This window comes from Mus caroli, unplaced genomic scaffold (assembly GCF_978045245.1).
Source record: "Mus caroli unplaced genomic scaffold, Mus_caroli_1 scaffold_3, whole genome shotgun sequence".
NCBI lineage: Eukaryota > Metazoa > Chordata > Mammalia > Rodentia > Muridae > Mus > Mus caroli.
Genome location: NW_028227258.1, coordinates 113308707 through 113380795, shown reverse-complemented (window position 1 = coordinate 113380795; position 72089 = coordinate 113308707). Strand labels below are relative to the sequence as shown.

General features: G+C 37.0%; 1 non-coding gene across 1 annotated transcript; it reads left to right on the top strand.

Annotated features, from left to right (window-relative positions):
• Positions 1-44079: 44079 nt before the first annotated feature.
• On the top strand, positions 44080-44243 carry LOC115030696 (U1 spliceosomal RNA). Its single transcript, XR_003836297.2, has one exon. It is a non-coding gene; the product is annotated as a U1 spliceosomal RNA (small nuclear RNA).
• The last annotated feature ends 27846 nt before the right edge of the window (positions 44244-72089 follow it).

The following is a 72089-nucleotide window of genomic DNA, read 5'->3' as shown; positions in this document are numbered from 1 at the left end:
TATGTTGAGGAGCCACAGTGTATGCAAGTAACTACTGACTTACTACCGAAACTTAATAAAGTTTGCTCTGTCCTCTGGCTCTACATGTTGAGCTGGTGAAACAAGGTAGCAATATAATATTCCATAAAATGAAAGAATATGTAAATTTTCATTTCTAATACATTTGTAATGAGTTTATATAATTACAGTGAACTGAAGAGGCACACAATAATTCTACACCGTTTCTTGTACGGATAATAGACTATTTGGACCAGCAAGTTGCCTCAGCCAGGAAATGAACTTTCTGTGTGATAACATTAGCTCCATTCCTAGACATCACATGGTGGGAACAAAGAACCAATTTCTGTGACTTGTTGTCTGGCTTCCACGCATGCATCACTCATCCTTGTGTAAATAAATATAACTTTAAAATGCACCTAAAATACAAAGTAGAGAGTGATAGAAGAAAACAGCTGACTTTAGCTTCTGATCTTGAGATAAGCTAGGCTGACTCCATGACAGGCTTCAAATAGGCAGTTTAGGAGACTAGGCCTTAATCTCTGTTTCTAAGAACTTGTCAAGTTCAACCAAGAAAAAAACCCTAGAAACTGCCCTGCCATCAGAAGCTGCCATGCCACCTGGACTGAGGCAAGGGCAATGGGTCAGCAATGGTTTTCAGACTTCCTCAGGAACAGTTTCCAGACTTCCCAGCAACAGTTTTCAGTCTCCATACACCAACAATGGTTCTGGAATGTCCCTAAAGATGGGGCCAACAGGTTAAGACAGAGGTCACCTACAATCTCCCAAGATATATGTGCACAAAAATCATACATTATATGCTATAAAAACACATTGTAAATAACCAGTAAATAAATAATAAACAATAAAAATGATGTAATACTCATGTGCCATCCCTGTCTCAGTGGGCAGTGCCCCTTCTTTATTCTCTTCCTTTATTTTTCTCTCCTTCCTTCATAGTTATGAATATTTAGCAAATTATCTCCTTCCCTGGCTTATTGTCATTCCTCTTGTCTAGAGCAGAAGCGCCCTAATGAAAAGGCCTCAGCTGTTTACTTGCCTAACACAGAGTTAATAAATATTTTTGAATTAAACCTTTGCCAGTTTCTTGAGAATTCTTGTCTCCCACATTAATGCATCTAATCATTTATGATCGTGTCTCATTCTCTGGCAAATTTCAAAAGCAGATTGCCTGTATAATGCATTGAGCCCAGTGAAAAATGCAATTGTTCAAGAATGATTAAGAACTCCAAGACACTAGAGCTTTAAACTGAACTCGGGTGCTTCTGTGTTCACATAAGTATGAAGGAAAAGCCTGTTTAAAACCTGACATGTTGAGAATCTTATATAAATGTAAATGCAACAAAAACCTACTTCTATGTTTATAATTCACTATTATTTATTGATAGCTAACAATAAAAGGCATGGAACTGAGACACTCCTTTGTAAATTGTATTGCATGTTTCAATATTTAACATTATAATTATGTTATTTCCCTTTTCTTCCTACCATAATTTTTAATTGTTATTACATGCCATATGTATTCTAAATACAACATAACAGTCTATATAATGTTATTGTATGTGTGTTTTTAGGGCTGGCCATTTGGTATTGGAGAAACAATTGGTAGGTTCTTCCCAGGAGAAACCTAATTCTCTCACTCTCAGAATTCCTTAATTACCCATAGTTCTCTTTTAACTTGAGTACAGAAATTCAAATAGTGGAAAAGACTGTGATTATAGGGAAGCCAAGACAGAGAGCAGTGTTGGCAGTTAAAGCACCCTGTAGAGAAATTTTAATTCAGTACCATCTACATAATCTTAATTTACATTAAGTGTGTGCCCCAATCCAGGAAGAGTTATTCCCAAAGAAACCAATTCATCTTTCAATTCCCCACTCTAGACAGAGAATCTTATCTGAAAAACAGTGCTTTAAATAATCTCAGTATTAGATTTAAAAAATTAGATTATAGCCAGCAGACCCTCAACACAGAGAAAAGAGGAACCACTCTCCTTACCATTTAAAAAGTAGCTAAATGTTCATCTAAGACTCATCACATTTACAATAAGAGAAAGTTGAATTTCTACTGATTGTGTGAGAGTGTGTATGTTTTCTGTGGCTGTGTGTTTCTGTGTGAATTTGTGCCTGTGTGTGCATGTTTTCATGGAGGTCAAAGGATAATATCAGGTATATTCCTCTATAACTGTCCATTTAAGTTTTAGAGTCAGGGTTTCTACTGAACCTGTAGCTCACAAGAGTAACCATATCCTGTCTCCAAGACAAAACAAGAAGAAAGGGAGCTGGAGAGATGGTTCAGAAGTTAAATGCACTAGCTGCTCTTGCAGAGGTCCTGAATTCAATTCCCATCAACCCCATGGTGGTTGCTACTCATCTATGATGGTATCTGGTGCCCTCTTCTGGCCTTCAGACATACATGCAGGCAGAGCACTGTATACATAATAAATAAATCTTAAAACAAAACAAACAAAAAATGGTTTGTGAATGACCATGTTTATTTCAGTGTAATTGCTTCCTGAAATATAATCATGATACTTATTGTTGATTTGATCTAGTCTTCTTTTGATCCATTTGCTATGAATATAACACAAGCAACACTATGTCAATTATTGGATAGTTTCTAGTGATTTATTTTATAATCTTTTCTTGGATGAATAGCAGTCGTGAACAGTCAGTGGTCCTTGGTGACAGCACATGCTGGCAAGGATATGGAGAAAGAGCAACAGGCCTCCATTGTTGGTGGAAGTTCAAACTGGTACAACCACTCTGGAAATCAACCTGGAGGTTCCTCAGAAAATTGGAAATAGCTATAACTGAAGACCCAGCTATAACACTCTTGGGAATATACCCAAAAGATGCCCCATCATGCAACAGGGGCTCTTGTTCCATGATGTTTATAGAGGCCTTATTTGTGATAGTCAGAAACTGGAAACAACCCAGATGCCCCTCAACCAAAGAATGGATACAGAAAACGTGGTTCACTTACACAATGGAATACTGTTTAGCTCTTCAGAAGAAGGACTTCCTGAGTTTTGCAGGCAAATGGGTGGAACTACAAAATTTCATCTTGAGTGTGGAAACTCAGACCCAAAAGGACAGGCATGCTATGTACTCATTAGTATGTAAATGTTAACCCCCAAAAGTACAGAATACCAAGTTACATTCCACAGAACTCAAGAAGGTTAACATGCTGAAGGTCTCAAGTGAGGATGCCTAAATACAACTTTGGAGGGAGAAGGAAGCAGTCATGAGGGGCAGAGGGAGGTAGTGATCTGGATGGTAGATGGAACAAGGAAACGAAATGGGAAACATAATCAGGTATTGGGGACAGGACTGAAGCCAGCAGAGAGAATGGAAACAGGCAACGTTGGAGGTAGGATGTAGGGGGACCCTCTAGAATGTACCAGAGACCTGGGAGGTGAGAGACTCTCAGGACTTAAAGAGAGGGACCTTAAATGAAATGACCTAGAGTGGGGAGATGGTAGAGTTCACCTCCATTAGAAAGACAGAGCACCAAGTAGAGGGATGGGATTGCCATCCCATAGTCAAAAACTCTGACCTAGAATTGTTCCTGTCTAAAAGAACTGTAGGGACCAAACTGGAGAAGAGCCTGAAGAAAAAGAGGTCCAATGACAAGCCCAAATGGGAATCTACCTCAAGACAAAGCTGACACTACTATTGATGCTATGGTGTGCTTACAGATAGGAGCTTAGCATGGCTGCCCTTTGAGAGGCCCAACAAGCAGGTGAAAACGTCAGATGCTGCGGATATTTACGCCCAATCAATGAACAGAAGCCAGGACCCCTGTAATTGAATTAGCAAAAAGCTAGAAGAAGCTGAGGAGGAGAATGACCCTAAAGGAAGACGAACAATGTCAACTAACCTGGATACCCCAAACCTCTCAGACACTGAGCCACCAACCAAGTTGCATACACCAGCTAATATGAGACCCCAACACATATACAGCAGAGGACTGCCTGGTCTGGCCTCAGTGAGAGAAGATGTACCTAACACTTAAGATGCTTGAAACCCCAGGGACTGGGAAGGTCTGGTAGGGTTCACAAACTATTTATCTTAGAAAAATATAGTATTTTGGCATGTAAAAGGTACTTTTCTAAAAGTGGTGGTGATCATTAACATAAGTACAGATGAGTCAAAACCTTCAGACCCACAAACCTGTTAGCATACAGCAAAAATACATCTAATTCAACCAACAATTAACAACAGGTAAATCTTACTTAAAGATTGGAATCATGTTGTCATTTTTATTGGATATTTTCTTTATTTACATTTCAAATGTTATCCCCTTTCTGGGCTTCCTCCCAGCTCCCCCACCCCAAACCTACTATCTCATTCCCCACTCCCATGGCTTCTATAAGGGTCTTCCCACACCCACTCCCACATTCTCACCCTGACATTCCCTTACACTGGGGCAATCGAGCCTCACAGGACCAAGGGCCTCTCCTGCCATTGATGATCGACTAGGCAATCCTCTGCTACACCTGTGGCAGTAGCAATGGGTCCTTCCATGTGTACTTTTTGGTTGGTGGTTTAGTCCCTGGGAGCTCTGGGGGTTCTGGTTGGTTGATACTGTTTTTCTTCTTAAGAGGCTGCAAACCCCTTCAGCTCTTTCAGTCCTTTCTCTAACTGATCCATTGGGGGTCCCATACTCAGTCCAATGGTTGGCTGCAAGCATCTGCCTCAGAATTTCTCAGGTTCTGGCAGAGCCTCTCAGGAGACACCTATATGACGCTTCTGTCAGCAAACATTTGTTAGCATCCACAATAGTGTCTGGGTTTGGTAACTGTATATGGGATGGATCCCCAGGTGGGCAGTCTCTGAATGTTCTTTCCTTCAGTCTCTGCTCTACACTTTGTCTCCTTATTTGCTCCAAAGAGTGTTTTGTTGTCCCTCCATCTTAGCCCTTCTGAGTGGTATGAGGTAGATTATCAGGGTTATTTTTATTTGCATTTCCCTGATGATCAAGTATGTTGGACATTCCTTTAGGTGCTTCTCAGCCACTCAGTATTCCTCAGTTGAGAATTCTATGTTTAGCTCTGTACCCCATTTTTAATAAGGTTATTTGGTTCTCAGAGTCTAATGTCTTAGGTTCTTTGTATATATTGGATATCAGCACTCTATTGGTTGATCATGGGAAAGAAAAGTCAATTCTGTGACTTGGATGTAATTCTTTCACATTACCACTTGATTTAATAATTGAAAATAAAAGTCTACAAAGAGACCTGGGTTAAAGGAAATGTAGTAGTTTGTCTCGCAAGAGAAATTGTGGTTAGTTTCTCTTCTGTCTCATATGAACTAGCAATAGTTTCTTTGGAAACAATTTTTTTTCCTTTTAGTTTAGCTAAGAATATTTTTGAAGTGAGGTATTAAATCTACAGTCCTCTCACAATGAGGACCAGAGCTACTCACATTGTAAAAAGGATAACTTAGTTTGTACTATCCTTTAGGTTCAACATGGGCACTATGGCATATGCAAACTCTCTTTCACACACACACACACACATACACACACTCACACACACAACATGAGAGATAAAAAATAGAAGTGACATTACACTAAATCTGTCCTAAAGTCATAAACATAGGGAAAATACCATACATGATATGGAGTTCAGTAATGCCATTTTCTATGCAGCATTTTGTACAGTTTAAAACATCTAATTTTTTTTGAAATGATATTGGAAACTTAATTCTTGGTCATTTTTCTTGTGTGTGTGTGTGTGTGCATGTGCGTGTGTATGCACTTGTGTGTGCATGCATGTGTGGGTATAAGTGTGTGAGTATAAAAGTGTGAGTGAGTGTATGTGCATTTGGTATACATATATGTGTTTTCTTTGTTGTGAGTTCAGATATTCATGTGTATATGAGTGTTTATGGTAGCTAGAGGCCAGATTAGAACCTCAAGAGGTACACCTTGATTTTTCAAATTCCTCTCACCCGAGTACCTGAAGACTTTCACTAGGCAGGTTGCTGAGCAAGTTCAAGGACCCTTTTTGTTTCGTTGCCATATATTTTCTGGGTTGTAGAAAGTCTACTTTGGTCCATAATTTTGCATAGCAAATGCACCCCCAAATTTAATGCTTCCCAAGGCATCAGGATTTGATCTCACAAATGTCAGGCGTCCATTCAGAACCTGTTGCAACACAACCAGTTTTATTGTACAATAGAAGTATCAAGAAATAGTTGCATCACTACATTTATGTCTATTATAATGTATACTGCTTACTATATACATTAAGGGAAAAATATGAGAGAGGTAATAAAAACCTGAGCATGGAAGTACAAGATATGTTTGATTTTTTTTACTTACACTTTCAAAACAAACTTGTAAGTTACCCCTGTTGATAAAATATTTTAATCTCTAAAATTATCCATATTTAAAAATGAAAATTCAAGTCAATGATTAATTCAACTAATTATTTATTATTAAATAATTAAGTATTCACTATTCATGAATAACAATTATTTGTTATGTAATAAGTTTATCATCATAAATACAAATTATAATGAATAATAAGATATTTAATTACATGATTATTAATGTAACCAAGTGATTTAATTAGTAAATCAATTTAAATTCCTGATTATTAATTATATGTTTTTAAAATTAGGTTAAATTTAGAGACTATCAGTTTACAGACATATAAGTTTAGGGAGAAAGTTCATAGAGAACTCATTATAAATGGATAGTGTTGAACACATGGGTTGAAAGAGACAAAATTTTGAATAAGCACATTTTACAATCATGCATCATAATTCTATTTTTCATCACTATAGTTGCATATGTATTATCCAGATTTATAATCTGAAGACTAGACATGACCTCTTTGCCTAAGTTCTCTGACTCTTCTCCACATCTCTTCGCATATTGCTACAAATTAGGATAACGTTACAATAGCCACTCAGGTAGAATTAATATGGAAGTGAAAACTAAACAATATTTCTTACATTTTTGGGTGAATCAAAACTCCAACATTATCATTAAATAAAAATTATTTCCATTTCTTGTTTCTGTTCCATGTTTTCATGAATTTTCCTCTAAAATTCAGGTATCAGTAAAAATAAATTCTCAAATTTTACAAAGCAAAATGGATCACCCATTCTTATCTCTTTGTATAAAGTTCAAGTCCAAGGGGATCAAGAGCCTCCACATAAAATCAGAGACACTAAAACTTATAGAGGAGAGAGTGGGAAGAGCCTCGAACATATGGGCACAGGGGAAAAATTTCTGAACAGAAAATCAATTCAATGTACTGTAAGATCAAGAATTGACAAATGAGACCTCATAAAATTGCAAAGCTTCTGTAAAGCAAAGGACACAGTCAATAAGACAAACAGTCAACAAACAGAATGGGAAAAGATCTTTACCAATCCTAAATTTGATAGAGGGCTAATATCAATTATATACAAAGAACTCAAGAAGTTGGACCTCATTGTTCTCTTACTCCTGTTTCTCTCCCTAGCCTCTTGCCCCATTCCCTTCCCCCTCTCTCCACGTAGTCATGGTCAGCTTCCTCTTCTCTATTATCCCCTTTTTTCTGCCATTCTCTCTGCCTCTTCTACTCTCTTAACTCCCCTCCCCATGCCCTAAATAGTATTCTATACTCTAAAAAAAACTGGACTCCAGAAGACCAAATAACCCTATTAAAAATGATGTACAGAGCTAAACAAAGAATTCTCAACTGAGGAATACCGAATGGCTGAGAAGCACCTAAAAAAATGTTCATTATCCTTAGTCATCAGGGAAATGCAAATCAAAACAACCCTGAGATTCCACATCATACCAGTCAGAATGACTAAAATAAAAACTGAGGTGACAACCGTTTCTGGTGAGGATGTGAAGAAAGAGGAACACTCCTTCATTGCTGGTGGGATTGCAAGCTGGTACAACCACTCTGGAAAACAGTTTGGTGGTTCCTCAGAAAATTAGATATAGTACTATCAGAGGATTGAGCAATACAACTCCTGGGCATATATCCAGAAAATTCTCCAACTTGTAGTAAGGACACATACTCCACTATGTTCATAGCAGCCTTATTTATACTAAGCAAGAAGCTGGAAAGAACCCAGATGTCCCTCAACAGAGGAATGGATACAGAAAAAATGTGGTACATTTACACAATAGTGTACTACACAGCTATTAAAAATGGATTTATAAGATTCTTAGGCAAATGGAGGGATCTGGAGGATATCATCCTGAGTGAAGTAACCCAATCACAAAATAACACACATGATATGCACTCACTAAGAAGTGGATATTAGCCCAGAAGCTCAGAAAACCTAAGATAAAATTTGCAAAACATATGAAACTCAAAAAGAAGGAAGACCAAAGTGTGAATACCTTGAACCTTCTTAGAAGGGGGAACACAATGCCCGTGGAAGGAGTTACAGAGACAAAGTTCAGAGCAGATACTGAAGGAATGAACATCCAGAGACTTCCCAAACTGAGGATCCATCCCATAAACAACCACCAAACTGAGACACTATTGCAGATGCCAACAAGAGCCTGCTGACAGTAGATTGATATAGCTGTCTCCTGAAAGGCTCTGTCAGTGCCTGACTCATACAGAAGTGGCTGATCACAGCCATCCATTAGATGGAGCACAGGGTCCCCAATGAAGGAACTTGAAAAAGTACCTAAGGAGCTGAAGGGGTTTGTAGCCCCTTAGGAGGAACAACAATATAAACTATTCAGTAACCCCAGAGCTCCCTGGGACTAAACCACCAGCCAAAAAATACATGGTGGGCCTCATGCCTTTAGCTGCATATGTAGCAGAGGATGGCCTAGTTGGTCATCAATGGCAGGAGAGTCCTTCAGTCCTGTGAAGGTTTTATGACCCAGTTTAGGGAAATGCCAGGGCCAGGAAGCAGGAGGGGGTGGGTTGGTGAGTACAGGGAGGGTGTAGCGGTGAGGGGATAATGGATTTTCAGAGGGGAAATCAGGAAAGAGGATAACATTTGAAATGTAAATAAAGAAAATATATAATTAAAAAGCAGAAGTAGTTCTAAAAACTGGATCATGCTGATACAATTGTCTATTAATTATTACTTATCCAATTTCCATTAAAATGTTGCTCTGCTGCACTGGAATTCAAATTCTCTCAACTACAATCAGTTTTCATGTTATTGTCAAAGTAAATACTGTAATTATAACATACATGTATGTATGTGAGAGTGTGTACTTTGGATATTCATGTGTGTACTGTGAATATTCATGTGTGTATGTGTGTGTGTTCATGTGTTTGCAATGTATCCTTCTATATCTTTATAACAACATATTGGTATATCTTCATTCAGCAGATTCTCTTTATTTCAGTTTGGATGACTACAATTACTGAGTACATTGAGGGTTTTTTTATTAGATATTTTCTTTATTTACATTTCCAATGTTATCCACTTTCCTAGTTTCCCCTCCAAAAATCTCCTGTTTTCTCCCCCGCCCCCAATCCATCCACTCATGCTTCCTGGTCTAGACATTACCTTATATTGGGTTATAGAACCTTCACAGGACCAAATGCCTCTCCTATCATTCATAACCTACTAGGCCATCCTCAACTACATATGCAGCTAGACCCATGAGTCTCTCTCTCTCTCTCTCTCTCTCTCTCTCTCTCTCTCTCTCTCTCTCTCTCTCTCTCTCTCTGTGTGTGTGTGTGTGTGTGTATGTGTGTGTGTGTGTGTGTGTGTGTGTGTGTGTGTTTGGTGGTTTAGTTCCAGGTAGCTCTGGAGTTACTGTTTAGATCTTATTGTTGTTCCTCCTATGGGGGCAGCAAACCCCTTCCACTCCTTGGGTCCTTTCTCTACTTCCTTCACTGGGGACCCTGTGCTCCATCTAATGGATGACTGTGAGCAACCACTTCTGTATTAGTCAGGCACTGGCAGAGCCTCTCAGGAGACAGCTATACCAATCTCCTGTCAGCAAGCTCTTGTTGGCATCTGCAATAGTGTCTGGGTTTGGTGGTTGTTTATGGAATGCATTCGCAGTTGGGGCAGTCTCTGCTCTGAGCTTTGTCTCTGTAACTCCTTCCATGGTGTTTTGTTCCCCCTTCTAAGAAGGTTCGAAGTATCCACACTTTGGTCTTCCTTCTTCTTGAGTTTCACATGTTTTACAAATTGTGTCTTGGGTATTCTGAGCTACTGGGCTAATATCTACTTATCAGTGAGTGCAAATCATATGTGTTCTTTTGTGATTGTGTTACCTCACTCAGAATGGTATCCTCCAGATCCATCCATTTGCCTAAGAATTTCATGATTTCATTATTTTTAATAGCTGAGTAGTACTCCATGGTGTAAATGTACCACATTTTTCTGTACCCATTCCTCTGTTGAGGGACATATGGGTTCTTTGCAGCTTCTTGCTAGCATAAATAAAGCTGCTTTGAACATAGTGGAGCATGTGTCCTTATTACAAGTTGGAGTATTTTCTGGATATATGCCCAGGAGTGGTATTGTGGGATCTTCCGGTAGAACTATTTCCAATTTTCTGAGGACCCACCAAACTGTTTTCCAGAGTGGCTGTACCAGTTTGCAATCCCACAGCAATGGAGAAGTCTTCCTCTTTCTCCACCTCCTTGCCAGCATCATTTGAGTTTTTATTTGAGCTATTCTGACTGGTGTTAGTTGGAATCTCAGGGTTGTTTTGATTTGCATTTCCCTAATGATTAAGGTTTTTGAACAATTTTTTTAGGTGCTACTCAGTCATTATCTATTCTTCAGTTGAGAATTCTTTGTTTAGCTTTGTACCCTGCATTTTAATAGGGTTATTTGGTTGTCTGGAGTCCAACTTCTTGATATATATATATACATATATATATATATATATAAACATTGATATACATTGATGTATATTGATGTATATTGATAGATATTGATAGATATATTGATATATAGTGATATATTGATATATTGATAGATATATTGATATATAGTGATATATTTTGGATATTAGTCCCCTATCCAATTTAGGATTGGTAAAGTTCTTTTCCCAATCTGTTGGTTACCTCTTTGTCTTATTAACTGGGTCCTTTGCCTTACAAAAGCTTTGCAATTTTATGAGGTTCCATTTGTTGATTCTTTATCGTAGATCACAAGCCATTGGTGTTCTGTTTAGGAATTTTCCACTGTGCCCATATCTTTGAGGCTCTTCCCCACTTTCTCCTCTATAAGTTTCAGTGTCCCTGATTTTATGTGGATGTCCTTGATCCACTTGGAGTTGAGCTTTGTATGAGGAGATAACAGTGGATCAATTCACATTCTTCTACATGCTAACCTCCATTTGAACCAGCACCATTTGTTGAAAAGCTGTCTTTTATTTTCCCTGGATGGTTTTAGCTCCTTTGTCAAAGATCACCTGACCATAGGTGTGTGGGTTCATTGCTGGGGCTTTGATTCTATTCCATTGATCTACCTGTCATTATTACCTGTTAATATTTTAAATAATTCTTAAAAGTCAATTTATTCAATCCAGTTTGAAAAAGGTAATATTTTGAAAATAAAATTCATTTTTGTTATTATGACAATATAGATTTTTTGAGTATAAGGAAGTTCAAATTACCTTACCAGTACCATGCAGTTTTTATCACAATTGCTCTGTAGAACAGCTTGAGGTCAGGGATGGTCATTCCACCAGAGGTTCTTTTATTGTTGAGAATAGTTTTTGTTATTCCAGAAGAATTTGCAAATTGCCCTTTCTATCTCTGTGAAGAATTGAATTGGAAATTTGATGGTGATTGCATTGAATCAGTAGATCACTTTTGCCAAGATAGCCATTTTTACTATATTAATTCTGCCAATCCATGAAAATCAGAAATCTTTCTATCTTCTGAGACCTTTTTCGATTTCTACATTGAGTTTTTAAGGTGTTGAGATTAATGTATTTGAAAATCATACACTTGCAAAATGGAGAACAATAAATATTGAGCACATTTGCTTGAAATTAATTGTTTATAATTTATTTATTCTTTATTTTTAGAGCATGTCCTGATAATAATATGAGAGATTATTACCACACAGGTTTGTACAAAGATGAATATTATCCCGACATCATAACAAGAATTGATGTGCATAGTGAGGTCTTATATGATTTGTCTATACTAACTAGACCATAGATGGTTGTATGTATCATTTGTGTGCTAATATCTAAAGGGGATCTTGTTTGCAGGCTAATTTTCTTAGAAGACGCTGAAATGGAAAGTGTGTGTGTGTGTGTGTGTGTGTGCTTGCAATGGAAATGTGTGTACATGTATGTGCATACATGTGTGTGTGTCTGTGTGTGTAGAATATGTAATATCTACTATTTGATTTTGTTGCAAGATATTTAAGACTTTTTTACAGAAATAATTTTTTAAAGTCCATTTGTTCAATCCAGTTTGAATAAGGAAATATTTTGAAAATAATATTTATTTTTGTTATTATGAAAATAAAGATTTTTGAGTAATAGGAAGTTCAAATTAGAAGAGCTAGATACAAAGTAGATTGTATCCAAATAATTTCCTCTTTAAAAATTATTATATTAGTAATCTTCAACAAAGGTATTTAATATTAAAAGTTGTTTAAGGCTAATGAGCATCTGAAAAGTTTCTCAGAAAAAAACATGAGTTATTCTAAACTCCGTATGTGTATAAAATCAGTCTTTCATATCAGAATTTTGTTTTGTTCTGGACAGAAGTAGCAAGTACAGATACCATTTGCATATTTTATGTTCTTTTTTTGTTTGTTTGTTTGTTTTTTCACATGTGTTCCTTACCTACATGACATATTCAGATACGGATGATGAATATTCCAGTTTATTATCAAACCCTAATGAGATAACTGCCCATTGGACCCTCACAGCCTGACCAGAAACATAATACATACTGTTCATTGGGTTTAGATAACGTTTCTCTTGCTGATATCTAGGTGGAATGAATGGGTCTAATGTCTTTCAGAAATAATTCCATAAATAAGACATAGTGTTTGAAATTTCACAAGTCTTAAGATGTATTCAAACTAATCTTAAATGCTATGTAGGCCTGAGATATACAAAATCTATATATATTCCTGTGGAGTTAGAAAAAGGCTACTTTAGTCTCTTGCTGTCTTAGGATGGTATACATATATACATACACACACACAGACATACATTTCACCTTGGGTTGAACAAATTAACAAAAGAATTTGGGAATCTACTAAATAACAATGTATACTTTGTTTGTTTGTTTGTTTGTTTGTTTAAATTCTAGGCCTTAGCAGATAGCTTTGGTACTACTATAAGTTGCAAAGTTGGCTACTGAGACATAAATCAAAAGTCTTTTCCAGCTGTGAACCCTTCAATAATGAATTGCATGGCAGAACATGCTCATGATGCATGCTGCCGTGAAACTTAAAAGGGCAAATATTGGATTTTAATTGTGTCAGGGTTCTCAGTTCCCCTTGAGGCAACAGAGCAGAGGAGCATCAGGGGAAGGGAAGACTTTGTCTTATGAGATACTTAGGGTTGTTGTATAATTATAAAAAGTTTAATGACCTAAGTCTAAGTTTCCTTGCTACTGTAGCTGACCTGCCTTCTGTGTTCTTCTTCTTTTTTTATTAATTTTTAATATTTTTATTACATATTTTCCTCAATTACATTTCCAATGCTATCCCAAAAGTCCCCCATAGCGCCCCCCACTTCCCTACCCACCCATTCCCATTCTTTTGACCCTGGCATTCCCCTATATTGGGGCATATAAAGTTTGCAAGTCCAATGGGCCTCTCTTTCCATTGATGGCCGACTAGGTCATCTTTCGATACATATGCAGCTAGAGACAAGAGCTCCGGGGTTCTGGTTAGTACATCATGTTGTTCCAACAATAGGGTTGCAGATCCCTTTAGCTCCTTGGGTACTTTCTCTAGCTTCTCCATTGGTAGCCCTGTGATACATCCAATAGCTGACTGTGAACATCCACTCCTGTGTTTGCGAGGCCCCGGCATCGTCTCACAAGAGACAGCTATCTTTGGGTCCTTTCAGCAAAATCTTGCTAGTGTATGCAATGGTGTCAGCGTTTAGAAGCTGATTATGGGATGGATCCCTGGATACGGCAGTCTCTAAATGGTCCATCCTTTCATCACAGCTCCGAACTTTGTCTCTGTAACTCCTTCCCTGGGTGTTTTGTTCCCAATTCTAAGAAGGTGCACAGTGTCCACACTTTGGTCTTCATTCTTCTTGAGTTTCATGCGTTTAGCAAATTGTATCTTATATCTTGGGTTTCCTAAGTTTTGGGCTAATATCCACTTATCAGTGAATACATATTGTGTGAGTTCTTTTGTGATTGTGTTACTTCACTCAAGATGATGCCCTCCAGGTCCATCCATTTGGCTAGGAATTTCATAAATTCATTCTTTTTAATAGCTGAGTAGTACTCCATTGTGTAAATGTACCATAATTTCTGTATCCATTCCTCTGTTGAGGGACATCTGGGTTCTTTCCAGCTTCTGGCTATTATAAATAGGGCTGCTATGAACATAGTGGAGAAAACCCAAAATGAGGCAACACTGGAGATAGAAACCCTAGGAAAGAAATCTGGAACCATAGATACCAGCATCAGCAACAGAATACAAGAGATGGAAGAGAGAATCTCAGGTGCAGAAGATTCCATAGAGAACATTGGCACAAATATCAAGGAAAATGTAAAATGCAAAAAGATCATAACTCAAAACATCCAAGAAATACAGGACACAATGAGAAGACCAAACCTACGGATAATAGGAGTGGATGAGAATGAAGATTTTCAACTCAAAGGACCAGCAAACATCTTCAACAAAATTATAGAAGAAAACTTCCCAAATCTAAAGAAAGAGATGCCCATGAACATACAAGAAGCCTACAGAACTCCAAATAGACTGGACCAGAAAAGAAATACCTCCCGACACATAATAATCAGAACAACAAATGCTCTAAATAAAGATAGAATACTAAAAGCAGTAAGAGAAAAAGGCCAAGTAACATATAAAGGCAAGCCTATCAGAATTACACCAGATTTTTCACCAGAGACTATGAAAGCCAGAAGATCCTGGACGGATGTTATACAGACACTAAAAGAACACAAATTCCAGCCTAGGCTACTATACCCAGCCAAACTCTCAATTAACATAGATGGAGAAACCAAAGTATTCCACTACAAAACCAAATTCACACATTATCTCTCCACGAATCCAGCCCTTCAAAGGATAATAACAGAAAAAAAACCAATACAAGGACAGGAACCACGCCCTAGAAACAACAAGAAGGTAATCCCTCAACAAACCTAAAAGAAGACAGCCACAAGAACAGAATGCCAACTTTAACAACAAAAATAACAGGAAACAACAATTACTTTTCCTTAATATCTCTTAATATCAATGGACTCGACTCCCCGATAAAAAGACATAGACTAACAAACTGGCTACACAAACAAGACCCAACATTTTGCTGCTTACAGGAAACTCATCTCAGAGAAAAAGATAGACACTACCTCAGAATGAAAGGCTGGAAAACAATTTTCCAAGCAAATGGTATGAAGAAACAAGCTGGAGTAGCCATTCTAATATCTGATAAGATTGACTTCCAACCCAAAGTCATTAAAAAAGACAGGGAGGGACACTTCATACTCATCAAAGGTAAAATCCTCCAAGAGGAACTATCAATCCTGAATATCTATGCTCCAAATACAAAGGCAGCCACATTCATTAAAGAAACTTTAGTAAATCTCAAAGCACACATTGCACATCATACAATAATAGTGGGAGACTTCAACACACCACTTTCACCAATGGACAGATCATGGAAACAGAAACTAAACAGGGACACAGAGAAACTAAGAGAAATTATGAATCAAATGGATCTGGCAGATATCTACAGAACATTCTATCCTAAAACAAAAGGATATACCTTCTTCTCAGCACCTCATGGTACCTTCTCCAAAATTGACCACATAATTGGTCACAAAACAGGCCTCAACAGATACAAAAATATTGAAATTGTCCCATGCATCCTATCAGATCACCATGGACTAAGGCTGATTTTCAATAACAAAATAAATAATAGAAAGCCAACCTTCATGTGGAAACTGAACAACACTCTTCTCAATGATACCTTGGTCAAGGAAGGAATAAAGAAAGAAATTAAGGACTTTTTAGAGTTCAATGAAAATGAAGCCACAACATACACAAACTTATGGGACGCAATGAAAGCATTTCTAAGAGGAAAACTTCTGTGTTCTTCTAAGGCTAGAAGCTGCAGTCTCTGGCATTTAGCATATCATCCTAAAACAGCAAGACTAAGTAAAGTAGCCTTTGTTCTAACTCTACAGGCATTCCACTGCTCTAACTTTTAGCCTGCTTGTCTTGAAGTCACAGGAAGAAAGAGAAACTTTGAAAAGTGAATTTAGCATTTATTTCTACATTGTGAAAAGTTTACTATGAAAGCTCTCTAAGTGAAAGGGGATAGCAAAATAACCAGCAGGATAGGAGTGATAAGAAGAGGAGGATAAGGAGAATAATAATGCTAAGAAAAGTGGGACACAGAGAATGAGTGCATGAGAGAGTGGCTTCTTTTTTCTTAGCACTTATACATCTTTCAGAATACATGAACACATGGTAAAAAGTTCATCACAAGTTTACAAATACATTCAACTCATAAATCAAATAAAATGTTTACAACAGAGAATGTTTACAAATATATCCATTAGGAGTAATTATCTCGCTAAACATTCATCACCTCTCATAGCTCCAGAGGTTCATGAAGAGTTAAAAACCATAACGAAGTTATTAGTGAAGTTTTGTATAGACAATCTCAGTCAATATTTTATTTTCTGTCATAACACCTATAATAAATAGTTCCCTTTTATATGACCTTTAGTTAATGGTTGTAAAACCTTTTGGAATGTGCTCTAAGAAGTAGAAGCAATTAGCTGGGGACACATGGAGATTTGCAGGGATCTCATTGCACTTTTGACTATCAGAAAGAACCTAATAGCAGTCCCACTATAAAAGAACTTAATAAACACTGATATAATTTCGGAAATTCTTATAGAATAATCATTAAAATTTAAGAAGTCGTTTATTTGTCTATATAGCATCATTACAAGACATTACCTATTTATAGTTCTTCAGAGATCTGCCTACAGTTGTGGGCTAATATGTAGTGATTGTTACATATGTAATAATAACAGGAAAACCATATTAGTAGCAGGAATCTTTCCTAAAATTATTTCACCTCGGTCTTGCTATGGGAGCAAATCTGTTGTGGGTTATTTATTAACCTAAAGCAGACTCATCTCAGGAAGATCACATGCTAGCTATCAGCTTGTTCTATGGTATCTCCAGAGATAATTGGATTTAAGTCCTGTTTTATAGGAAAAAAACAAGTGTCTTATACTGCAATCTGGCCAAGAATCTACAACATTGGAGCTCACAAATCACTATAGGTGAAGTCACTACTATTATTTTGATAAGTATATAGTATTAAACTCCCATGGAAATTTACATCTCTATATACATAAAGTTTTTGAAGACTTCTGATAGAAGAGCTAGTTTTCATTAAGAGTGCAGTGCTAATGATTGAAGCTACTCCAGTGGATGACCCTATGCTATTGGTATGTGGGCAATACAAATTGGACTATCTGACTTATTGCTTTTCATAGAGTATTGCTTTTGTTCTTGTCTTTGTTCATTGTTCATTTTTTCCCTTTTGAGATCACTATATAATTACAAAGTGTACCAATTTTTAGCAGCTAGAGTGTTTTGTCATTGTATCCACCTAGTTCAATTTTTGCTACTTGACAGATACTGGTCTAATTCTTTCTGATTGTGAGCATCCAGTTTTCTCATCACTGTTAGTTGAGATACTTTTTCATTTGTCCAGTTTATTTATTTTTTGGCATTTTCGTCCAAAATTTTTAGCAGTGAAACTTATATGTTTGTACTAAAATTTTGTGCCATTGACCTATATATCTATTTTTGTGCTAGGACCATATCATTTTATTATTATCACTCTGTAATATATCTTTTTTGGTTTTTGTTATTTGATTTTTCTGACAGAACTAACTATGTCATGCTACAGACTTTATTTCTCATACATGATTCTAATGTGACATTATACTGTGTATGTTTTGTATTCTTTCCTCATTAGCAATGAATTAACAAGTATTTTTTTAACCCAACTACAGACAGGGTCAGTTACAAGTTTTTTAAAGCCAAACCTGCAAGTAACCTGTTTGTTCATTATAATTATCAACTTGATACAACCTGAGAAGAGTGTCTTGTTGAAAAATTATCCAGATCCTGTTGTCCTATTGGCAACTCTGTAGGAGTTTGTCTTGATTTTCAATTGATATAAAAAGACATGTCCACTGAGAATGGCACCATTTCCTAGGAAGGATATCTCAAAAATATAAACATCCTCTTTTATCCTGGGTCCCTCAGAGACCAGTCTGCACAGGAGAGCATGCGAGCTGCAAAAGCAACATAGCTTCTTAGATAGATTATATTTTCAATTCTACACTTCCTTTTTTTTATAAAGGCAGTTTAGAGATGTAGTAAGGTATGTAGACCAAACTTACAAGATCTGTATTTGGAGGATAAAAAATAAAGCACACAGAAGAGCACAGTAGGTCAGGCCCCCCTGCTGCTCTTTTGGGGCCCTCATGCTATCATCCCTAAGAGTGATGCACCTCAGCTATCAAGTACAAGCTCTATGCACAGCTTTGGGGTCAACAGCACAAGCTAGGACTCTGCACCATATGCTCCTCGCTCACTACATTTTGTTCTCATTTATGCTCTATGCATACAGCAGGATAATGTACAAAAGCTCACACTATGCTGCCAGAATCTGAGTGAATGGCTTGTCTGCGACTTTGTCATGGAAAATTGTGCTTTTCACCAGGTAATATTCTGTTAAGAAATAGCTTAAGGTTGTCTTTTACAGAAAATACAACAACAATAATATCCTTGATGGAGCTTGTTACCTCTCTGTCTTCATTCACTCTGAGCTCAAATAACAAAATGCACTTAAAGCCAGACTTTGTTTTCTGTGCATTTTATTGATATCATACACCCTGATCACATGCATATCAACATGGCCCCAGAGGCAACAAGGCCCTGAGACATCAACATGGCTTCGGGCTGAAACACAGAGCACAGACAATCACATGTGCTTCAGTGGTAGTATGGGCCACATTCATCAACACAGACCTCAGTTACCATAAGACCTTGGACCCATACATGGCAGCATGGTCTTTGTCTTAGAGTTTTACTGCTGTGAACAGATACCACCATCAAGTCAAATCTTATAAGGACAACATTTAATTGTGGCTGGCTTATAGGTTTGAGGTTCAGTCGATTATCATCAAGGTGGGAACATGGCAGTATCCAGGAAGGCATGGTGCAGGGGGAGCTGAGAGTTCTACATCTTCATCTGAAGGTCTCTAGCAGAATACTGACTTCCAGGCAGCTAGGATGAAGGTCTTAAAGTCCATACCCACAGTGACACACCTACTCCTACAAGGTCACATCTACTCAAACAGGACCACACCTTCTAATAGTGCCCCTCTCTGGACTAAGCATATACAAACCATCACAGACCTGGACATCACCATGGCTACAGTTGGCCGTATGACCCACAGAGTTCAATATGGCTTCAGAAACATACAAACATTAAATACTTTTCATTATTAAATTTATTTATTCACTATACATCTCAATAATAGCCTCCTCTCCCCTCTAGGTATTACCCCTCCACTACTACCACACTCTCCTCACTCTATCCTGCCAAACCCTACTACTACCCCTTGCACATCAATTTCTTCAGGGCTAGGCACATCTTCTCCAACACAGGCCAGAGAAGACAGGTCACTTAGGGGAATAGGATCTACAGGCAGACAACAGATTGAAGCATAACCCTAGCTCCTGTGGTTGAGGGCCCACTGTGAAGACCAAGCTGCACATCTGTTACATATGTGGAGAGGGTCCAGCCCATGCTTTCTATTTGGTTGGTGATTAAGTCTTTAGGAGACAACAAAAGTCCAGATTAATTGACTCTGTTGGTCTTCCAGTGTAACCCCTGTCTTCTTGAGTCCTTCAATCCTTCCCCCAACTCTTCTACAAGACTCCCTGAGCTCCATCTAACATTTGGCCTTGAGTTTCTGCATGTCTTTCCATTGTCTGCTGGGTGGAGCAGCTCAGAGACAGTTATGCAAAGCTCTTGTCTGCAAACATAACAGATTGTCATTAATAGTGTCAGGATTTAGTTCTTGCTCCTGGGAGGGTTCTCAACTTGAGGTAGTCATTGGTTGGCCATTCCCTTTGTCTCTGTTCTATATTTGTCCGTACACATTTTATATGAAGGACGCATTTATGAGTTGAAAGTTTTGTGGGTGTGTTGCTGTTCTTATCCCTCCACTGGGAGTCATGCCTGGTTAAAGAAAGTAACCACTTCATGATCCATATCCTCTACTGCTCGCAATCTAAGCTAGAGTCACCCCCCTAGAGCACCTGGGGCCTCCCCCATCCCAGGTCTGTGGCATTCCCTAGAGATTGCCCCCAACCCTAGTTTCCCTACTCCCTGCCATGTTCTCCTTACATCTGATCCCCTTGCTACCCCACTCTGATTCTCTCTCCATCTCCTCTCTCACCCACTTTCTTCCCTCCATCTATCTCCACTAATTATTTTATTTCCCTTTCTGAAAGAAATTCAGTCATCCTCCCTCATGCCTTCTTAGTAATTTGGTTTCTTTATGTCTGTTCATTACAGTGTGGTTATTCTCAACTTTATGGCTAACATCCACTTATAAATGAGTACATACCATGCATGTCCTTTTGGGTCTCGGTTGCCACACTCAAGATGGTATTTTCTATTTCCATTCATTTGCTCACAAAATTCATGGTATCTTTGTTTTCAAAAGCTTATATTGTATAAATGATCCACATTTTCCTTATCCATTCTTCAGTTCAAGTGCACTAGGTTGTTTCAAAGTTGTAGCTATTATGAATAAATCTGCTATGAACATAGTTGAGCAAGGATGATCGCACATCTTTTGGAGCCATGCCCAGGAGTAGTACAACTGGGTCTTGAGGTAGAACTATTCCAATTTTTCTAAGAAACCATCAAATTGATTTCTAGAGTGCTTGTACAAGTTTGTAATCATACCAGTAATGGAGAAGTGTCCCCCTTTCTCCACATCCTCACCAACAGGTACTGTTGCTTTAGGTTTTGATCTTAAACAATTTGGTTGGTGTAAGGTAGATCCTGAGGGTTGTTTTTACTTGTCTTTCTCTAATGACTAAGGATGTTGAACATTTTTTTAAGTACTCCTCTGACAATTGAGATTCCTCTGTTGGAAATTCTCTGTTTAGCTCTGTATCCAATTTTTTAATTAGGTTATTGATTTTGTTAGAGTCTAACTTTTTGAGATCTTTATATATATTTTGGTTATTAACCCTTTGTCTGATGTAGAGTTTGTGAAAGTCATTTCCCAATCCAGAGACTGTCGTTTTCTCCTAATGATGGTGCCCTTTGACTTACAAATGCTTTGTCATTTCATGATGCTCCATTTATTAATTGTTGTCCCCAGTGCTGAGCCATTTGTGTTCTGTTCAGGAAGTTGTGTCCTGTACTGATAATTACAGCATAATTATCTACTTTCTGTTCCATTAGATTTATTGTGTCTGGTTTTACTTTGAGGACTTTGATCTACTGGAGTTAAGTTTTTTGCAGGGTGAGAAATATATAGATCTATTTGCAATCTTTGACATGGAGAAATCCAGTTAGACGAATACTATTGATGGAAAAGGCTCTCATTTTTTTCCATTGTATGGTTTTGGATTCATTGCTAGAAATAAAGTGTTGATAGGTGTGTAAGTTTATTTCTGTGCCTTTGAATCCATTTCATTGATCAATCTATCTATTTCTATACCAACACCATGCACTTTTTACTACTATTGCCCTATAGTATAGCTTGAAATACAGTTGAAGTTCATTCATTGTTCAGAATTGTTTTAGCTATCATGTATTTTAATTGTTTCTTTGTTTTTCCCTATGAAGTTGAGATTTTTTCTTTCAAGATCTGTAAAGTATTGTGTTGAATTTTTTTAATTAGGTATTTTCTTCATTTACATTTCCAGTGCTATCCCAGAAGTCCCTCATACCCCACCCCCACTCCCCTACCCACCCACTCCCACTTCTTGGTCCTGGCGTTCCCCTGTAATGAGGCATATAAAGTTTGCATGACCAATGGGCCTCTCTTTCCAATGATGGCCAACTAGGCCATCTTCTGATACATATGCAGCTAGAGACATGAGCTCCAGGGGGTACTGGTTGGTTCATATCTTTGTTCCACCTATAGGGTTGCAGATCCCTTTAGCTCCTTGGGTACTTTCTCTAGCTCCTCCATTGGGGGCCCTGTGATCCATCCAAGAGCTGACTGTGAGCATCCATTTCTGTGTTTGCTAGGCCCTGGCATAATCTCACAAGAGACAGCTATATCAGGGTCCTTTCAGCAAAATCTTGCTAGTGTATGCAATGGTGTCAGAGTTTGGAGGCTGATTATGGGATGGATCCCTGGTTATGGCAGTCTCTAGATGCTCCATCCTTTCGTCTCAGCTCCAAACTTTGTCTCTGTAACTCCTTCCATGGGTGTTTTGTTCCCAATTATAAGAAGGGGCAAAATTGAATCCATAGATTGATTTAGCTAAGATGGCCACTTTCACTATGTTAATCCTACCAATACATGAGCATAGGAGATCTTTCCAACATCAAATATCTTCCTCAATTTCTTTCTATGGAGATTTAAAGTTCTTATCATATAGGCCTTTCACATTCTTGGATAGAGTTACATCAAAATATTTTTAAGATGCTGAGGGTCCCTGACCCCAGTTGATTCTATTGGTAAATGAAGTTGCTGGTGGCCAATGGCTGGGCAAAGAGACAGCAGTAGGACTTTAGGATTCAGGACAAGCAGATCAGAAGGAGAAAACAGGACTTGTTAAAGGAAGAAGATCCAAGCTTGAGAGCTGCAAAAGAGCACATCAGTCATGTAAGAGGTAGGAAGAGCGACCCTAAGTCCCACCCTGCATTTGGTCTAGAGTAGCAGAGATGAAATGTAGATTTTAGTAAGTAATAGCTTGGCAGTATCAGAGAGGAGGTGTTAGCAATGGGGAAGTTTAGGAGTGGCCAAGCCATTGAGATGATTAAAGCATATTAAATAAACATAGGCTGCATGTGTGTGTCTTTCATTTGGGAATCCTGAATATTGGGGCAGGTATAGAGGAACTAGAACAAATTAATCAACTACTACAACAGGAGTTGTCTCCCGAACTTCTTTCTTAGATTTGATTTGTGAGTTTTTAATTGATTATTTTTACATCGATATTCATGACAGAAATCATACTCAAATGCTTTTTCTTTGTTGAGTCTTTGTGTGGTTTTGTATCAGGATGAATGTGGCTTCGTAGAATGAGTTCAGCATTGATTCTTCTGTTCTTATTTTGTGGAGTAGTTTGAGGAGTACTGGCATAAGCTCTTCTTTCAAAGTCTGGAATAATTCTGTGCTAAAACCATCTGCCTAGGCCTTTTTCTTTTTTAAAGACTTTTAATGACTACTTATATTTCCTTAGGGGTTATAGGTATTTCACCTGATCTTGATTTACTTTGGAAATTGTTATATGTCTAGAAATTATTAATTTCATTTAGATTTTCAATTTTGTGTAGTAAGATCTAATGATTCTTTGAATTCCTCAGTGATACCTTTTAATTTTAGATTTTGTTAATATGGATAGTGTCTCTCTGCCTTTTAGTTTGTTTAGCTAAGTATTTGCCTATCTTGTTGATTTTCTTTTTCTTTTTTCCCCCTTTCCTATTTATTTACACTCCAGATTTTATTCCACTCCCAGTCAACCGCCCAACTCTTCCATATCCCATACCTCCTCCCTGACCCCTGTCTCCACAAGGAAGTCCCCATCCCACCAGATCTCTAAACTCCCTGGGGTATCCAGTCTCTTGAGGGTTAGGTGCATATTTCCTGACTGAACCCAGACCTGGTTGTCCTCTGCTGTATATGTGTTGGGAGCCTCATATTAGCTGGTTTATGCTGCCTGTTTGGTGATCCAGTGTTTGAGAGATCTTGAAGGTCCAGGTTAATTGAGACTGCTGATCCTCCTACAGGCTGCCCTCCCTCTCAGCTTCCTTCAGCTTTTCCCCAATTCAACCACAGGGGTTAGCAACTTCTGTCCATTGATTGGGTACAAATATCTGCATCTGACACTTTCAACTGCTTGTTGGGTCTTTTGGAGGGCAGTCATGATGGGTCCCTTTCTGTGGGCACTTGGGACCTCCCCTTGAGCTGAATCCCACTTTGAACCTGTTGCTGGACCTTCTTTTCATTTTCCATCCCTGCAGTTCTTTCAGACAGAAACAATTATGGGTCAGAATTTTGACTGTGGAAGGGCAACACCATACCTCACTTAATGCCTCTTTCTGCTGGAGGTGAATTCTACAAGTTCTCTCTCTCCACTGTAGGCAATTTCATCTTAGGACCCTCCCTTTGAGTCCTGAGATTCTCTCACCTTCTCAGTCGCTCATATATCAAGGATCCCCTCAATCCCAACCTCCTACCTCCTGAGGTTGACTATTTCCATTCTTTCTGCTGGTCCTCGGGTCTTCAGTCCTTTTTCCCATCCTATACCAGATCATGTTCCCCTCTTTCATCTCGCTGCCCCACCCCATCTACTCTACTTTCCCTCCAAGGTCCCTCCCTCCCCCTTGTGATTACATTATTCTCCCTCCTAAGTAAGACTGAGATGTCCTCTCTTAGGCCCTATAGTTTGCTGATCTTTTTGAGTTCTGGGAAACTTATGTTTTCATTGATTTTTTTTTTTTGTATTCTTCTCTTTGTTTCTAATAGTTTGATTTCAGACCAGAGTTTGATTATTTTCTGCCTTCTATTCCTCTTGCATGTGTTTGCTTTTTGTTTGTTTGTTTGTTTGGTTGGTTGGTTGGTTTTGTTTTCCTAGAACTTTTAGGTGTACTTTTAACTCATTAGTATAAGAATGTTCCAATTTCATTATGAAGACATTTAGTGCTCTTAGCATGGCTTTGATAATTGTCCCATATGTTTGGATTTGTGGTAGTATCATTTTCATTGAATTCTAGAAAGTGTTTAGTTTCTTTCTTTATTTCTTCTCTGACCCAGTGTGAGTAGAGAATTGTTCAGTTTTCTTGAGTACATAGACTCCTTGATGTTTTTGTTGCTGTTGAAGTCCAGCTTTAATCCATGGTAACTTGATATATTGGATGGGGTTATTTCAGTCTTATTGTATCTGTTGAGGCTTATTTTGTGACCAATCATACGATCAATTTTGTAGAAGGTTCTGTGATGTGCTGAGAAGATATATTCTTTTGTGTTTTGGTGAAATGTTCTTTAGATAGCTGTTAGGTCCATTTGAATCATAACCTCTATTAGTTGTAATATTTCTTTGTTTAGCTTCTGTCTCAATGTCCTGTACATTGGTGAGAGTGGGGTGGTAAAGTCTCCCAGTATTAATGTGTGCAGTTCCTTATGTGATTTAAACTTTAGTAATGTTTCTTTTATGAATGTGGTTGTTCTTGTTGCCTTGAGTATAGTTAGCCTCCTTTGATTGGAATTTTCCTACTAGTACCTTTTGTAGGTCTGGGTTAGTGAAACGGTATTATAGAAATTTTCTTTTGTCATGGAGTATCTTGGCTTCTCCATCTATGGTGATTGAAAGTGTTTTGAGGTATTGTAGTCTTGGCTGATATCTCTGGTCTCTTAGTATCTACAAAACATCAGCCTAGGCCATTTTAGCTTTTAGAGTCTCACTTGAGAAATGGAGTATAATTCTTATTGGTCTGCTGTTATATGTTACTTGGCGTTTTTCCCTTGCATCTATTAATAGCCATTCTTTATTCTGTAGATTTTCCTGTTTGGTTATTAGGTGTCAGGAGTATTTTCTTTTATTGTTCAACATGTTTGGTGTTCTATAACTTTTTTGTATATTTATAGGCATCCTGTTATTTAGGTTGGAGAAAATTTCTTTGATGATTTTATTTTGTTGAAGATGATTCTGGGCCTGTGAGCTGGCAATCTTCTCCTTCTCGCATTCTTGTTATTCTTAGGTTTGGTGTTTTCATGTTGTCCCAAATTCTCTGGATGTTTCATATCCTGATTTTTTTTTTAGATTCTGCATGTGCTTTCACTGATGTATTGATTTCTTTTTGCATAGCTTCTATGCCTGAAAGTCTCACCCCCATCTTTGATATTCTGTTGGTGATAATTTGTCTGTAGTTCCGGTTCTCTTTCCTAGATTTTTCCATCTCTAGGATTGCCCCAGTTTGTGTTCTTTGTGTTGCTACTATTTTCCTTTTCCTGTCTCAGAGAGTTTTATTTATAACCTTTACCTATTTGATTGTACTTTCCTGTATTTCTTTAAGGGACTTATTCATTTCCTTATTAAAGGCCTCTATAATCTTATAAGATTGAATTTAAGATTATCTTGTTGTGTTTCTATATCATTAGGATATCAAGGATTTGCTGTAGCTGGGTAGCTGGGCTCAGGTGATACTATAATGCCTTGGTGTTGTTGATTGTGTTTCTGTCCTGTCCATTGGGTGTCTGGTTTTCTCTGGTGTTAGCTGTATCATCATAATGAGAGCAGGACTTCTCTGCAAGATAAATAAAGCCCTGGGCCAGACAATGAAGTTCAGGGTACCCCAGTCTGCTGGCTGTGCCTCTGATGGACCCTAGTGGCAATGAATTTGTGGGACACAGTTCCAAACTGATTAGTCTTCCAGCCCTGCAGGTCTCCACAGAGCAGCAGGAAGGTCTTAGGTTCCAGCAAGGTTCTTCAGAACTGAAAGGTAAGCCCAGAGATAGAGACTGGATGTCAGGAGAGCAAGTGAAACTCACCTCTGCTGGCTGTGTTCTAGATGGACCTGTCTGGAAAGGTCTAAGTGTTAAATTTTACTGGATCATATACCTGGTAGAATTTTGAAATCTTTTAAGAATGAATTATCATTGAAATACTAAGAGAAGTTGGGAGAGAGGGGCAGGTGGAGAAGAGTAAAGACCATATTGGAAGAAGCCTCAAGTTTCCTAAAGTTGAAAGAGTATTTTTAGTATCATTTGAAAACATAGTCTGTAAATAATACATGAAATGGACTCAGCTCTCCATCTTCACTACTAATGGATTTTTAGTCCATATGTAGGATAAGTCAAGAGCAAAGTGAGAGGCATAGGTTAAACAGGTTCAATTGAACTGAAATAGCCAGTGTAATGCTCTCAGCAATTCTTAAGTATAGTTTGTGAGACAAGTCTAGGAAAGGGCATTCTGGAATCACATAGAATAATTTTAATAGTTGTGCTCATGCTCAGTGCATTGAGAAGAATCATTTTGGGCCAAAATTATCATAAAGGAAACAGAGTTGCTAGAAAAGTGGGCAACAATGTTTATTTGCCAATTTCTGGTTTATTTTAAAACTGGTCTTTAAGAACACTGAAGTTTTCAGGTACATGGAAGACTATTGTAATGAATATATTAAACATATAAGGGGCAATTTAACTTATACATTTAGTTATAATATGTACATGTCTTTATCACGTGGAAGTATTAAGCAGAATTATGATCTGTATACGTGGAGGCTGACATTTTAATAGAGAATAATTCAGTTAATAGGGATTGAATTTAAAAAAATTCAAGTGTCAATAAAACAGTTTTGGAGTTATGAAAAGTCCTCAGACACTAACAATAGACAACAGCAACACACACCCACCCACCCACACACACACACACATGCATACACATACACACACACACACACACACACACACACATACACATACACACACACACACACACACACACACACACACACACACACACACACAAACAAAAATCACTAGAGAATTGTTCCTCACCAGCCAATATAAACCTTCTTTTTTCCAAGTAATTTATGGAAGTTCATATGAGTAGGGTAGCAATCTCTGTAATGCAATACAGAAATGAGGAATTAGAATATAAGCCGGGTGTTGGTGGCACACGCCTTTAATCCCAGCTCTTGGGAGGCAGAGGCAGGTGGATTTCTGAGTTCGAGGCCAGCCTGGTCTGCAGAGTGAGTTCCAGGACAGCCAGGGCTACACTGAGAAACCCTGTCTCAAAAACAAAACAAAACAAAACAACAACCCCCCCAAAAAGAAAAACAAACAAAAAATGAATTAGAATATAAAATGTGTCTATTAAATGCCATAAGAAGCCATGAAGGCTCTTCCACATAAGATCAAACACTTTTAAAATACATTATTAGATATATATGTGATTGAAACTTAGTTGTATGATTTGAATCCTTGTTATCTTGGTAGATGACAAACTTGTGTTCTTGTGTCAAAAGGTTGAACACATCTGCTCCTAATACCCAGAAACATGTTTTACCTGGAATTTCCAGTGGTTACAGCTATCAGGTCAAAAGATACTTCCCTATTTGGCAACAGAACCACCAAACACTCTGATAGTCCAGAGAGAAAAGAGAAATGAAAGAGCAAACACTCACCCAACAAAGTCAGCACCTAGACTTATAATCCTTCCAAACCCAGATACCTAGAAGCCAGTGGGCGGGGTTCAATAACATCTAGAGCAATATGTCTGGAGCAAAGCCCCACTCTCCTATAAGAGACATCTGTGAATATTACAGCATAGCAGGATAAGAAGACAAATACATTAAAATAAGCTATATGATGAAAGTTGCTCATAAATAGTAAAAGAATAAATCCCTGAAATAAAACAGAGAAACTCAAACAATTGGCAGAAATGAATAAATCCTTTAAAAATCAATCAATCAATCAATCAATCAATCAATAAATAAATAAATAAGAAAACACTAACAAACAAAACAAAACAAAAAAGCTGAAGGAAATAAATTTGTTCAAGACATGAAAATGAAAATTGAAGAAATAAGTCACAAACTGGGGGCAATTGTTGAAAATGTTATGAATGCAAACAGAAACTATAGAATCAATATTCACAAACAATACAAAAGAAGGAAGAGAGAATCTCAGATTCTGAAGATATGATAGAAACAATGGATATTTCATTCAAATGTTAAATAATAAAAACAAGTCCTCATAGAAAACCTTCAGGAAAACTATGGCACTACACAAAGACCAAACCTACAAATAAGAGGAATAGAGATAGAAGAGTTGCAGCTCACAGGTACAGAAAATACTTTCAACAAAATCATAGAAGAAAATTTTCCTAACCTAACTAAGGAGATGACTATAAAAATCTAAGAAGCATACAGAACACTCAGTATATTCGAGCAGAAAGGAAAGTCCCTTTCCCACATACTACTAATAAAAATATAACATAGAGAAAAGGTAAGAATATTAAAAGATATAAAGGAAAAAGAAAATTTAATATATAAAAGCAGATGTAGAGAATAATATCTGGCTTCTAAATGTCAGAAAGGCTTGAAAAAAATGTGCTCTAGACTATAAAAGAACACAAATGCAGCCCAGAGCTTGATCCTCAGCAAAAATTTTTATTAGCATTAACAGAGAAAAGTACAATGTTTATGATAAAGCAAAATTTAAACAATACTTACCAAGGTAGTTAAATAAACCCATGAACACATATTAAATAAACAGTCTCACACTAGCAAAACTTAAAGAAGGGAAACACACACACACACACATACACACGTTCACACACACATACTGCCACCACAAATGACATCAACAAAATAATTGGAATAAATTAGCAATTATTGGACATTGATATGTCTCAATATCTAAGTACTTAACTCCTTGGTAAAAAGAGGCTCCTCAGCCTTTTGTTTGTCTGTTTGTGTGTGTTGTATTTTATTTTGGTAGGGAGTGTAAAGGCAGAGGCATGTACCAGAGGATGAGATGAGTGAACTGCGGTGCATGGTGTGAAACTGATAAAGAATCGATAAATTTTTTTTTAAATAAACAGATTAATAAAATGAGTGTAAACCCAGGAAGCATTCATCTGTAACATCCAAGAAACATCTCAACATCAAGGACAGAAAAAAGCACAGGGTAATGAATTGAGAATAGATATTCCAAGCAAACACACCTAAGAAACAAGGTGGCATAGGTATATTTTAAGATCTAATAAAATAGACTTCGACATTAATCAAAAGATTTAGGGTAAGACAGTACAATTTTCTTTTTCATCAAAGGAAAAAATTCACCAAGATGGTATTTCAAGCTTGTGTGGTGGGAGATGCCTTTACTCCTAGAACTTGGGAGGTATAGGCAGACAGATTTTCTAATTCCATGCCAGCTGGTCTGAAGAGTGAGTTACAGGATAGTCAGTGCTGCTCAGAAAAAAAAAAAAAAAAGAAAAAAAACTGCCCTAGGAGGGGGCGGGGGGAACATTTCAATTCTTTATATATATCACCCAAATACAAGGAGATCCATGTTGCTAAAAACAAACAAACAAACAAACAACAAACTAAACCAAAACAAAACAATACAATAAAACCTTGGTTTACCTTAAATCATATATTGACCATCACACACTGACAATGGGAGTCTTCAGTACCCATTCTTACTAGTGGACAGGCCATCAAGACAAAAACAAAAACAGAGAAAGGCTGGAGCTTTTTGATATTGGAAATGAAATGAAATGAAATGAAATGAAATGAAATGAAATGAAATGAAATGAAATGAAATGAACAGATATTTTTAGATGATTGTATCCAAACACAAATGACATACCTTCTTCTAATCACCTCATGGAACTTTCTCCAAGATTGATCAAGGGAATTGAGTTAAAGACTAAGACACAAATCTACATACATATGAACACTAGAATTTTATAAAGAAGTAAGAAATACAGACTGAAAAAAGGACAGCTTTTCAAAAATGGCACAGGTCAAACTGGATGTCTACATGTATAGGAATGCAAATAGAGTCATACTTATTTCCCTGCAAAATACTCAAGTCTAAGTGGGTCAAAGACCTCAACACAAAACCCAATACATTGATCCTTACAGCAAAGATGGTGGGTAATAGTCTTGAACTCATTGGCATAGAGTACTTTCTGAACAGAACATTTTAAGCACAAGCACTAAAATAAGCAATTGTAAAAGTGGGAAACTGAAACAGAAATGGATGAGAAATGTTTAATGAAGTGGTCATCATCCTTAGCTCTCAGAGGAATGGAACAAAGAACTTTGAGATTCCATCTTGTGCCTGTCAGAGAGCTTAGGTCAATAACACAAGCGTCAGTTCATTCTGGTGAGGATTTGGAATAAAAGTAATACTTACCTATTGATGGTGAGAGTGCACACTTGTACAGCCACTATGGAAATCAATGAGGCGGTTACTCACAGACTTGGAAATCAATCTACCTCACAATCCACATGCCACTGTTGGAAATAGACAGTCACATGCTTGATCTTACCACAAGCACACTTGCTCAACCAAGAGCATTGCTGCTATATTTATAATAGCCAGACCCTTGGAACAACATAGATGTCCATCAACAGAAAAATGGATGAAAAAATATTCTACATTTACATAATGGAATATTATTCAACTGTTTAAAATATCATGAAAAATTTAAACTTTTATTCTTCTCTCATATATTACATGATGATTATAATTCTCTTCCCTCCACTCCATCCAAGTCCCTTTCTCACCTCCCCATTATCCCAGAACTACTCTTCTTTCTCCATTTCTCTAAATAAAACAAAATAAAATAAAATAAAATAAAATAAATAACTTATCTCTCAGGGATATCCCCTGAACACGACCTATACAATAAGACTGAGCTCAAAGTCTCCTATCAACCCAGTAGAAGGGAAAGGGTCCCAGGAGCAGGCAAACAGTCAAAGGTAATTCCTACTTTCATGGTTTAGAATCCTGCAAGAACACCAAGCTACATAAACATACATGCAGAGGACATAGCTCAGACACATAACATGACTGTTTGTCCTGTCAGTCTCCATGAGCCCATCATTTGGTTCTATAGGCCTTGGGCTCATGGTGCCCATGACCCCTCTGGCTCTTATAATCCCTCCTCCCACTCCTATGCAGGATTTCCTGGCTTTGCCTAGTGTTTCCCTGTGAATTTCTGATCTGCTTACATCAATTTCTGGATGATACTCCTCTGATGTTGATGACAATTAGGCTAGGTCCTGATCTGTGAGCAAATTATCATTGGGAAACATTTCATTACCCCTTACCCCTTTTTAATTTTACTTTTCTTTGCTTTGCCAGTTGTATTTGGTTCTAACCTGGGTTTCTGGGTTGTCCTTCCTCTGGATCCTGGCAATCAAGGCAGAATAAGGAATGAGCTCCCTCTTTTGAGCCTCAAGTTGAGATTCTCATTAGTTGGCTACTCTCATGAGTTCTCTGCCACCATTAATCCAGCACATCTTGAAGCAAGGGCAGATTGTAGGTGGAAAATTTAGCATTTGGGTTGATGTTCTAGTCCCATTGCTTAGAGGTTGCCTGTTTATAGAAGATGGTGAGTCTGGCTACGTATCCCTCATTATTATCAGACTTCATGAAAGTCATTCTCATAGATTCTTGGGAATTTCTACTGCTCTAGTTGTGTACCTTGCCCAATTCCAGTCATCTCTGCCAATATTGTTTGTCTCCATTTCTCCCACCGAGTGTTTGATTTTTCCTATTCTCATCCCTACCTGGAATTACAGCAAGTTTTGAGCTGTCATTTGAGTGCTGGTAATATGATTAAGGGAAATAAACAGTACATTTCCTGAAATACATACAAATTCTAAAATTTTAATCTGATTATCTTTACTTTCTTTAAAAAAACAGTGACCTCATAAATAAATTAGTTACACAATCTTTCAGCATAACTCATTAAAAAATTTATAGAGGCCTCCCCTGCCCAATTTAGTATAATTAATATCCTTATTCTATCTTTCAAAAAGCCAAGTTTAACTTCACATGAATTTATATTTTCAACCATTTCATTTCTTTTTAAGCAGGTATCTTAGTGAAAATTCAGTACCAAGCTTCCTTGCTTTTGAACTTATAAAGATTACAAGAACAGTGGGAGTCCTAGTAGGCAGAAAGAAAGATAGAACAACCTTTTGGATTAAACATGGAATGAGTAGGGGCTAAAACATCTGAGTTGTTTCCAGGTTTTAGGTATTATTCATAAAGCTGCAATGAACATGGTTGAACAAGTGTCCTTGTGGTAGAATGAGGTATCCTTTGGGTATATACCCAACAGCAGTATAGCTGGGTCTTGAGGTGAATAGATTCCTAATTTTCAGAGGAACTGTCAAGTTAACTCCCATTTGCACTCTCAACAGCGATGGACAACTGTTCCCCTTGTTCCATAGCCTCATCAACATGAGCTGCCACTTGTGATTTTGATTTTAGAAATTCTGACAGGTAGAAGATGGAATTTGCAGGCAAGTGGATGGAATTTAAAAATATCTTATCTTAGATAAGATAACCCTGACCCCACAATATAGTAGATAATCACTTATATGTATATATTAGCCATTTAATAAATGATAGTCAACTCAAAATTGGTAAACTCAGAGAGATTAGTATATATGAAGAGACTAGAAGAGACACATGGATCTCCTTGAGAGGAAGAAATGGAACATATTTTATGAGTAGACTGATGGTGGATGGGGAAGGAAATGGAAGAATCAGATGGGAATAAGAAGAGCAGATAAGGATGAAGGAGTCAATGTGGGGAGAGACAGCTGAAAAAGAAGCATTTGAGGAATAATGTGAAAACTTAGCGCAGGAGAAACTCCCTAAAAAATATAAACATAATCCTATTGAGGTATCCTAATAAGGAAGATGAAAAATTCCCAACTCTCATCTCTTGTCATCAAAGGAGTCTTCCAGGACTGGGACTCAGTTTTGCTTAATTAATCTACTGAAGAAGAGAGCCCTACTGAGGTCCCCAAATAACCAATACATAAAATTAAAACGGGCAATTTTTCAAAAGAAAGATAAAACTTGAATCAATATAAATATAAAAAGTAAAAGGTCTACCACTTCCTACACCAAGCTTCCGGGAATACTCCTGAATAGGGACTATAGTACAGGATACCTCTATGAAAAACACAAAGCAAGGCTCCAGTGGATAAATCTTTCTAAATTGTAGGTAGTTGGATATGACAGAATGAAGGCTTTGGCAGCATGAGGACACTCCACTTTGAACAATTTTCTATTAAGCATTAGTCTATATCTGGGAAAGACTGATAAGTAAATGACACCAAATGAAGTTCTTAGAGTATTAATTCATCTTGGAAAAGTAAATGTTAATTCTCTGAGCTAAAAGAGATGGGAGGGGGAGGAGAGAGAGAAAGGGACACACAGAGAGAGAGAAATGAAAACACTTGGATCACGATATCTGCTTAAAGGTTGAGATATCAAATTATATCTTAGAATTCCCATGAGTATTTTTGTAATAATGTTTGCATTAATACATGGCAAACACACAATCCTGAGTAAATATACGTATTTATTTTAAAGAGTAAAACACTTTATTTTATTTTTAACAGTAAATAATTCTATTAGTTGGTATGTCTATAAGTTTTCTACTACTGTGACTTTTAAATATTTTAATTAAGTGAATTTATGAAGGACAATTTAAATTAAAAACCTTGAAATTTAATTTTAAAAGAAATATTTATAGGTTGGACAGTGGTGGCGCATTCCTGTAATCCCAGCACTTGGGAGGCAGAGGCAGGTGGTAGATTTCTGAGTTAGAGGCCAGCCTGGTCTACAGAGTGAATTCCAGGACAGTCAGGACTGCACAGAAAAATCCTGTCTCGAAAAGCCAAAAAGAAAAAAGAAAAAAAAAGAAAATAAATTAATAAATATTTATGTGCATGTGTTTTATATATGTGGCTGAATGCAAACACACATGTATTACAATACCTGTGATACATGAACAGGGGACAGCTTTCAGAATTCAGTTCTCTGTTTCCACCTTGCTTTGAGGTAGAATCCCTTTTGTTCCTGCTGCATCCTTCTGTGTATTCAGGATAGCTGGGGTTTTAGCTTCTGTACAAAATAATCTCTGCCTTTCCCATTGGATAACATCACTAGGATTTCATATATACATCATAGCATATAGCTTTGGAGCAGTTTTTTAAAATTCATTTAATTATTTTTGTCAGCTTTCATTTTTGTTAAAAATAGATCCAGCATCTTTTCCAGTCTACTAGCATATCTCCTGGGTAAGAGATCAATGTGTTGGTCAAGCGCTCCAAAATCTTTTCTACCAATAACTAAACTCAATCTAGTTCTAATGCCTTTCCATCTGGATGAGTCACATTAATGATCGAATAGGAAATTCTTTCTTATCCCACCAATGAAGTGTTACATTACTGAACCATAGTTAAAATTCCCCTCATTCCCTATAAAAAGGCCTGCATGCCTTGGTCTGTCATCTTCACCATTTTTGTAAGTGGCTGACCCTTGCATGCAGGTTTTTTCCTTTTGTAAAATAAAAACACCGTTCTTATTGGGGGTGTGTGTGAGAAATTCTCTCTCTCTCTCTCTCTCTCTCTCTCTCTCTCTCTCTCTCTCTCTCTCTCTCTCTCTCTCTGCATGTCTGTGTTGTAGCTGATTATTCACATGCTCATATGGAGACCACAATTCGACATTAGTTATTTCCTTTTCCTTTATTTATTATTATTATTATTATTATTATTATTATTATTCATTACCCCTTCCCTGTCGACCATCTGGCTGTTCCTCATCTCTTACCTCCATCCTAAGATGATGTCCTCATCCCAACACACCCACCCCACCAGTCCTCCCCACTCCCTGGCTCTCAAGTCTCTCAAGAGTTATGTGCATCTGTACCAGAGACCTGGGAGGTGAGAGATTTCAGGACTCAAAGGGAGGGACCTTAGATAAAATGTCCTACAGTAGGGAGAGAGACCTAGTAGAGTCCACCTCTCCTTCTTTTTAAGTTGCTAGTTTGGTACTTATTCTTGCCTGGTATGAACCTGAACTATCTCCTGACAACTAAAGTTTTCCTTCTCTTCTGGTAACAGAAAGATCTTGAAGCAATGAAAGTCATTAAAGCTTAAGCTACAGAATAATGAAAGAAAATCTATGCAATGACAGAGTAGTTTGAAGCTGAGAATTATAGAAACACTTCTTGGAACACGACTCAATTTCAAAAATATAATGGGCATGTATGTATCCAGATAGAACGTATTAAATAGTACCTCAATAAGAACACAGGGTCATGTATTTGTTATGTAATTTTTTTGTCATGGTCATTAATTTATGACTAATTTATTTTGTTATTAGACTATAAAATATCAGGAACTTATGTATTAACTATGAGTACTAGTATGTCTCACAGTTTATGAAAGAACCTATTTGACTTAAACAAAATCTGGACATCTTAAACATTCCATGTTAGCATTTAATGCTGTACTATACTAGTGGAATCATGTCAGACAACCAACAAGACAATAATGATAAACATAAATTGGTTTTTGTAATTAGATTAATATGCTTCAGAGTGTATTAAGAATTTTGAAGTGAATTCCTGATCTCCCCAATACTTTTAGCATGAAAGTGTGTTGTATTTTGTCAAAGGCTTCTACAGCACCTAAGGAGATGATCATATTGGCTTTTTCAGAGTTTTTTTTTAAATATAGTGGATTACATTGATGGATTTCCATATATATATATATATATATATATATATATATATATATATATATAGCCATCCCTGCATCCCTGGGATGAAGCCTATTTGATCACAGTGAATGATAATTTTGATGTGTTTGAAAGAATTTTATTGAGTATTTTTGCAATCACTCCTCCATTGCTGGTGGGATTGCAAGCTGGTACAACAACTCTGGAAATCAGTCTGGTAGTTCCACAGAAAATTGGAAATAGTTCTACCTGAGGACCCAACTATGCCAGTCCTGGGCATATACCCAAAAGATGCTCCAACATATAACAAGGACACATGCTTTGCTATGTTCATAGCAATCTTATTTATAGTAGCCAGAATCTGAAAACAACCCAGATGCCCTTCAACAGAGAAATGGATACAAAAAATGTGGTACATTTACACAATACGGTAATACTCAGCTGTTAAAAAAAATGACTTCATGAAATTCGCAGGCAAATGGATGAAACTTGAAATTATCATCCTGAGTGAGGTAACCAGTCACAAAAGAACACGCATGTTGTGCAGTCAATGGTTAGGGGATATTAGCTAAAAAGAAGCTCGAAATACCCACAATACAGCTCACAGACTATAGGAAACCCATGAAGAAAGAATATGACACCAAACTGTGGATACTACAGTCCTACTCAGAAGGGGAAAAAATAATCTCAGGAAACAGGAGAGAGGGATCTGAGAGGGAGAAAGGAGGGGGAGGGGAAAGGTGGGGCTGTTCAGATATGGGAGGAGATAGGGGAGAAATACAGAGAGTCAGGATTTGAAAGTAGATGTGTAGCAGTGGAGGAGGGGGGATCTGGAGGTACCCATTAGAAAGTACCAGATGCTGGGGACCCAAGATGTACCCAGGATCCAACAGGAAGGACGTTATCAGAAGAACCCAACAAGAGGTAGATAGAACCTGTAGAGACCATATCCAGTGGATAGGCACAGCCCCAGGTTGAGGGATGGGGCCACCCATTCACTTCAAAATATTAATCCAGAATTCCTCCTTTCCAAAGGAAATGCGGAGACAAAGAGTGGAGCAGAGACTTAAGGAAAGGCCTTTCAGAGACTGTCTCACCTGGGAATCCATTCCATCTGCAGATACCAAACCGACACTATTGCTGAGGTCAAGAGGAGCTGAAGAGGTTTGCAACCCCATAGGAAGAACACCAATATCAACCAAACAGATCCCCCAATGTTCCCAGCTACTAAAACACCAACCAAAGAATACACATGGGGGATCCATGGCTCCAGCTATGCTTGTAGCAAAGGACTGCAAGGGGCATCACTGGGATGGGAGTCCCTTGGCCCTGTGGTGACTTGATGACCCAAGGTAGAGGAATGCTTGGGCACTGAGGCAGGAGTGGGTCGGTGGGTGGGGAAGTGCCCTCATAGAAGCAGGGGGGAGGGGAGAAGTGAAAGGGCATTTGTGGGGGGAGAAACTGGGAGGGGGGATAACATTCTAAATGAAAATAAATAAAATAACCAATAAAAAAGAAAAAAAAAGAATTTTGAAGTGAATGTATTTTAGGTGACTGCCATAGTTTGTATTGCTAATGCTGTTCTGTAACACCAAGACCAAAGCAATTTGGCGAGGAAAGGGACCATTTGACTTATATTTCTATATCACTATTCATCAGCAAGGGAGGTCAGGATAGGAACTTAGGCAGGGTAGGAACCTGGAGGCAGGAGTTGATGTAGAGGCCATGGAGGGGGTTTTGCTTATGGGCTTGGTTTTCATGGTTTTCTTAGCCTGCTTTCTTATAAAACTGAGAATGATCAGCCCTGGATTGACTTCATCCAGAGTGAGTTTGCCCTCACAGGTCAATCACTAAATTAAGAAAATTATCTATAGCTGGATCATAGGGAAGAATTTTCTCAATTGAGGTTCCCACCTTTCAGGTAATTTTAACCTGTGTGTTAATTTTGCCATTAACCTAGCAAGCCCAGTGATCACTGAACCAAGTTCTGTGATGTTTCATTTGAAGCAAAAGCTCAACTACTGTACTTGTTTCTCATCCTTATCCCGAGCTTTTGTCCCCGCCGGCAAGAACACACTCAGGACAACCGGAATCTTCTGCGGCAAAGCTTTATTGCTTACTTCTCAGGAAGATCCCGACCCCAGAAAATGGAGTCCCTTATATAGCACTCAGCCATGACGTTTCAGCACCTGATGTGGCGTGACAGGTCTTGATTCGTTGCTCACCCATCACACCACTATTACACCCTGAGAATGGGCAGTGACTAGGAGTGAGTTCACTCTCGCACTTGCGCACAAGGCTTGTTTACTAGTTTGTCACAGCGGAGGCCAGCACCATCTTATAATGGTGATTGCTCGCAGCACGCGCACGGCTCTCCACAGCGATTGCTCGCTGCACGGCTTTCCACACATCCTGATAATCTTAGTACAAAATGTCTAACAGACAATGAGAAGGAAAACTAAATATGATTGAAGTTCAGGCCAGCAAGGAACCTTATGGGTCATTGTTGCTTTTGAGTAGGTAGCTGTATTGATTACTTATTCATCTCATTGTGTCCATTGGTGTTTGATTGGTTTATAGCTGGTATTTGTCACTTCTAAGATACTGAAATGGCAATTGAGCACACTGTAACCTAAGCTCCTCAGATTTGGGGAAAGGCACACACATCTTATCCAAAAATCATTTCAGTTTGTGGTTTCGGACACAGCCTCAGCAGGGATAAGATGTATGATATTGAATCTTTTAGACTTAAAATACCACAGTGTTCATGTATTTTGTGTGATAAAAGAAACATCCTGAGTGACAGAAAACTGTTTAGTATGAGCTAACTTATATATGACTTCAAAGGTTAAATTTTTTCAGAGGCTTAATATCTTGACATTATTTAGACCTGCCTAAAACCTTAGTCAGATAATAACACATACATAAGTAAAGCACATATAGGAGATGCTAGTCACTCACAACAGTTGTTTTCAGGTCACTTGACCAGTTTGCACTAGGTGCTGTGCTGAGAAGAAAGACATCCCTTTTAACAGTTGGGAAAAAGGAGGATGTCCTCAACCTAGTGTGTAGGTTGCTTATTTCAGTATATGGGTATAAACTGAACATGGGTGGGAGCTACACTTAACCGCCATTTTAGTACTGTTTACCGTGTTAAAATGAAATGATTTTGTCAGAGTTTCACGTTCTTCAAGAACACCAATGGCCCCTTATGGCAAGTGGATGACTTGGTTTCTTTACAGTTGGAAAGGTGTGTTCTTTACCTTCAGAACTGGAACCTCTTCTAGGCGTTTACCTTTCTCTCCAAAGTCCTTTACTCACTAACACTACTCAGAGACTTATGGTCTCAAGTATATGATCCATTATAACACAAAATCAGAAAAAAGTATACCATTTCACAATAACAAAGGGGCAGAGCTGGATCTATACCCATATTGCTAACTGGTCAAATCATATTCCAACCCAGAAACATTCTCACTAATTTTTGGAAGTGACTTCTAAAATCCCAATAAACTGAATATGACATTATGAAATATTTCAATGTCTGGCATATCCTCAAACAGAAATGCATACATTAAATGAAAAGAGTGTCTATGAAATTGCAACTTAATTATTATATATGGATCCTAGAAACAAGCAATGGGAACAAAGAGGTCCTACATAAACTGTAGATTTTTTTTTATTATTCTTTGTGTTCTCACATGTGTTCCTTGAAGTACTAGAGATCATGACGCCAACCACAAACCCCTCTAAAAGGATAGAAATTTATGAGAGATTATTCCAGGGGGCACTATGTGCATGTACAAGCAGTTAGAAAAAGAAGGCACTATCATGGTTGTAGTGATACAGTGAAAACAGAAAAGATATTGGGAGAATTCCACATGAACCGGTTAAAGTATTTTCTTCCCTCATTTGACTCCTTGCTAATGGAAACTGGAAGGAATAACACAGCTGGTCTGAGACTAATAAGATTTTACATAAACCATAGTGAAGGTTTGGGTTACAGCATAAGGCAACTCAACAATGTCTAACAAGGTGTAAAATGAAAACAGAAGACTTTTTACAACACAGTCAAGAAGGAAGAAGATAAATCAGTTATACTTAGAAATTAGATGGAATGACAATCAAATTTCTCTTCTTGGAAAGAAGATTCAAGGCATAGGTACCATAGATAAGTTGCACCATAAACGTAGTAAGAAGACCCTGTATAGTACAGTCATGTAGAGTTTTCTCTTGAGAAGGTTCCAGTGGCTAATAGTTAGAAGTTACAGTTACATTTTCTCCAAGGATGTTCTTTTATTAGCCCACATTCAACAAGAGGCTGTCTGAATGGGAGAGTGGTGTCATAATACCCTTCTTCTTTAAAACTTGAAGGTTTACTAATTTGGACTTGAGGATTCCTTGTTATTCTGATTAAATTAAAAAAAAAGCAAACTCCAAAATATTTAAGACTCAATTCTGAATTAAAAAAATGAATAATCCTGAAAAACAAAAACACCAGAAAAATTATAATATAAAAATAAAATATAAATATAACTGAGGTACTTGAAAGTTTTTTTAAAAATCCAAAACTAATTCATGAACATAAAGTTACAAGTTATTAAAATTGTAAATAATAATAATTTAAAATTTTAATAGAATTTCATAGAGAAGTTAAACATGTATATTCACTAGGAGCATAAAGTCAATTTAAAGGAGGCCTTTCAGTATTTAATTAAAACCTAAAACAAAATGAATACCTAATATTAGGATTTCTAATTTAAGTGATACATCAATATATATTTTAAAATTATATTCAATAACAAAATTTAAAAGGAAACAGAAGCTAAGTTTAATAATAAAGAATACAGAATAGAATACACTTGTTATTGTTACTGTGCTAAAGGAACCATAAGAAACAGATATAAATAAATGTATACCATTAAAATTATTGATAAAAATCAATACATATTATATTGATGTATTTGAATATAATAAAAGATCTATCCTAAGAGTACAAAAGAAAGTGATACAAAGGAGTCTACTTATCACTTATTTACCAGATAATAAAAACTGTTAAATGTTGTACAAAGGCACTAAAGAAACACATTGAGACTTGGAGAAGGTCCTGATAAGAAAAAACTTAGAGAGCTGTAAACCACAATGGTAGAATATGGTTTAGGGTCATCGAACTCAGTTTGAAACCTGAAACTATGGCAATTTGTAAACAATCATTGAAGAGAATGTTTTGTGTTTTTAGGAGTAACCCATTATTTTCTCTTGGGATTTCCCTCTCACTGGTTACTCCGCGTGATGGTTTATATTGACTGCCTACTTGACATCATGTAGAAAAAGATAAACCTCTGCAGATATCTGTGGGAGAAGCTCTAGCTTAGATCAGTTCAGATGGGAAGAACCTTAGCCAACGTTTAGCACTTTAGTAAAGGGCAGCACCATTACAGTGGTTGGGGTCCTGGCTTTATTAAAACTAGAAAACAAGCTGACTACGCTCCTCACACAACATCCTCTCTGCTGTGACGGACACCAGAATGAATCTTCCTACATTAAGTTGTCCTTGCCAGTTATTTTGTGACATCAGTGAAATAAGTTGCCAATAGGGTATCCAAGAGAGTTGTTATACAGCAAGCCTAGCAAACATGCCTTTAGTTTCTCCTGTTTGTCCCCTTTTCCTCTCTCTCTCTCCCATCCTGTCATGCCTCCATGGTATTTTATAAGTCCTTGTTGGCAAGCTGTATGGAACTCTATGACAGATATAGTGTTACATGCACCAACAGTAGATTTCCTATAGTTAAAATGTTTCCTACATTTAGAAGAATATAACAACCTGAAGACAGAAAACATTAATTATACTAAAATGTGTTTTGTTTATATTTACTATGTAAGTCGGTGGTGAAAGATTGCACAGAATGTCCAAAAGCATGACTCTGACCCATACCTCTGGATAAATGAACCATGGGATTTTAAAGTCAAGTATTTATTAAATGTGATATTGTTTCTAGGTTTGCTGACCAGGACAAAGTAAGTCTCACTTGGAAATTTATTTTCTATTCATTTTTTATTCTTAGGATTTATTAGCACAATATTATAAATGTATATTAATTGTTGAGTTATCACAATAGGGAGAAATTCCTACTGTGTAGCAGTAGGAAATTAGTTTAAAGCATTTTAAAAAACAATAAAATTGATATTGGGAAAGAATGAGAAATATTAAAGTATTCCTAATGTTTTTTGAGTGAAGACTATAATTCAGATACTTGAATATGTATCATGTATCTATTTTCCAAAATGAGTTCAGTTGAATGTGTACAAAAGTTATACACACACAAATTTACACATTTAATTTTAATCTTACATATCTTTCTTCTCCTTGAATGGCTTATTGATGTCCTTAAATAAAATGTCTGTGCATTGCCAGCAGAATCAGGTTCCTGATTTTAGAAGGGTTTCTTAGTAAGGGATTAGGTGACTAAACCCAGAAACAAGCACCCCATGCAGTCTTCTTTGCTTCCCTGCAACAACAAACAATGATGATTTTCACTGAGCATTGTTTGTTAAAGCAAGATTATTTGTTGCTTGTTATCCATGAGCGAGCCAATGTGTACTCTAAATCGACCACAGTAAAATTCTCTACACCGATTTCATTAGATTTTATGTGCTTTACAAAAGTTGTCATAGCATTTTAAAAACTAGAATCACATAATAATATGTGCATAAAACAGTCCCAAAAGCGTAGTAAAATATTGGACTGGGACTCTGTTATGCAAAGTTCTGCTTAGATGTGCCATTATCAAATCAATAAAACAGAAACAATACTTAGTCTAGGGCAGGAATATATACAAATAGGTGAATAAAATTTTGTCAACAAATCAACTTTCAGAAAACATTTGGCAACATGATCTGAGACACTGTGCCTAAATGACATTAGCCATGAAGTACATTTTACATCAATAGGCAATGCAAATATATACACACATATATTTGGGAAAACTTTATAAGTCAACATAGGTCACTTGGGTGACTTTACCTAATAGAACTCCTTTGTTTATTAATACCTAGTACTAAAATTTTTTAAAATATATTTATGGGAAAGTATAGAGAATACCAGGTCTGAGAGGGAATGGATACAGTATCTGGAGGCATAGTTACAATGAGAAGGAAGGTTTTAACCTTTGTGAAATCATAGAATCCTTAGGTCTGATTTGATAATTACACTCAGAATTTCTTGCCTCTCTTTTGCCTTACCTCTACTGTATAAATTCAACCTTTTAAATATTTAAATTTCCTATTATAGGTTATTAAGAGAAATTAAGGAAGAGTAGATAAAAAGAAATGTTATTAACTTTACCTAAAATTTAGAGGCATCAAGGGAATGAGATATCAGTGTTAGATACTTACCTGGCAGGGGAGATACCATGATCACGAAGGTGGTTTTCCCAGGGCAAGGCTTATCCATTGCACTCCGGATGTGCTGCCCCCTGTGATTTCCTCAAATGCAGGAAACTCAACTGCATATTTTGTGGTAGTGGGGGACTGCGTTCGCGCTCACCCCTGTGGGGGGAAAAGAGAGAGAGAGAGAGAGAGAGAGAGAGAGAGAGAGAGAGAGAGAGAGATCAGTGTTAGGGTTCAGCCACACACATACAACACATAAACCACACAATGTCATTTAAATTTGACATTTATAGATACCTAGGAACTATGTTGCTTTGCTATCAGGTTCTGAAAATAAAATGAATACAGAGAGAAGGGTAAATGTCATAGTTTCACACTACTTGATGCTGAGAAATGTCTATATACTACATTTTGCTGCAATAATTTTGCTGTCTGGAAGGATAGAAAATTGAATGGCCATAATGTTTGAGGAATATTCTAGTAAAATAAATATTACTTTAGGCACAAATATCTTCAGCAAAGTATGTACGTTCAATAAGAAATCATAGACATAGACTACAATATAAAGAAACAGAAGGACCTAGAGGTAGATCTGTAGTCAAAATTACTAACAGATCTTGTAGGCAACTCAAGTTTTTTTCCCAGTACCCATGTTGAGCAGCCACAGCAACTTGTAACTCCCTTTCTAGGGGATTTGACACCCTTTTCAGGATAGTATAGGCACACATGTATACATAATAAACACATACATAAAAAAAACAAATACATACATACATATATACAGACAGACAGATACATGCATAGATACATTAAAACATGAATAATCAAATAAGTACACAACACACACATATATTTGTGTATATATATATATACACACACACACATATATATATATGTATGTACATTAAAAACACATGTATAAATAAACAGTAAGGATTTTTCCATTTAGCTTGAAAACAGTTGTTATAACATGTAAAATGTTTTTGGGATATGGTTCTGGAGATGCTGTCAGTGTGGTAAAGACGATGTTTGAAAAATAAGCAGCATCACTCTGAGTCCATCTGAAGTAGAGTATCCTAACTGACAAGCCACTCTTCATCCTCCGCTTTCAAACCACATATGCATAAACACCTTCATTTAGTATGGGAAGTGCCCACATTTGCAAATGCTTTTTATTTCAGTGAATTATCCACGAGGCCATCCTATATATCATAGATATCCCATTTTAAAACATTGAACCTAAAATATTCAATAATTTGTTTATTCAGTAATTTGATTGGAGAAATTATTAAGAGTACTGTGAGAAAATAAACATGTTTAAGACACCATTAGTTTAGAAATTAGTATCCCTCATTTTTATAGGATGATTACTATAAAAAGGCACCCTAGGTACAGTTGCTAATTTTCAATACAACCAATTCTATTCCATACCTGCTCATTCTACACCTCCAATTTTCAATTATTACAAATTTACATATACAAAGAAAACCATCACTATTACTCTTCAGTTTTGTTCTATTTCTGTCGATTGGAAATGCATGCACATTTTTAAAACTATTTGCACCATCTTCTTTTTTACATTATTACGGTTTAGGTATTAAGGACTTTGCAAAAAGCCTCATTTGCTGACAGTTTGGTTGTTGATACTATAAACAAGCGATTTGAGACTGAGGATGCTAACATCACCCACTATATAATACATCAATGAACTCATACTAAATGGCCAATTAATGCATGGAGCCTGGGTAAAGAGCATAAGCCACCAGCATGTGTCTATAAAGCAGAAATCTATCTCTAGACTCTGGATATTTGTGGAGGCTACAAGTTGAAGATAACTTCTCTCTTGTGCTTCTACTCTGATATTTCTGACTTGGCTCAGGTCTAAAGGCAATGTAGATAGATGAGCATATTCAAGAACTTCTAGACCATGCTCCTCCCTGAACTAGTTTGCTTCTGGTGTTTTGTCACAATGGAAAAGTGGCTAAAGCAGATAAGGATACATCAAACAGTCTGTGTTGATTCCTTACTTTCTTACACTCACACCGATCCATCTGCCGTATATAACCATTCAGAATATCTTCCATCTAATGTGTATCCATTCTTATCCCATATCTTGAAACTTCAGAGACATGCCAAGAGAGATTAACTTTCTCCTTAGCTTTTAATGATAGGGATATTTTAATTTAGGAGTGAACACAAATTAGTAACCTCATTTTGGTTTTGTATGCTTATTTTACATATGTGAATTTAAGTTGTTATATGGAACTTAAGAATCTTTGATGAAATACCAATACCCATATTTTGTCATTAAAATGAATGATGATTATTATGCATTCATTGTGGCTTTTTATATGATTTGTAGTTTAATTCAATAAAAATTCAATATTTAAATGTACTCTTCTGGGAAACATAATTTTATCTAACTTTACAGTAAAAAAACAAAATGAATGCTGAAGGAAGTCTTCTACCTTTTGAGTTGAGTTAATTTACATTATGTTTTCTAAGATGAGAACCATTTTCATTAAGTGAAACTGATTTTAAAGCATTGCATAATAAAATAAAAATGAAGAACTCTGGGGTAGTATTTGATTTGATAGGTTTATGTCTTGAAACACTCCTTCTATGTTTAACCTTCCTCATGTGTACTATTACAGAACACAGTTCAGTATTTGAGACAAATGTAATTATTTAAATTTTCTGTATATTAAAAGCTTTCACTCCCTCTAAAGATATCGGTGGGATATGAGAAGAAATATAAGGTGATAGCAGAAAAATACCAGGAGACAGAAAAGTGAGCATTGTCTGCTGAAGAGAGAAATATGAAATTCCTTTGGAGATTTGTAGAGCTACTTCAAATAATCTGTATTGATTTCTGATGCAATAAAGCAAGAATTGCATTTTTAATAACATTTGCAAAAGAGAGTTTCATGTACTCATGTTATTTATTTACAATTTATATCTGCACCTACAATGTTTTATAGGTAACAAATATTTTGGTTTTCCAAAAGTGCACATTATTTCTAACGTTTGATGGAAAGATTGTATATAGTTTAGTTGATATATTTTAAATCTTCTATTAATCCACAGCCAGAGATAAGCAATTGTAGTAATATCTTTGTGTGTATTTCAACTCCCTTTGTATTCAGCCTGCCCATGGATGAAATGATGGGGATATGAATCAAGTCAAAACAGAAAGGAGGACTTAATACATTCAGTGAATCGCTGAGAAGAGGAGCAATATATTAAAGAAAATAAAGAAAATGTAAAATATAGCATCTTTTCAGATAAGGATCATTTTAACCCAGACACAAGTATAATCAATAAATAGTGTAGTATAGAGGTTGACTATGGGAACAGGAAATGGAATGATTACATGTACATAATAGAAATTAGAGTCATTGGATTGGTTTGCTTAATTCAGAATAGTTAAGACAGCAGCTAGCTGTCTGTCAAAGAGGGGGGAAACTAGTAATTGACCAATCCAAGAATCTAGATGCCACAACAATCAAAATTTAATACTGAAAGCCAGGATGGTTTCTAGCATCCACTGCTATGGAGTCTACATTGTCACTAGAAGAGAAAGTCACACTGGCTCAGAGACAGGGAGACAAAGTAGTCAGGCCAACCTGTTTCTCAGACCATTTTATATCTGGCCCTCTAGCCCAAAAGTTCTACCCTCTTTAAAAATAGGCCTTCCCTTCTTAATTAATCCCTAGGGATAGTGTATTTCCTTTCTGAGTTTTAATCGTATACAGTTGACTAACAAATCTAATCTTTATACATTGTGTTGGGAGGGTAGGTAGGAAGTCAACTAGGTAGATGGTTCTATCTAGGTAAATGGTTAAGGATAAAATTTATCTCACACAGTAACAGATCTTTGGATATCAACTATATTTGGAGAGACAGGTCTTATTCTGAAGTAAGTAATTCAAAAGTAGATACTTAGGTTAGCTTCTAAATCAATCTCTCATATATGTGAAGACCCACATGGCATATTTTTTTAAATGACTGTACATCTGTTTTTGAGACAGCATCTCTTGCTAAACATCAAGTACACATATTCAACTAAAACAGACTGTCAGTGAACCTCAATGACCTTTGTGGCTTTGCTTTCCTAGCAATGAGGTAACTGGTTCTTTTCAATGTGCCAATCTTTTACCATATTGCTGGAGGTTAGATCTCAGGCATCCATGTTTTATAATCAGAAATTACTCATTGAGACATCAGTTCAGCACCTTGATGGCTTTATAATTGAAAATCTGTGTGAGTTCCTATGTCAACATACCATGAACCCAACAAAGAAATATGACACCAGGAATCATATCCACAATTTCCAGGAGTCCTTAATGTTCAACATGAAGTAGTTCATCTTTCTTTTTCTCCCTCAGAGATATGGAGAATAGAGCGATTTCTATTGTTAACTATGGAATTACCACAATCACACACACTGGCATGGATTAAAGTAACTTTAGGGTAGGGGTGATGGGGAAAGTTGGTACAAGGCGTAAGTACAATGGGAGCCATGACTAACTCACAGAAAAGCTGTAGTGACAGCAGCAGCTGGAACGAAGCATCAATAGTACTACAGGAGATAATTCCAAAACTCCACAGCCTTGCAAATGAACACACATGGCCAAAGTACTTCTCCATCAATAGATCATTACATTTTCTTCTTAACATTGATGCATATTTAGGAAGAAAGAAGAAAGGAAGAATTATATATATTCAAGTAGAATATTAAAAGAAAATATCAGGTAGACTATTAAAAGGTAGTGTGTGGCATATTTGAATTAGAGCAGTCTGATTTACCCGACCGGATGAAGCCCACCCATGCCCGTGGAGAGTTACACTCTGGATTTAATCAGCATATAACCTGAGAAACTCTGTCCATAAACTACCATGGTTCTTGCATGCACATAATGTTCTATCACAGGTACTTGTTTCTCTTTTATTGATCTCATCAACACCATTAAAATATTTCATATTTATTTATGTATGTTTTTGAATGTGGACACATGTGCAGAGGTGCCAACAGAGAATAAAAGAGGGCAATGAATCCCCTGGAGCTGGAGCTCCATGATGTTCTAGACCAGCGGATATTAGTGTTGGGGACTCAACTCCTATCTTCTGAAAGAGCAGTAGATGTTCATAATTGCAGCTCTATCTCTCCAGTCTCTAATACAAACTTTTGATTATGAAATTTTTGAAATGTGAGCTGGTATAGTTTCTGTGTCCGTGATATTTGAGCTAATATTGAAAGAAGATACTGGATATTTAAAAAATTAATCAAGTCCTATAATTATAAAATGACTAAAGAGTGATCAGTTACCAACTGATGCTCTGGACATTGCAGAGCATGTCAGTTGCAAGGGGTTCAGAAAAATATGTGCCTGTGACTCTACCTGGGATGCAAATAATGAGGTTGTTATAAGCAGTCAGAAGCAAAGCTATGAGAAAGCAAAGAAGGGAATGAAAAGTGGAAAGAAAAAAACTACAGTGAAGAGTATTTACTTACTTTTAACATGATTGCAATAAATATACTTCTAATTTCAATATTATCATTTTATGCATTTTCCTCTAAAACTTATTTTACATGTTTATTTGAAAAATATCTATCACAATCACAATAGCTGGGTAAAATCATGCTTTTCTCTTTTTCTGTGAAAATTCATTTGTATGCAGTTATATTGGTTTTCATCTACTGCCTCCTTTAGTATAAAATAGTGACAGATGGGAGCAGTTTCTGCAGCGAACTATGTCTCACAAAGCCTGATATACATACTACTCAGTCCTTTAAAGGAAAATATTGTGAGCCTCTGGGCTGATTTTGTAGGTAATGCCTTTATATTTTTAAGAGTTATGTTCACTTTCTTTCTACATATTTTCAATACATATAGAGGCTTACATAACAGAGAATTTGCTCTCTTGGGTTTGAATTTGAATATAAATATGTTGTCTCTTGGATTCCTGTTTCCACAGCCTATCGACTTGCTCTCACCAATATGGATTCTTGCTCTAGAACTTGTGTACAGAAATAAGCTTTCTTCTGTGAGTTGCTTTTGGTTATATATAGTATTTTACCAAAGTAACAGAATAGACATGAATATAGTTACTTAATATTTCTAGCTCAAATTTCTTGACATTGTAATTCTGGTGTCATATATGTACAGTCATCCAGCCATGTACCAGGTATGGCAATGAACTTTATGCAAAAGTGATACTTTCCATTTCTGGGAAATATTAAGTTATGCATGGAAAGTGTCAGGACTGGTTTCCATCTACTACATTTCATATTGTGACTCCTCAAAGTTATGAATTTAGCCCCAACAGAACCAGAACTGGGATGTTCTTACTCTCACAGTGTGGTGTGAAAAAAAAACTAATGAGATTTACATATATTCATCCCAAACAGGAGGCTCACAACAGACCCAAGTCCTGATACCACCAAAGTTCAAGTTAGTGAACCAATGAGTTTATTATGGTTACTTACAGGAACATTTACAGGGTTACTCATAGGAGCAGAAATGACTCAAAGACATCTGGATCACCAAATCCCACCCCAGTGTGGATGGCAACTATATAATATGGGAACTAGGAGCATACTACAGAGCCTGCAGGCAGCTCAATGTCTTGAAGGGTGTCTTTTCAAAGTGACACAGCTAATCTAAACCTCTCCTAGATAGGTCAGATGGTCTATAGTTCTTCTAGGCAGCTTTTCTGATACCAGAATCTTTTCAGTTCTGTCTGAGAGTTTTCTTTGTAGCTTAACTTGTCTAAGAGTAACCCTCACTATTTATTATTTACTCTGGGAGGGAGTATAGAAACCATAAAAGTTCAGAATGTCAAATGATAGAGTTAAACTAGAACCCCAAAATATCAAGTAACACATAAATCACAAAGTATCTAAAATGTGAGCACATGCCTCAATACAAAATAATATTCAGTTAGAGTCTCTACAGCAGTGGTTCTCAACCTTCCTAACTCTGGAGCCATTAATAAAGTTCCTCATGTTGTGTTGATCACAAACCATACAATTCCTTCATTGCTACTTCACAAGTGTAAATCCTGATAAGCAAGTTATTTGATATGTCGTCCCCAAAGGGGTACCATCCCACAGGTTGAGAACTGCTGCTGTAGAGAAATTCTAAATATAGGAGCCTATATATTTTTCAAAAATTAGATATAATCAATTATTAACATATTAGTATACTAAAAATATTTTCTAAATAAAAATATCAGCAATTTAATTTCTCAATTTAGGAGCTTGAAAATTTAAAGAATACCAAAGAACAAAGAATTTTAAAGATTAAGTCAATTCAATTAAGGAAACTAATAAAGGGAGCAAAGACTGTTGGTTGTAGGCTCAATAAAATTGGCAAGACTTTAGCCAGGTGAACAATCAAAGACACTATACACAAATTACGAATGTCAGAAATGAAAGTGGAGCAGTCACTAGAAAGAAGATAAAAGAGAAATATTATGACCACGTTGTTGGATTAAATAGACAAATTTCATGAAAAACACAGACTCCCAAAATTAATTCAAAGAGGAATAAATAACCTGAATGGGATTCTGAATACAGAAGAAACAGAATCAATATTTAATTACCTTACAGAATAAAATGAAAAAAAAAGGAAGAAAACACTAGGTGCTATGTATTTACTGGAGAGTTTTACTTCATTGAAGTGGAACTGTTAACAGGTCTCATGGTCTGCCGAAGAAAGTAAAATCAGAAGAAGCATTTGTTAAATGATTTACAAGGCCAAAACACACCATCATCAAAACAACACAAACTCATTACAGAAAAGAAATATAGATCAGTATCTCATGAAAATAGAAGAAATTGCTTTTTCAAAAATTAGATATAATCAATTATTAACATAGTAATAGAACCCAACAATTATTAACTGAGGTTTATCCAACTATATGATGGAAGCAAATTTATGACTTATGAGATCCATGCCGAGGAATTCCTGGAACCTCCAGGATCTGAGACAGAAAAAGACGTATTTTCCCTAGAAGGTTTCAAAGGCAGATTCCTTTTGGCATCTTGAACTCAGATCTCAGTTTTCTAGCATTTTCCCCATATTAAACCACGAAGTTAAAGCAGCCATAGGACAACACTATGAACTCTACTAAGAAACTGATATAATCTAACTCTAATTACGTAGTTGACTTCTCCAGAAGATATCTGTAATACTTTGAAGAGTCTTGATGAGTATCCTATCTGTTCTTCAGAGGGACACTTTCCTGGAATATCTGTTAGATGTAGAAGACAAATATGATTGTGGAGCTAAGAGTACATCTTTAGAAGGCAACTCAAACTCTATTCCGTTTTTGCACTCTAGAAAACTATTGGTCTCAGATTTCATTACAATTCTTCACTTTTACATCAATAGGATATGTTTTTATCTTGTGTGTGTTTCTCTCTTTTTTGAAAGCATACATTTTTTCATTAATTAATTTATTCACCCTACAGCCTGATCAAAGCCCCCTTCCTCCATTTCCTACCCTCACAAATTCCCCACCACCACCACCATTATACTCTTCCCTTCTTCTCATGGAAGGGGAATCCCTCTTGTGTACCAACCCACTATAGGGCATCAATATGTGCCATCAATATGTACCAGGACAAAGCTTAGCATCCCCATTGAGGCTTGATCAGGCAGTCCAGCTAGGGGAAGGGGATTCAGTGGCAGACAGCAAAGTCAGAAACAGCTCCCTCTCCAGTTATTAGGAGACTCACAATAAGGCCAAGCTGTACATCTGCTACAAATATGTAGGGCTCAATGCTCAATCTCTGCATGCTCTTCGGTTGTGATTCCTTCTCTGTGAGTCCCCATGGGCCCAGGTCATCATCTGGATAACTTAATTTGAGATCATAGGATGTTCTAAGCCAAAGAAAGTATTAAGATCAATCATAGGGTCTTGAGATGTCTCAAAAAGAGTCAAATTTCTAAATCAGAAGTAAGTAGTTATAAGTGGAGACAGTGGGCAAGAAATACATTTTTAAAAATCACCAACAGGGACGTAGAGGAATGATGAAGTGTAAAGAGTGCAGAAAAGATGAAGGGGGAAAGTTCAGGCACTGTGGGCAGATTATCCCTTGAAGAGATTCTTCTAGCCTTGGGAACTACACTGCTTCTGTGATACATCTTGTTTGTTCCAACTTTCTTTTTCTGTGCTGGCTGGACTCTTCTGAACTAGGCTACAAGAAATAAGAGATTCTTGGAAGTGAACTGTGGAAAATGAAGAAGGCTGAAGCTTGTGTTCTGTATTCACAGACAAAGGCCAGAGTTTGTCAGTCTTCCTGGAGGCTTTCAACTACATCTAGAGACAGCACAGATAAAACTACAGATTTCTGACATTTCTAGATTTGTAAGTTTAATACAACAGTTACCATGTTTCTTTTTTTTCTTCTTTTTTCATTAATTTATTTATTCACTTTATGTCAGGATCATGCCACCCCTCCTCTCCCATTCTCCCCTCTCACAACCACTATTCCATATCTCCTCCATTTCTCCTTTGAGAAGGTAACCACCTGGATACCAAAACACCTTGACACCTTGAGCCACTGCAGGACTAGACACATCCTCCTAACCTGAGGCCAGACAAGGCAGCTCATTAGGGAAAACAGGATCCACATACAGGCAACAATGTCAAGCATAGACCCTGCTCCAATGGTTAGGGGTCCCACATGAATCTCGAGCAGCTGATCTGCTACATACATGAAGGGGAGCCTAAGTCCATACCATATGCCCATATATGCTCTTGGGTTGTTGGTTAGGCTCTGGGAACCCCAAAGAATTCAGATTTCAGAGTGCGTTGGTGTTCTTGTAGAGTCCTTACCCCTCCAAATTACTCAATTCTTGTACCAGCTCTTCCACAAGTTTTCCTGACCTTATAATGTGTGGTTGTGGGTCTCTGGATCACTTTAAATCAGCTGATGGGTGGAGTCTCTCAGACAACAGTCATGCTAGAATCCTATCTATAAGCATAACAGAGAATCATTAATAGTGCCAGGGACTATTTCTTGCTCATGGGATGGCTCTCAATTTGGACCAGTCATTGGTTGACCATTCCCTGCACCTCTGCTCCATGTATGGTCCTGAATTTCCTGTAGGCAGGACACATTTTGGGTTGAGGGTTTTGTGAATGGATTGATGTCTGTATCCTTCAGCTGGGAGTCCTGCCTGGAAAAGGGGGTAGGCATGTCAGGCTCCATATGCACCACTGCTAGGAGTCTCATCTAGAGTCACCCTCATACAATCCTGGAGCCACCCCAATCCCAGGTGCTGGCATGTCCTAGAGATTACCCCACACAGCCCTGCCACCAATTTCCATTCCCATTTGCAGTCATCTCTCACATGCTCTCCCTAAACCTGATACCCCCTTGTTTCCATCCCCATTACCTCTGCCACCAAGTTCCATTCCTCCATTTACCTCCAATGACTATTTTATTTTTCCTTCTGAATGATATTCAAGCTTCCTTCCTTGGACCTTCCTTGTTATTTAGTTTCTATGGGTCTCTTGATTGTAGCGTGTGTATCCTGTGTTTTATGACTAATATCCCCTGACAAGTGAGTACATACAGTGGATATTCTTTTGGATGGTATTTTCGTGTTCCATCCATTTGCCTGCAACTTTCATGATATCCTTGTTTTTAATACCCGAGTAGCATTCCACTGTGTAAATGAACCACATTTTTTTATTCATTCTTCAGTTGAGGAGCATCTGAGTTGTTACTAGATTCTGGCTATTTTGAATAAAGCTTCCACGAACATAGCTGAGCAAGTATCCCTGTGGTTTGATAGAGCATCTTTTGATAGGTCCAGGAGTGGTATAGCTAGGTCTTAACATAGACCTATTCCCAATTTTCTGAGAAACTGGACTCCCACCAGGCATTCCTCTCCTGAGAATTCTGTTTAGCTCTGTACCCCATTTTTAATTGGGTTATTTGATTTGTTGCTGTCTAACTTGTTGAGTTACTTATATATTTTGGATATTATCCCCCACTTCCCCCCATACAAATGTAGGTTTGTGTTCTTTTCCCATTCTGTCAGCTTCCAATTTGTCCTATTGACTGTGTTTACCTCACAGAAGCTTTTTCATTTCTTGAGGACCCATTTATTAATTGTTGATCTTAGTGTCTGAGCTATTGGTGTTCTTTTCTGGAAGTTGACTCCTGTACATATGCATTCTAGGCTCTTCCTTACCTTCCCTCATATTAGATTTAGTATAGTCTTTAGTCCACTTGGAGATTTTTTTGCAGAATTCTTGTCTATGATTCTATTTGCATTGCTGACATCCTGTAGGACTAACACCATTTGTTGAAAATAATTTCTTTTTACTATAGTATGGTTTGGGCTTCTTTGTCAAAAACCAGATGGCCATTGGTGTATGGGTTTGTTTCTGGCCATTTGATGGAATTTCATTGATCAACTTGTGCTGAGATTTTGTCTTTTACTCTCGATATAAAAATAAATTCAGGCACTGAAAACTTGGAGTCTTCATGTAGCCCCTGGGACAATGACCACAAATTAATTCTGATTTGAGAATAAAGATGCAAACAGCTAATTGCTGGGCAGAAGAGACAGAGTTGGGGTTGAGCTTTTATGGATTGGGGAGAGAGAGACTTTGAAAAGGGAGGACAAAAGAGTGGCATGGAAGAAGAAAGAACAGGATGAAGAGGGAGAGCCACATTGGGCTAGGAGCCCTGAAGGTATGGTCCAGAGGACTGCCTGGTTGGAGTTGACAGTATCCCAGATGATACATAGTAGATAGAGAGTGATGGCTTGGGGTTGTCAAAGGGAAGATAGATTTTAATTTCATGGAGGGTAGACAGTTGCCTAGCTATTGTGCTCCCTAAGACATATTTATAAAAAGTCTGTGTGAGTTCTGCCCAGGAACATAAATGGTCTAAGGCAGGTAGAAACCCCATGCCAAGTTTATTTAATATTTTTTTTTTACTACAAACTTGTCTGTCTCTATACTGATACCATGTAGGTTTTATTATTATCACTTTATAGTACAGCTTAAAATCAGGGGTGATGATACCTACAGTATTTTTATTTAACAGGATTATTTTAGCTATTCTGTTATTCTGTTTTTGTTTTATTTTTCCATATGAGGTTGAGAATTATTATTTCATAGTCTGTAAAGAATTGAGTTGGATTTTTGATGGAAATTGCATTGAATGTGTAGATTGCTCTTGGTAAGATGGCCATCTTTACTATGTTAATCCTACCAATACATGAGAATGGGAGATCTTTCCATCCTCAAATAACTTCTTTAATTTCTTTCTTCAAGAACTTGAAGTTGTTATCATACATATTTTTCTCTTGCAAAGACAGCAAGGTAATTTATATTATTTGTGTCTATGATGAAGGGTATTATTTCTCTGATTTCTTTCTCACCGCCATTTACATGTTGTATGCTGAAGGGTTACTCATTCATTTTAATTAAATTTTTATCTATCTGCATTTTTAAAGGTGTTTATCAACTGCAGTAGTTTTCTGGTAGAATTTTTGTGGTCACTTATATATGCTACCATATCACCTCTGGATAGTGATATTTTTATTTCTTTTCCAATTTGTATCCCCTTGATCCCCTTTAGTTGTCTCATTTCTCTATGTTGCACTTCAAGTACTATATTGAAAAGATACACAGGGAGTGGAGAGTCTTCTCTTATCCCTCATTTTAGTGGAATTGCTTTAAGTTTCTATCAATTTAATCAGGATGTTGGCTATTGGCTTGCTGCATATTGCCTTTATTGTGTTTATATATATATGCCATGTATTCCTGATCTCTCCAAGTATTTATACAAAAATGGTATTGGATTTTGTAAAAGTGTTTTTTTAGCATCTAATAAGATGTTCATGATTTTTGTTTGTTCATTTCAGTTTGTTTATATGGTGGATTACATTAATGGATTTTAATATATTGATCTATCACTGAATCTCGGGGATGAAGCTTATTTGATCATAATAGATGATGTTTTTTATGTGTTACTGGATTCATTTTGCAAGTATTTTATTGAGCATTTTTGTATCAATATTCATGAAAGAAATTATTATGAAGTTCTTTTTCTTTGTTGAGCCTCTATGGTGTTTAGGAACCAGGGTGACTGAGTTTGACAGTGTTCCTTCTGTTTCTTTTCTGTAGAATAGTTTGAGAATTATTGTTATAATCTCTTATATGAAAGGTAGAATTCTGCACTAAAACCATCTGGTCTGGGGCTTTTTTTTTTTTTTTTTTTGGAGACATTTAATGACTGCTTCTATTTCTTTGGGGGTTATAGAGCTCTTTACACAGCTTACCTGATCTTGATTTAACTTTGATAACTGGTATCTGTTCAGAAAATCATCCATTCCAATCCATTAAGATTTTCCAACTGTGTGAAGTACAGTCTTTTGAAGTAAGATCTAATGGTTCTTTGAATTTCTTCAGTGTCTGTTGTAATGTCCCTGTTTTCATATCTGATTTTTTTAACCTGGATATTTTCTCTCTGCCTTTTATTTAGTTTGGCTAAGGGTTTGTTTTCTTCCTTGAGTTTCTCAAAGAACCAGCTCTTGGTTTTGTTGATATTTGAATTACTTTTGTTTTATTTTGTTTTGTTTTGGTTTGGTTTCTAATTTACTGATTTTGGCTCTGAGTTTGTTTATTTTTTTCCATTACTCCTCTTGGGTTTATGTGCGGTTTTGTTTCTTTGTTTGTTTGTTTGAGAGTTTTCAGGTGTGTTATTAAGTTGTTAGTGTGTGATGTCTACGATTTCTTTATGAAGGCACTTAATTCTATGAACTTCCCTGTTAGATTTACCTTCATTTTGTCCTATAAGTTTGGGCATGTTGTACCTTTATTTTCAATAAGTTCTAGAAAGATTTTAATTTTTTATTTTATTTCTTCTTGACCCAGTGGTCAATGAGTAGAGAGTTATTCCATTTACATGAGTTTGTAGGCTGCTTTTGCTGTTTCTTTTGTTGTAGAAGTTCAGCTTTAATCCATGGTTGTCTCATAAGATGCAAAGGGGTTATTTAATTATTGTATTTGTAGAAGCTTGCTTTGTGATTGACTCTATGGCTAATTTTGGAGATGATTCTATTGGGTGATGAGAAGAAGGTATGGGTATGTTCTTTTGTGTTTGGTGCAATGATACGTGTGTGTGTGTGTGTTATCTTCATTTGATTCATTACCTCTGTTAGTTTCAATATTTTTTCTGTTTAGTTTCTGTCTCATATATGACCATTATTGAAAATGTTGTGTAGAAGTCTCCCACTATTAATGTCCAGACTTTAGTGTGTGATTTTAACTCCAATTGTGAGGTTTTTTATATTGTTCTTCTCTTCTCTTCTCTTCTCTTCTCTTCTCTTCTCTTCTCTTCTCTTCTCTTCTCTTCTCTTCTCTTCTCTTCTCTTCTCTTCTCTTCTTTTCTTTTCTTTTCTTTTCTTTTCTTTCCAAAGGTGGGTGTTCTTGTCTTTGGGGCACAGATGTTCACAATTGAGATAGATGCCCCCTTAGTGAATTTTTCCTTTAATCAGCATGATATGTCCTTCTCCATCTCTTTTGATTACTTTTGTTTGAAAGTTTATTTTATTAGTTATTAAAATGGCTAGTGTACCTTGTTTTTTAAGGTTCATTTGATTGGAAAACTGTATTCCATTCCTTTACTCTGATGTAATGGGTGTTTCCTGCATATACCAGAATGATGTATCTTGTTCATGTATCCACTCTGTGCTGAGTTGAATCCATTCATGTTGAAAGATATTAATGACCAATGATTGATAATTCATGTTTGATGGTGCCATGCGTGTGTGTGTGTGTGTGTGTGTGTGTGTGTGTGTGTGTGTGGTGTTTTTCTCCTCTTGGTTTTTGCTTGTATGAAATTTTTGTGTGTTTTCCTGAGTGTAGTTTTACTAATTGGGTTAAAGATTTTTTTTCTAGTATCTTTTGTAGGGCTAGATTAGAGGCAAGATATTGTTTAAATTCGGTTTTGTGATGGAATATCTTGGTTTTTTTTCCATCTACTGTGACTGAAAGTTTTGCTGGGTATAGTAGTCTTGACTGGCATATGTGTTCTCTTAGTATCTGCAACACATCTGCCCAGGAAATTCTGGCTTTGAAAATTTCTATTGAGAATTCTAGTATAATTCTGATATGTCTTCCTTTATATATTACTTGGTATTTTCCTCTTGAATCTTTTAAGATTCTTCCTTTGTTCTATACATTTAATGCTTTTATTATATGTGATCATGGAGGATTTTTTTATGGTCCAATCTAGTTGGTGTAATGTAATCTTTTTATACATTCATAGAAATATCTTTTTTTAAATTAAGAAAATTTTCTTCTATGACGTTGTTGACGATTTTTTTTCCTGAGCCTTTGAGCTGAGAATACTCTTCTTCTATTCTGATCATTCTTAGGTTTCATCTTTTCACACCATCCCACATTTTCTTTATGTTTTGTGTCATGATCTTTTCATTTTCTTTGACAGGTGTATTAATATCTTCTATGTATCTTGTATTCCTGGGGTTCTCTCTCCCTTGTGTTCTGTTGCTGATGCTTGCATCTCTAGTTCCTGTTTTCTTACCTAGATTTTCCATCCCCAGGAATGCTTCAGTTTGTGTTTTCTGTATTGCTTATATTTCCATTTTCAGTTCTTGGAAAGTTTTTAATTTTCTTCACCTGTTTGTGTTTTTCCGTATTTCGTTAAAGGATTTTTTTGATTTCTTCTTTTAAAACCTGTATTGCTTTCAAGAGCTGGATTTAAGGATATATTCTTGTGCTTCAGAAGTATTAGGACACCCAAGGCTTTCTGTAGCACGAGAACGAGGCTCTGGTAGTGCCATACTGCCCAGGCTTTTATTTTTATTCTGTCCTTTTGCTGTCCTTTATCCATCTGTTTTATTTTTCCTGGTGTTGGATGGATAATCTTGATGCCAGAAAGACCCCATGGGGCAGCAAGCAGAGCCTTTCAATACATCTTACAGAAGAGGAATCTGCTCATCTCTACTGGTGGTGCCCCTGGTGGACCACCATGCAGATGATTGGTTGGGGATGGATCAAAACTGGACACTCCTGAGTCCCCAAAAGGCTCCTTAGCAAGATGTGAAGACAGAGCCATGGGCCAGACAATGGGAGCCGGTGGACAGAGTGCACCTCACCTCTGTTAGTTGTACCCCAGGAGGACCCAACTGGCAGGGGAATTGCTGAAGGATGTATCTAAGCAGGATCTTCATGAAATCCTCCTCTCGAAAGCAAGGCAAGCCCAGTACCAATGGAAATCACAGAACTGCAGCATGCCACTAACCAATGCTGACTTTGCCCCAGGTGATCCAAACTGCCAAGCAATTGGGGGGTACTGGTACTGGCACTATGTTTATTGTTACTGGGGTCCCCCACAGGCACTCTCTGGAAGAAATAAGCTCTTGGGGATCTGCAAGTCTCCTCGGGATGTCAGGGTGAGCCCTGGACATTCCAAATCGTTTCTTGATGATAGTTTTCTATTCTGTTGGAAACCACCCTCTTGTACTCTTAGAGATCTGGGAGAAAAGATGTGCCTTTTTAATCAATGTTTATCAATGTTACATCCAAATAACTCAATTTCTGTGACCTCACTATATCCTCAAGCACCATATCATGCAATATTTCACAAGATTAGAGCTACTACATGTGACTCTGTGAGGTGACATAAACATTCATGCTTAACAGACTTCCTCACATATCATCTCAAATGAAATTTAGAAAATGGAAAAGTCAGTGACTACTATTTCTTAGTGCAGAGAATAACAGATCTGAGCAGGATTGTTGTAAAAGTTAAAATAAAATATTACTACTGAAAGGAAAAAGGGGAATATATCAATAATATTTGCCATCTACTCAAAACTAGTGAGACTGATTTTACCACATTGAGCTAATTGCCACATTCTGGATTTCAATGAATAAAATTTTAACAAAAGGAGTTTCATGCTAAGAACAGTCTTTTGTCTTTATTGCCTGAGGGAAATGAGCTTTAAAGATGTATTTAGTCATCATTCAAATGGAGTGTTTGAAAAATAGTTTGAACAGATGGTAAAAAGAAAGAAAAATTTCAGAAGTATATAGATCCATTCTCAAATTTTACAGGAGTTCATTGTTTCACATTTATGTGCCCTTACCTAGATACTTAAATATATTTGACAATATATGTTTTCAAAGTAAATGACCATCAATTTAACTTCATAACAATTAATTAATAACAAAGTGGATAGCTACCTTTTAATAAGGAGTAATACAGTGAGATTTTCTTTGAAAGCTTTAGATGGGAGTGGATTGTTATCGTCTCTCCTTTAATCTCTGAATACTTTTTCTTCCATCTGAAATATTGTTCTAGGTCAGAATGAAGAACATATAGCACATATGGATATGAAAACCATCTCTAAAATAGCAAAAAACTCCCAGTATTTATGAGATTTTGGTTTTAGCCCAAATTACTAGCTCATGTAAATGTATATTTATGAGTGTACTGACATGAATACATACACACACACACACACACACACACACACAAAACCATGTATATATACACACACAAATATATGTTAATGTACACACAGATGGTGATGCAGGAATACTGAATGTGGTCAGGTGTTTGCCAGTCTCTTGAGCTACGACTTGCTGCTAACTACTTATATCTCATAGTTTCAATTTATAAAAACTGTAATTCTTGTGGTGTTTCAAATGTTAATGGTTCCCTTATGCCCATATATTTGAATGTTTGGCTCCCAGTTAATGAGCTGTTTAGGAGATGTACTTTTTGTGTATGAGAGGTATGATCTTGGAGGAGGTGTAAACTTGTTGGTGATGTGTTACTTGTAGTGGACTTTGAGATGTTAAAATGCTATGCCAGCTTCTGTCTGCTCCCTTCTTGTTTTCGTACCTGCATCCTGTTGATGTTGTTCTGAGCTACTTCTCCAGCATTATGTCTGTCAGCCTGCTGTCATCCTCCCACCAGGATGACAATGCTTGACAGTAATCGACTAACCCTCTGAAATTACAAGCAAGATCTCAATCAAATGTTTCCTTTAATAAGAGTTGCCTTGGTCATGGTGTTCCTTCACAGCAATAGAACATTGACTAAGACAGTTATATAGGTGCTTTTGTGTCAGTTTTATTCCTATATGGATTTATAAAGACAGCTTTGTCCATTCTATAGAATGTAATTCAAGGTAAATAAAGTTTTGCCAACCACCAAGGTCAGAATATATACATTTGTCAATGATGTGACAGTATCTTTAAGAATTAAATAAACTTAAATAAATCATATATTTAATATTAGGTTATTATAGAAATAATAAGTTTCTATAGTTTTCCATATGTGTGTATGTTGGTGTATTTGCTTATATGAGAGTAGACAACTGAGAAATACAAATGTGTTTGGAACATATCATGGAAAAAATTTCAAATCTTTGTATTTTATGACATTTGTAATACAGCTTTTCAGATTTGTCAAATTATTTAATTAAGAACCTAAAATATCTACATGATCACACAACCACAACACATTATAAATCTTAGAATAACTGGTAAAGGCCCTTGAGGGACTTTTGGTGTCTTGAAACGTAAATATGATCAGCACTGATATTCTCTTAACTGATGCTTTGTTACATGATAAAGAAACCAAGGGATAAAGCACAAGGATTTGTACAAATGCATTTCTTGCAAAGAAACCAACAAAAAGACAGAAGCATTCCCATTCCTCCAGGTCTCAAACTACCCACTTCTTCATTGTTGCCACTTGGCACCTTAATGACATTTAAGTCCTACCAGTTTTCTCTCCTTAAGATCTCCCCCTGCCCCGCCACAATGACATTTTTCTATTTCCCTGGATGTCCCAATGTTTCACATTCAAATCTAACGGCTCAATGCTAACACCCACATCTGAGGGCAAACAAGTGGTATTTGTATTTCTGAGTCTTGGTTATGTCCTGAGTCTTTTTCCTTCAGTTCCATTCATTTACATGAAAATTTTGTATTAATATTTCCCTCTACAGCAGAATAAAATGCAACTGTATTCATATCATTTTCTTTATCTATTCCTAAGTTGAAGGATATCTAGAATGACTTCATCTCTAGCTATGGTAAATAGAATAGCAATAAACACGGATCATCAAGTATCTCTGTATTAGATAAGGAGGGAAACATTTGGATACATGCCCAGAAATGATAACATTGGATCATATAGTAGATATATATCTAGTTTTATGTGGAAGATCTAGATTGTTTTCGATAGTGGATAAGGCAGTTTACCCTCCCAGGGATACAAATTAAAGTTTTCTTAAATCCTAACCAGCAATTTTTGTTCTTATTTTTCTCTTTCTTGATATCAACTACCTGATTGAGAAAAATGAAATCTCAGCATAATTTTAATTTGCGTATCACTGAAACACACAATATTAACATATTGAACATTAAAATCTCTTAGTCATTTGTGCTTCATCACTTGAGAACCCTCTGTAGTTCCAGAGTCTGTTTTCTAATTGAGTGGCTCTTTCCTTTGCCTGGTGGGTTTTATTTTTGTTTTGCTTCATTTGTTCCTTATGTATTCTAGACACTAGTCCTCTAGCTGTCAGAGATTGTCTCCTGATCTCCCGGCTGCCTCTTCACTCACAAAAAAGTAACTGTGAAGTACAGAACGTTTTAAAGTTGACGAGGGCCTGCCCATTAATAATTGGCCTCATTTTCTGTACAACCGGGGTCCTATTCAGAAAGCCCTTGCAGAGCCTCTATCCTGAAGTGCATCGCCTACTCTTTTCTCTAGAGTTTCACAGCTTCAAGTTTCACATTCAAGAAGGTTGTTGATCCATTTTGAATTTATTTTTATGTAAAGTGAGAGAGAAAAATCAAATTCCATTCTGTTATTATTACATTTTTGCAAACTTTTATTTCTTTAATTTGTGTGTATGCCCATGTATGTGTGTTTAAGTGTCTGTGTCTGTGTGTGTTTATGTGTATGTGTGTACCAATGTCACTGAGTGTATGTGGAGGTCAGAGGATCATTTTAATGAGTCAGTTCACTTGAGTTCATGGGATGGAACTAGGATCCTCAGCCTGAGGGGTCAAGTCCCTTGAGCCTCTGAGTCATCTCCTCATTCCACATTCCACTCTTATCATATGAATATCCAAATTTCACAGAAACACTTTTGAAGATGCTATCTTTTCTGCAATATAAATTCTTGGTGTATTTGTCAAAATAAACAGTGGATGTCTAGGACTTATGTCTAGGTTTTTAATTCCATTTCACTGATCAATGTGTCTGTTTTGTGTCAGTGCTATGTTTGTATTACGATGCCTATGCCATGTAAGAGGAATGAGGAAGAGCATATGTACAGCAGCATTTTTATTGCTCACAATTTTGAGGGGCTCTATGGGCTATTTTGTGTTTACATATGAAGATTTAATATTACTCCTGGATATTTATCTTTACACCTTAGTTTTCTTCTAGAACCACATGAATACGACATAATTTTATTTAAGGAATGAAAACGGGAGGGTACAATGGATTATGAGAAAAATATAAGAACTTGGAAAGCAGTGTTTTAATGACTCTCGGGCAAGAACAAGCTCTTTATTGGTTTATGTAGCCCTGCTCTGATTTCTCTCCTCAGAGGGAGAGAAGTTGCTTTTTACAGAAGGTTTATAGACTGGGTGTTTTCAGCCCCACCTGAACAGAGCCTGCTGTTCTCAGCACTGTGGACTTATGATCTTGGGTATTGTAAAATACCATTGTTAAAATACTGATTTCCCAATTGGCCCGAACAAGTGACACCACATAAATATTTTATGTCCTCTGTTGTCTTCTATCATTATTTCCTCCTTGCAAGCAAACACCTGGAGGATAGAGAGCTCACCTTCCCTTGCCAGTCTGTTTACCTTATTTGCCAGAGGAGCTGAAGTGCCTATGTAGCCTGCTTAACTTCAAGAAGACTAAGTTACTACACCTTTTATGAATGTTGGGGAAAAAAATATATATATACTGCTTAAAGAAGCAGTATTCATAATAAACAAAAAGCTATTAATCAAAATCTGATCAGCACCATTCTTTCTCTAAGTTCCAGGAGTGATAATGCACATCTTGAATCTTAGCACTAGGGAGCTGGAGGCAGAAGGATCGCTGTGAGTTCAAGGTCAGCATCTGCTAAATAGTGAGTTGCTAGACAGCCAGAGCATAGTGTGATTATATATATATATATATATATATATATATATATATATATATATATATATATATGAATGACTAGATCATAAGCTATGAAGGAAGTGAGTGGTATGTGGAAGTAGATGGAGAGGATAGTGGGAGGAATAGAAATTATGTAAATAAAATACACATGAATAAAATTCTCAAAACCTACATAACATTTAAAATATTAATATAAGTGAGTATTCAGGCTGATACCAAGAATAAAGCAGAGTAATTCAAATCCTAACAAAGAATGTCCATGAAATTAAATTAGGCATACAAAAGAGAGTCAAATTATGTACTTTTTCCCTTCCATATTCAAAGGCTTAAAGTGAAATTATCTAACACAATGTGTGAATGATTGTAGTCTTTGCCTGCTGAGATATAAACACAGATGATGTTTGACAAAAATAGAGAATCACAAGAAACAAAACGTGGTAATTCCAGGGCACCAAAGAGTACCACAACTGCGTGAGATCACATGAAAGCAACAAAGGTTAGACATAAGTGTAGCCCAGCCAACCTAGTAAGTACAGACTCAAACTCTTTATTTTTCTGTGAGTATCTATACAGCATCAAGAAGAATAGTGACTCTCATGCATGCCTAGATATAGCAGGCAAACTCATAATACACAAACAGCACTAATAACATGCTGAAATATTGTAAGAAATAGCACCATAGTGAGGAGGAATTTATTAATTTACCTATCTGTGTGTGACTTTCAGAACTGTGTTAATTGTTTTAAATTTTTCCTGACAGAGATTGTAGCATGTATAAACATATTAAACACATTCTTTCATTTTGTGTTGTTGTTTTGATTTGTTTTGTTTTCCTGCACTATGCACTTTAGATCTGGCTAGCCTCCATTTTTGGCACATAATTCCCTTTTTTTTTTTTTTCCTTTGAAAACTTTCTGAACATGGAAAGCATGCAGCGCCTGTCTACTCCCTTTCCCCTGTCAGGATTCTATCTACACAGAACACATCCCCCAGTATCATGTCCTTCCCATTCCCTTTTAAGCACTTTCTTTCATTCTTTTTCATACAACTCTGAGTCTGAGGGCTCTAAATCTTGATTTTATATCCTGATAATTTGATGAAAGAAGGCATTAAATGTTCAGGTTTGGAGGCAAGTGCTCTTTTCTGCTGATTCATCTCAATGACCAGAAAAAGAAAAACTCTATTTGATCTAATTGGTGACCAAGACTCATCCTGGAATATAGGCATTTTGTGTTCCAACATGGGGTTAGTAGAAGGTCATAAGGAAAATTTTCACACACATAATCATTCGTTCTTGTGAAAGTTAAACTGTAAGTAAGGTCTTTCTGTGTACATTTTAGACATAATATTGTACATTTAGTTGTTATTACAAAGAGTTCTATATATTTTAAGTGTGGAATAATTCAAATATAAAGTGTGACATAATGATGTTTTGTATTTCTGTTTTACTTCCATGGTTGAAATTTTTCAAATAACTTACATGTGAGTATATGTATTGTTCTCTTTATAAGAAATATCATGTCCAGCTCTCTCTCTCTTTTACATGCACTCATAGATATAAGGTTATAGTAAAAAAATACTAATTGTAATAAGTTAACATGCATCGGAAATATATATCTGCTTTTTCTTAAATATGTATATTACATTCTAAGTTAGTGACACTTATTAATAAAACCTAAAACCTGTAATCCTTTAAAATTTGTCAAAGTGATTTGTCATCATTAAAGTGACAGGATTGGAATGTAGCATCCACACTTTTGTGTGATCTTCCTTCTTAAGTCTGTGAGCTGTATTGTGGGTATTCTGAAGCTTTTGTTGGATAATATCCTTTTATCAGTGAGTACATGCCGTGTATGTTCTTTTGTGACTGGGTTACCTCACTCAAGATGATATTTTCAAGTTCCATCCATTTTCCTGTGAATTTCATGAAGTCTTTGTTTTAATAGCTGAGTAGTATTCCATTATGTAAATGTATCAGGTTTTCTGCATCCATTCCTCTGGTGAGGGACAACTGGGCTGTTTTCAGCATCTGGCTTTATAAATAAGGTGGCTACAAACATGGTGGAGCATGTGTCCTTGTTACGTTAGAACATTTTTTTGGGTATATGCCCAGGAGTTGTGTTGCTGGATTCTCAGATAATACTATTGTGATCCTCACTGTCTTCCACATTGTGTTCCACCAAAAAAAAAAAAAAAAAAAAAAAAAAAAAAAAAAAAAGATTTTTCAAATGCTTTCTTTATGGGACTCAATAAGATGAACATAGCTAAAGTTTCCAATTATGCGGCATTAAAATTTAGATTCTTTAACTGCATATCTTACTTCCTGAAAAAAGAGGAAAGATTCTGTAGCATGAACATTTACTTTACAAATTTTGATTCTAAAGAGTAAGCGTTTATGGTACACAAACAATATTGTTTTAAATGTAAAACTATGAATATATTAATTCATTTACCAAAAGGAAGTTCATGACTCTAAACTGTTTCTGCTTAAACAATTTTTAAATATGTAACATTACTCATTTGTTTATATGAGTGTTTCTATGTTTCTGTGCACTGCATCCATGCAGAGGCCCTCTGAAGCCAAAAGAGGGCAGCAGGTACCCTGAAACTAGAATTGATTTGTTTGTGAGACACCATGTGTACCTATTCCTGTGTGTGAACACATGCATGCTGGCACACACCAACTACAGAGGCTAAAGGTCTGCATTGGGTGTCTTTCACAACCATTTTCCATCTTAGCTGTTGGAAAGAGTTCTCTTATTGCACCTGGAGGTCACAAGGGTACTTTACCTTCAAGTCTCAGGGATCCCCGTGCCTAGTCCTCCCCAGTTTGCAGGTCCTTGTCACCACACCTAGCTGTTTAGGTGGTTACTGGAGATCTGAACTCAGATTCTCATGCCTTTAAGAAACTGCTTAGCTGAATGTTCCAGCTGGCCGGCTCCATATGAATCAGGCTTTAATTAATTTATTAATACTTTACCTTGCCTCAGAATAGTAATTAAGTTACCAGAAAATAAAAGTATAAATAAAACAGATGGTTATTTTGTACCTCTCACAATAGCATGCTGAGAAAACCCAAAAAAGAGTAAGTGTCATAAACTACTTATAGTTGGAGATGGAGAATGTTACTCACTGTTGGTGTTCTCTCCTCACATAGGACTATGTCTGTATGCATGCCCTGTTGCTTCCCAGTTTGAGATTCCAAAGCACACTGCTACATGCTGTATTACAATATTCACATGGAATTTTAAATGCCTGCCTTTGTTAGGAGATTCTAGATTATCAAACTGATAATATACTACGTCGCTACTCTATTTTTACATTTTATTATTATTGCTATAATTATTATTATTATTACTATTATTACTATTCCTACTACTACTACTTGTGGATTTGGCCTAATACTTGTAGTATGTTCATTTTGTCCCCAAAATTGCATAAGAATCTTCACATAAGATGCTGAGGGTCCCTGCCTCCAGTTGGCTTTGATAGGTAAATAAACTTGCCAGTGGACAATGGCTGGGCAGGAAGACAGAGGTGGAACTTTTAGGATTCTCAGGCAATGAAAAAAGGGAGGAGGAAGGAGATCACCACCTTGCTGGAAGAGGAGTATCTGCCACGACTGAGAAGTGCAGGGCAAAGAGAGCCAATATGTAAGTGCTGGGGTTCTTGGCTCAGGAGGGCTGCACATCTGGGTCCAGAGCAGCAAGATGGAAGACAGGTTTTACTAAGTGATGAATTAGGATTATTAGAAAGTATATCAGCCACATGGAGGTTAGGAAGCAGCCCAGTCATTGAGCTGTTTAAGGCATATTAAAATATAAGTCTGTGGTGTGTGTGTGTGTGTGTGTGTGTGTGTGTGTGTATTTGATCTGGGAACCCAGAACATTGGAGCTGGTAGCAAGGAATGTGTGCAGCCAGCTTTAAGTAGAGATTAATTAGCTACAAAAACGACAACAACAACTACTACTACTACTACTACTACCACTACTACTACTACTACTACTACTACTACTACTACTACTACTACTATTGTTATTATTACTGATATCTAGACTACACTTTCCCTTCCTCCCTACCCTGACAGTTCCTCACCTCCTTCCCTTGGCCTACCTCCCAGTCCATTCCTCCTCTATTACTCTTCAGAAAAGGGCAGGTCTCCAGTGGACATCAACCAATCATGATAGACCAAGTTTCAATTAGACTATGCATCACGAATATTGAGGCTGGAATAGTCAACTCAGTAGGGAAAAAAGGATCCCAGTAGCAGTCAAGAGTCCGAGAAAGCTCCTGGTCCCACTGGAGACAAAGCTAAATAACTGTAACATATATGCAGAGGGCCTTGTGCAGTTCTGTGCATGCTCCCTGATTGTTGATTCAGTGTCTCTGAGCCATTATAAGCCCAGGTTAGTTGATTCTGTCTGTTTCCTTATGCTGTACTTAAGCCCATTGGCTCCTATAATCGTTCACCTGTTTGGTTGTATTTTCCTATACTTTTTAAAGGGAGTTATGTGTTTCCTCTTTAAGAGCTTCTCCCTGTTTACCTGTGTTCTTCTGTATTTCTTTAAAGGAGTTATTTATGTCTTTCTTAAAGTCTTCTATAATCATCATGAGATGTGATTTTAGATCAAAATCTTGCTTTTTAGATGTGTTGGAGTATCCAGGGTTTGCTGTGACGGGAGAACTGGTTTCTGATGATGCCAAGTAGCATTGGTTTCTGGTGTTATCTGATGTTGCTGTCTCTAACTGGAGCTTGTCTCTAACTGGAGCTTGTCCCTCCTGTGAGCCTGTGAACTTGGGTATGCCAACACTCCTGTGAGCTAGGATGTGTCAACATCCTCCGGATGGGGTTGGGGTGTGGAGGACTGTGGCATGGGGTCAGCTCCTGCAGATGGAAACCAGAAGGATCATTTCCCTGGCTGGGCTCTTCCTCAGTTTCTTAAGGGATTTATTAATTTCTTCTTTTATGGTCTTCATAAGGTTGAACTTAAAGACACTTTCTTGTCCTTCAGCAATGTTGGAATGCCTTGGGCTTGCTGTATGAAGATGGCTGATCTCTGGTGATGCCATATTGCCCTGGGTATGTTGATTGTGTTCTTATGTTAGTCTCTAGCCATCTGGGTTTGGGGTTATTATAAGGTTTAGGAACTAATTTCTATGTTTATCTTTTGGGGGTGGATTTAAAAAAAATGGTTTTCCCTTTGTTTTTTTTTCTCTTTAGTCTTCTGGTGCTAAAGGGCCCACTCCTGGTTCCAGATGAAATCTAGAGGTCAAGCATGTCACTTCTAGCTCACATGCTTAGGAAGTATGGTCTGTAGTGATGACCAGTGAATCTTCAGGTCCAGTAGGCATCTCTGCTGGAGTTTTGGAGGCCTGTGTGGCCTGCAGTGTTCCAGACAGTGACCTGGTCTCTGGGCAATAGCATACTGTGATTCCTGCTACTGATGTGACCACCTGCTGAAGTGGAGTCTTCTGCCAGAGTTATGGGCCAGGGTATGGAGCCCAGGGGAAGGGGTCTGATTTTTATTTTAATTAAGTTGGGTAAAATAAAAACAAAAATAATTATATAATTGTTTTCTGTCATAAAGCAGTGAGCTAACATAATTCACATACTGGTTTTAGGAACACATACCATCCTAGCAGGGCAGAGATAGCAGAGGAAGTCTGTTTACTGAAATGGACTATGAGGAAGGAGTTATTTAAATGGTGAATGAGCAGTAAGCTGAGATTCCAGATCCTGAGGCATGGTAATGACATTCAAATTACACTATTCATGATCTACTTCTTCTATCACTTGTTGAAATAAGCAGTTTATAGAATTGCATCACCAGTTGAGGAATAGTGAAATATGGCAGATATTCCTGATTAAAGAAGAACAGTGCTCTCCAGCACAGGAGGACCAGAGCTGAAAGGAAAGAAAGAAGTTACCAGTGCTTACTATCATCCTGATGCACAGTCAAAATACTGTATATTTAACTTCATTATATGTATGAGTTTTCTTCTATATGCATAACTGTGCACCATGTACATGCAGTACTCAAGGAGGCCAGAGAAAGGTGATAAATCCTTTAGAACTGAGGTTACAGCAAATTGTGAGAAGTCACAGTGAACTGCAAATACAACCTAGGTCCTCCACAAGAGCACCAACTTCTCGTCACTGCTGTGCCACTTTTCCACCCCATGAGTCACTCTTTTTTTTTTTTTTTAAATTGGATATCTTGTTTACATTTCTTTTTAAAGGCATTTTTAATTAGATATTTTCTTCATTTATATTTCAAATGCTATCCCTAAAGCCCCCTATACCCTCCCCCTCCCTGCTCCCCAACCCACCCACTCCTGCTTCCTGGTCCTGGCATTCCCCTGTACTGGGGCATATGATCTTTGCAATACCAAGGGCCTCTCCTCTCATTGATGGCTGACTAGGCCATCCTCTGCTACATATGCAACTAGAGACATGAGCTCTGGGGGTTCTGGTTAGTTCATATTGTTGTTCCTCCTATAGGGTTGCAGACCCCTTTACCTTCTTGGGTACTTTCTCCAGCTTCTTCATTAGGGGCTCTGTGTTCCATCCAAAAGATGACTGTGTGCATCCACTTCTGTATTTGCCAGGCATTGGCACCGACTCACAAGAGAGAGCTATGTCAGAGTCCTGTCAGCAAAATCTTGCTGGCATATGCAATAGTGTCTGGGTTTGGTGGTTACATTTCAAATGTTATTCCCTTTGCCAGTTTCCCTTCTGCAAACCTTCTATCCCATCCCCCCTTACCATGCTTCTACTAGGGTGTTCCCTTACC